This window comes from Malania oleifera, chromosome 3 (assembly GCF_029873635.1).
Source record: "Malania oleifera isolate guangnan ecotype guangnan chromosome 3, ASM2987363v1, whole genome shotgun sequence".
Lineage (NCBI taxonomy): Eukaryota > Viridiplantae > Streptophyta > Magnoliopsida > Santalales > Ximeniaceae > Malania > Malania oleifera.
Genome location: NC_080419.1, coordinates 79223614 through 79288828, shown reverse-complemented (window position 1 = coordinate 79288828; position 65215 = coordinate 79223614). Strand labels below are relative to the sequence as shown.

The window sequence follows — 65215 nt, the reverse complement described above, 5'->3', positions numbered from 1 at the left end:
TTGATGTCCTTCTTACGAGAAATCGAGTAAAATTATCGGGAATCAACTTCAATTGAGATAATGGAGCAACAGATATGGAAGGGATTTCTTGAAGACCTGTTCCAGAATCCAATTGCCACCATTTTTTTTTTTAACTAATAGCAACAAACAACATCATTGCTCAACAATTAGAAAGAGATAAAACAAAATTCCATCCAAACTTCAAAGAAAAACCAAATAAGACCAAGAAGTTGATGACTGGATTCACCTATGTAATTGGGTTCATGAAAGTTTATCCACAAACTGTTGGAGGCTTGCAACACCCAGACTTATGATGGCAAATAATCATCACAAGCACCAGTTTCTCTAGGAGATCTTAAAGCGGCAGGAGCAGGAAGGCCAAAAGAAACGCCTCCACTTGCACCTGCACTTTGGCAATGAGCATTTGATGCAATAAGGGCAATTGCAAGAATTGTAGTCGTAAACTACTGCCGCCAACTCTAAGTAGTGCATGGGGTAATTGTAATCACCATATAAGCAGTGTCTCCAAATCTTCAGCGCATATACTATTGCTGTCAACTCTAAATCATGAGTCGGGTAATTCTTCTCGTACTCCTTGAGTTGTCGAGACGCATAAACAAGTACCTTCCCCTGTTGCATCAGCACACATCCCAAACCTTTCAGCGATGCGTCGCTGTAAATCAAAAATTCGCCATCCCCAAATGGGATGGTTAAAATTGGAGCGGTGACCAGTCAGTGTTTCCACTCCTGGAAACTCTGCTCGCACTCATCGATCTAATCAAATCTCACACCCTTCCTTGTCAACTATGTCAGAGGGCCAGATAACTTAGAGAATCCCTCCATGAATCGTTGGTAATACCCAGCCAGTCCTAGGAAACTCCAAACATCTTGCACACTCTTCGATTTCACCTAGTCAACCACTGCTTCTATCTTACTTAGATCAATTGAGATACCATCTCCTGACATGACATGGCCAAAAAATGTCACCTACTTCAACCATAACTCACATTTCTTCAACTTGACATACAACTTCTTTTCCCATAGTACCTGAAGTACCAACCTTAGATGGTTATCGTGCTCCTCCGAACTCTTAGAATATACCAGAATATCATCAATGAATACCACTACAAACTGATTCAGGTACTCATGGAAAACCTATTTATTTGGTCCATAAATACCGCCGAGGTGTTAGTCAACCCAAATGGCATGACCAGGAACTTATAGTGACCATATTTGGTTCAGAAAGCAGTTTTCGCAACATCCTCAGTCCTAACTTTCACCTGATGATACCTTAACCATAGATTGATCTTCGAAAATACCTGCATTCCCTGCAACTAGTCAAACAAATCATCTATACGAGGCAATGGGTATTGATTATTCACTGTTACCTTGTTGATCTCATGGTAATCAATGCACATTCTCATTGACCCGTCCTTCTTCTTCACAAACAATATTGGAGCTCCCTAGGGTGAAACACTAGGTCTGATAAAGCCCTTATCCAGTAGCTCCTGCAACTGCTCCTTCAACTCTCTAAGTTCAGCTGGAGCCATCCAGTATGGAGCTATAGAAATCCGTGCCTTGTCTGGAAGCTAATTCATTAGCAAACTCCACCTCACGATTAGGAGGTAAACCAAGTAAGTCTTCCAAGAATACATCCTAAAATTCGTTAACCACTTGGATATTTTCAAGTTTCAGATCATCTCAAGGTGGTTACTTCACACAAGCTAGGTACCCCTGACAACCATCCAAGAGTAACCTTCTCGCCTACATAGCTGAAAAATTTGTGGCATCGAACACAAACAAGATCCCATGAACTCATATTCTTGTTCCCTAAGAGGTCTAACATCAAACCTATACATATTGTATACTACCAGATTCATCAGTAGCGACCTTCCCTGAATTACCACTGGGTAGTTCTCTAACATCTTCCTACAGATCAACACATTCCTAGATGGTGTAACCACAGACAACCCCTCATCTATAATTTGGGTTTAACCCCACATATTTTCACAAAATTCGTTGATATAAAGGAATGGGTTGCTCCTGAATCGAATAATACAATAGCTCTATTTGAAAGTAATAACATGGTACTTGTCACCACGTTGCCAACATGCTCTGCATCGGCTGGAGTAAGCGAGTACACCCTTGCCTGAGCTGTGTTTCACCGAGGCACTTGGTTTTGTCCTCGATTCTAACTCGGTGTAGACGTACTAGTCATCTGCGTATGACAATCTCAGGCTTTATGGCATGATTTGCCACAGTTGCAACAATTACCCCCAAACGGCTGACATTCACCATCATGCCATTTGTGGCACCTAATACAACGCACGTGAGATCAGTTCTCCTGTGGACCCCACAGTTTCATACCTTGGCGATTACCCAAATCATAGTTCCTCTTCTTCCACCGCCCCTGACGAGAACCAGTCTATGAACTAGAAGGCATCGGCCTCCTCTTCTGATCTTGTGCCACCTCATCCTCCTAGAGACCAACCTCAACTATGGCGGCTTTCTCCACCAAAACAGAAAAATCCTGGATCTGCAGCATTCCCACCAACCTATGAATGTCCTTCCGCAGACCCTTCTCAAACCTCCGAGCGTTTTCATACTCCTTCGAGATCATACACAGCGCAAGCGAGACAACTCGATGTATCTAGCTGCATAACTTTGCACTATTAGGGTCCCCTAAGTTAGACTCGAAAACTCGTATGCCTTTGCATCACGGACGAAAATCGGGAAGTATCTCTTGAATAATACTTCCTTAAAACAACCCCACGTCATCCCTGATGAATCAACTCTTTGCTCCTCAAGCAGACTCACCGCCATCCACCACCTCTCAACTTCTCCTACCAGTTGAAACATAGCATAAAGAACTTTCTGCTCATCGGTGCAATGCAGAACTTTTAGTATCTTTTCTGTCTTTTGCACCCAATTCTCCACTACAGTCGGGTTGGATCCCCTGGTAAACGTCAGAGGATGCATGCGGCTGAACTTCTTAATGGTGCAGCCTGCAGCAGTAGATGGACGCTCTCGTCCCTTAACACTTCGCTCAACTCTTGCATAATATGCCTGGTCAAGCCCCGAGGTACGGAAGGTGACCTTTCACTCACAGTCCCCTCCGAGCTACTATCCCAGTTGCTATCTTTGGGCTCCATACTGAAAATAGTATAGGAATAGATTAGCATTCCTATATCATAGCACAGATAACACAATCATTGCAAAATAATCACGTTAAACTCTAGACTCTCAGGCCTAGGTTTGCCCTACCGCACAAACACGAAACCATCAATGGTTTGTTGTGATTTTACTAAAATCATCATTCTAGGAAAAACACAAAACACCGTCAATGAATCCTTGTCTAGCTACAAGACAACCCTTGACCAACTCTACCCATTCCCTAAATCCTATACTCTGGTATGTTCACAAAATCACGCCTAACCAAGTCAACAATACCTAACAACCTAATTAGCTCTGATACCAAGTTGTCATGCCCCGAACCCGGAAATGGGACCCAGGGTGTGATTTAGTAACCTAGCCTATCCTTATATCATACAACATCCATGATATTACATAACATAAGGGTCCGACCCCATAAGGTTCACGTATACCCTAACCATCATCACATACACAGTATATACGCAACAAAAAATTCAACCTAATACATTCATAAACCCATGCCAGAGTCTATATAACATTAGGATTGAGTCTCATAATACAAAACATAATCTCCGGGTATCCACATAACCCAAAACGACAACCAGGCCATAGTACAGTACTTACACAAATACTTAGACAGCTAATTAGCAACCATGCTCCCAAAAAGTTAAGACGCTAGTGTCGGCTAGTCAAAGGACTTGAAAAATATTTGTATGATAGGGATGAGACACCTCTTAGTAAGGGAGAAACAAATTATATCAGTGTGTGGCACATGAGTGTTATTTCAACAGTAAAACATAAGCATTTCACAATTCCAGTATTTTCACAAACAGTTCCAATATACATCTCACAAAACACTACGGTCTAGTGTCCTCACACTTTTCGGCCTAAGTCGGACGCACGACACGGCGATCTTGGTAACCTGGCGTAGCCTAAGCCCCACAACATTCAACCGGTTCAAACATGGTACAAACTCATACCCTTCGATGACCAACCGGAATCATAGGTGGTATTGCACACCCTCGGCCTCAAGCTAGATATCGCTGCCTACGGTATAATTCTGGCACGCCTCATATCTCAGCCTTCGGTTGTTAACCAGCACGCTTTGATTGTCCTAGGCCTTTGATTTTATCCTGATTCGACATTTTCACAAAACCTGAAACATTTTGTAACTCACTTTCCTATATCTCATTTTAATTACACACAACCTACGATAGTTAACCGGCATGCTTTTCCATAAAATATATCATTCACAGCCTACGGTAGTTAATCGGCACGCTTTTTCACAAAACATATCATTCAATATATATCAGCTCATTCCATACTTATTTGGGTAAACAAACAATTTCATATCAGGTATTCCAAAAATACAATTTAAAATAATGAAAGGTATGGTCATCACTATATTACAATTTAACCAAATATATAGTTTTCCAATAGAAACCGAGATGATACCCAAAACTCCCAATTTTCCAAAAAAACTGTAAACTCGAAAATCCCATAATTTCACCCGATAGATTTTCCCAAATAAGTAGCCTAAACATCCGCAGAATCATAAATCATAGTTTTACCAATTTAGATTACAAAAATAATTGATATAAACGGAAACCCCTTACCTTTCCCCGAAAACCAAAACACGAACTAAACGGCTCCAAAACAGCGAACCGAGTTCCTAAAACCTAAGAATCGAAGAACAATACTTCCCTCTACAGATTTATTGAAACGAAACTAAAATCAGACTCTTACCTTGATTTTGGATCAAAACCCAAAAATCCTCGAAATGAAATTCCGATCTGCTATAAACGTAGAGATCCTCCTCCTAATCCATGTGGTAACCTCGGATCGTTGATTCGGGTAACAGATAGCCCGAAACCCTAGAGAGAGAGAGAGAGAGAGAGAGAGAGAGAGAGAGAGAGAGAGAGAGAGAGAGATTCAAGTTCTAGAGAGAGAGAGAGAGATAGAGGTTTTGAGTTTACTTAGAAATGAAGCAACAAAATATCCTATTCATAGACCCTTGACCCGGTCCAATTAGTCGACGAGACGACACCTTCATCGACGAATCATCTAAGCATTTCGTCAACGAACCAGTTCCTTTGGCGATGAACCCTACTCTGATATTTTACAACTCGTTCGGTATCTCTTCGTTGACGAGGCTCTGAATTTCGGTGATGAAGACTATAAAGGCCTTCGTCAACGAGAACAATGGCTTCGTCGACAAAGCCTGCTAAATTTACCTTTTTACCCTTTTGTTATTTATTTAATTCAAAATTCTTGGGTCGGGTTCTTACATATAACCTGTAAGAACCTGACCTATGAGATATGAAATAAATAAATAAGAAAATGCTAAAATAGTAAATTGAGCAGGCTTCGTCGACAAAGTCAGAATTTTGTTGATGAAGACCCTTCTATCGTTCGGCGACGAAATGCAGAGACTCGTCAATGAGGAGAAGCTGAGAGGTTTTGGGAAATTCTGAAATCTCAGGCTCATTGACAAGGCTATCACTACGTCGATGAATTTCCTTCTCTGGCTCATCAACAAAGATGCCACCTCGTCGACGAAGTTGGGCGAGTCAAAGGTGCTATAAATATTCATTTCTTTACTTAGAAGCTAAGTTATCAAGGTTTTTTTTTTCTCTCTCTCTAGAACTCAAAGTCACACTCTTTCTCTCTAGATTTCTTTGTCGTTCGTTGTTAGAATCAATGAATTGACGTTACTGCGAGGATCAGGGAAGGAAATTCTACGTGTTCTGTGGAACGAATCTTCGTTTTGAGGTCTTCAGGTTTTGACCCAAAAATCGAGGTAGGGTCTGGTTTTCATTTCCATTTCAGTAAACTATAGGGAGTAAGATTGTGAGTAATTATTCTACTATGGTTTATAGGTTTTGGGAACTTAGTTCGCTGTTTAGGAGCCGTGGAGTTCGTGTTTAGATTTTTGGGGAAAGGTAAGAGGATTTTGTTTATATCAGTTATTTTCGAAATCGGATTCGGTAGAACTATAATTCACGATTTTGTATATGTTTTGGCTACTTATTTGGGGAAATCTAACGGGTGAAAATTACGGGGTTTTCATATTATAATTTTGGGAAAAAGGGGGCATCGGGTTGCATCATTGGTTTCGTTGGAAAACTGTGGATATATTGTGTTATGGAGATGGTCGTGCCTCGATTTGTTTTAGACTGTATTTTGAAAATCATGATTTTGTGATTACTAAATGAGTGTGGAATGAATTGTTATATGAATATGCATGAGTTGTGATTTGCTGAAATAAAATATAGGAACAAGTGTTCCGAATTGTTCCAAGTAGTGAAAGAGTGTCCGACTCTATATTAAAGGGTGTGAAATACCACCTAACAGTGGCAAGAGTGTTCGACTTTAGATCTGAGGGCGTGAAATATCGTCTCTTACTGGCTGATCACCGAAGGGTGTGGATCCACCAGATGTACCGGTACAATGCCATGGGAGCCTAGAGCTATGCCATGTGCTGGGGACGCCGTGTGATGCAGGCTGGCTTCGTGTCGAAGGGTGTGACAACATCGGGTTACTTGATCACGTGTGTGTTGGGAGCTGTTTTGTGGAAATACTAGAGCTGAATTGTGTATATTTTTATGTGTCATGATAACACTTATATGTCACACACTGATATAACCTGATTCTTCCTTACTGAGAGGTGTCTCATCCTTATCATACGTACATGTTTTCAAATCTTTCGAGTAACCGAAACTAGCGTCTTTGTGTTGGGAGCGTGGTGGTCGATTTACTACCTAGGGTACTAGTGTAAGTACTTGAACTGTAACAGGGTTGTCGTTTTGGGTAGTTGCTGATACCCTAGGTTATGTTTTGTATTATGAAGCTTAAACTCTATTTGTATAGACTCTGGTATGGTACTATGTATGTATAGAATGAATTTTTCCGTTGTGTATATGTTATGTATGTGAATGTGTATAGGGTGTACGGGAACCCCACGGGGTCGGACCCTCATTCATTATAATATCATTTGTATTTTGTATGATACAAGGACATGTTAGGTTACTATATCACACTCTAAGTTCCATTGTTAGGTTTGGGGTGTTACATAACCTCTTTAGGAGGTATATCCTATTCGGAGGATTAAATATATATAATTTCTTCTGAAAGACTATTTTACTATCTCTTCTAGAGATTGATACTCTTTAAATCTTATATATATTAATACCGCCTTGATGATTTGTTTATATATATATATATATATATATATATATATATTCTCATAGAGTAATGCTTATAAGAAATAAAACCTGCCATCAAAACGGTATTAATATACAGATTTAAAACAGATTATTAAGGTGATATTAAGATACTGGCCATTAAGACGGTATTAATATACAGAAATATGTGAGTTGATAAGAAAATTAAAAAAAATATCTTGTATTGATAATGTGTTATAAAAGATGCAAAAAATAAATAATAAGATAAATAAAAAAAAAGAAAATTTTTTTATGTGATTCAAATATATCAACTTCACGAGGGGAAATTAAAACTCCAGAGAAATTACAATATTACAATATTGATCAGACCTTGTACATCACCCTGTTTATCTGCGCGCACCTTCTTTATATAGCCGTAGGAGTGGATAAAAATATTAAAGCATTGGAAGGGACATGGCCCCCTCCACAATTTCACAACAAGTACATGTTTTTTCGTGTTCCCTACCGACTCAAAAATTCAAATTTGCGGGTAGACGGATTTGGAGAACACAGGTCTGCAGCCTTCCCGCAACGTCTCACCCTCTTAGCCACCTGTTCCAGCTTTCCCCGCCACCTCTCCCCATCCTCTAGCTGCCTGCTCCTTCATCCTCTGCAACTCTGTCTCTCCCTCTCAACCCTGGCTGTGGCCTTTCATTCCATCTAATAACTCTCTCTCTCTCTCTCTCGATGGGAACCTTGATTACTTTTCCACTTTCCCATTCTTCGGCGAAACTAGGGTTTAGTAAGGGCCTGCTGAGCTCGAAATCTCTGAATTCAGTTGGAAGTGTTGGGCGTTTGCAGGTTTGGAAGCACGGGTCAATTGGGGCTCCAGGTTTTAGAGTGGAGGAAGGAAATGGGGCGAGCTCGCGAGCTTTTGTCTCTGCTTCTATCTCCAGAGGGGAGTCTTACGGTTCTACTACGGAGACTGCGCTCTCCGCGAGTCCTATCTATGTGCCCACGCCTTCCAATCGGGATCTTCGAACTCCTCACAGCGGGTAATTTTAATTACATATACTCGTTCATGAATGCTTATATTTATATTGCGTGCATCCATGTGATCATGTGGGTATTGAGGTACATTTATGTATGTATTCACGCTGATGCACAAAAAATCATACGCTTTTTTTTGGATGTGTGTGTGCGGTTAATTTATCTTCCATCAATCCTTTTTATTTGTATGTTTAGAGGTTAGGATATGATTTCTTACACATAAGAAAGCTAGGATTTTTTTTTTCTTTTTTTAAATGCCAGAGAGCATTCTTTTCGTTACCATGTAACCGATATATGTTGAATGACGTCCTGAAACCTGCGTGTGTTATAGAACACTCGCCCTATGTTTGGATAAGTCTTGGATTCAGTGTTGTATTAGATTTCAATAAAATGTAATATCAAATTGAATTAAAATTTTTCCAAGAGTTCACTCAAATCCGAAGACAATTAAAAACTGAATATCTTGTTTGATTAATTTTTCTAAAACTAAAAACAAATTCAAAACTTGAATAAACAAATGCTAATTTTTGTCCTTGAATCATAACAATTAAACAATATGATTAAAATAATAAAAAATAAAAAAAATGAAACAAATTAAAAATATTATAATAAAAGTAAAAATTATTATAATTCTTTTACTTAATTATTAAATTTCAAATTTACTTTATAAGAACAATTTTATTATACATGACAATTGAAAAATAATAAAAAAATATTTTAAATAGCTTTTATTATTTTTAAATTTTTGAATACTAATGGACATTTTCATTTTAATTATATTTTAGATTCATATGATCATTTTTTTTATTTAAATTAAAACATATGTATAAAATAAATAATTAGTCCAAAAAAATTAATTTTGGATGTTAACATATGTTGCCAGAACAACTGAAGTCGATAAAATCTGGTTTGTAGTTTTTGGACAAATAGATGAAAACTGACAACAGCGGCAAAAAACTGACAATGTGAACAAATGTGTTTTATAATCTATTTCTTCACTCTACAGAAAACAGAAAACAGAAAATAGAAATGATACCAAACAGACCCTTTGTTTTCTCTGGAAAGTAAATAAATTTCATTAAGGGAGAAAAGAGCTTCAAATGGAGGATAAAGTACCTCCAATATCAGAGAAAGGAAAAAGATACAAAGGGAAAGAGAAGCTGGGGAAAAAAAAAAAATAGTGCCAATCAGTCTCTCTAAAAATCTGGAAGACAATTCCCCTTGAAGCAACTAGCAGAGAAAGTCTATAATGATGCAAGAAACCCAATTGTATCCAAAAGCAAAGAAAGAGTCAGGGAGCACTCGTTAAAGATGTGGACATTTCTTTCCAGCTATATGCCCCAGCAGATAGTGAAAACAGCACAGTTCTGTAATCTGTTGGCACCTTACCACTTCTAGACCCTCTAAAAAAAATAAGCAGGAAAGTCTCTATCAAGTCCTGGCATACACAATTCTCTCCAAAGAAACTGATCAATTTGTTTCACAAATCCATCGAGTAGTGCAAGAAAAGATGAGAGTGAGTTTCAGCACTATCAGAATGCTCGATAGAAATATGCTGTGATAATTCTTATTGGGTTTATCCGTAGTTGGCGGAGGATTTGCTGGCCATCTCTTTTCTGGCTTTGACAGAAGGAAGGAAGCAGCTGTTTTATGGAGGTGTGCGGTTTTCACAGTTTTGTGGGGTTTGCAGTTGGAACATACTGCTTGAATTTTTACAGGGAAAAATTTGAATTCTTATTTGTTGTGGGAGAAGATTCATTGCTTAGCCTTGCTTTGGTGTGCCGTTGCCAGGGAGCTCTTGGCGAGGAGACCTGATGCTGGTTGTTTAAAGGAGTGAGGTTTTCTAATATACAATGTGATTGACCAGCTTTATTAGTTTGATGTTTTTTTTTTCCCTCTATTTGTTTTGTTCTATTTTTTTTTTTAAATTTTCTTTGTGAAGATTTTTTATTCCCCTCTTTGTATATTCTTTCTATTCTTTTGAATTCATCTTCTTTTGTTATTAAAAAAGAAGAAAAAAAAGAAACACCTACTTTGCACTTTGCAACGGATTGTTCATGTTAGCTCTGGAAAGGACTGTCAACGAACCAAATGCCTTGATCATGAAAGAATTCTTGTTAAAAATTAAAGTTCCAAGAACAAAATTCCCCTCTACAATCATGAAAGAAACAATCGGTGCATTATGTAATGAAGAGAGTTGATAATGACAAGGAAAGATGATATAAAATGGAACATCCTTTACTCACACATCCTCAAATTCGACATGCGATTCATCACCCACTTTATATCTAATAGAAGGAAAGAACTAGGAAGAAATCTGTGAAATACATCTCCAAGGACTCTTGCGAGTAGCTCTAATACAAACAGTAGCATCACAACTATTCTCTTGTGAGCTAAATTTTCTATAATCACCATATGCACTGGGGATTAGTCACCAAGGGGAACTGTTGTAGCAACTTATCTGCAAGAGCAATATAGACTCTAACCTTAGATTTGTACATACAAACAGTCTTTCAACTAAGTGATCCCAGCTCTCACCCGTTCTTGACCAAAGAAAATCCTCTCTTTCTTACCTGCTGTCTTATTGGAAGCATAAGCAAGTGAAAAATAAAGAGAGAAAGACAAAATGCTAGCCAGAATTAATGCATTATGCTACCCAAAGAAAACAGGGCTCCTTTCCTACCATCTAAACATTCAGACAGTTTAGTAATTGGATCCCAAAAATTAAAGATTGTGGATTACCATGGAGTGGAACCACTTACTAAGTCAAAGGCAAGTGTGAAACACCATAACCTTTTAAGGAAGCAAGCTTTGGAATCTTAATCGAGCTGATATTATGTTGTTCCACATGTAAATCACTTAGCCTCATATGAGAAGGTGTGCCTACAAGTGAGGGGAAGTTTTAAGTATGCACTGTGGGTGCACAACACAATAACTAAACTTTTGATTCTGGTGGTATCTAACAATTTCTGACTGTCTATTATGTCCATCCCATTTTTTCTGCGACCAAGGAACAATGTTAATGTTTTGTGGAGCTGTACAACGAGTTGGGCTGAATATTTTTTGGACAAAAGAACATATCAATGCCAGGGGCAGTTGGCCAATGAAAACTCTGTCTTTTGGGCTTAATTGGTAGCCTTTTTTATGTTGCATGTACCTCTAATTAATTCCTGATACTTTCATTAGGTACCATTTTGATGGGAGTACGCGGAAGTTTTTCGAAGGCTGGTACTTCAAGGTCTCAATACCGGAGCGAAAGCAGAGCTTTTGCTTTATGTATTCTGTGGAGAGTCCTGCATTCCAGAAGAAATTGGGGCCTCTGGAAGTGGTACAGTATGGGCCTCGATTTACGGGAGTAGGGGCTCAAATTCTTGGCGCTGATGATAAATATATTTGCCAATATTCTGAAGAATCTCAATACTTTTGGGGAAGTATGCTTTCTGTTTTATAATATTAAGTTAATGTTATGTTGTCTTATTATAATGTGCAGTTCATGATTCTTTGTTGACTTTTTATGCTGCTTCCATCAATGCTTATCTTCCTGTTTCTTTCTGATTTACAGATACACGTTGTGCAGGCGCACACACAAAATGCAAGGCAGTGGATTTGCAAGAATTATGAGTTCGTTCTTGTATATTCCCTGCCCCATCTTGGAAATTTCTTGCAGATGCTAATACTATAATTCTATTTTAATCAGAAAAAAAATGACAGAATTATAGTATTAGTTTCTGGAGTGGAATTCAATTTCTCATCATTTTCTCTCAAAGTTTGGATGAGCTATTAAGTGATTTTTTGCATTTTTATTGATCAATACATCTTAAATCTTTCTTTATTAAATTTGTCAGTTTATAGCATGGTAACTTGAACTTTGCTCTATGGGGACTATTGATTTCAGTCTTACAACAGTTATCTGCATTTCATTAGGCAGCAAGTACATTGACATAATGTATTTATCTTCCATAAGTGTACTGCTATTATTTGATTATTGTAGTGAATGTTTACTAATATCATTCCCAAAAAATAGTGAAAATAAGTTTTTAGTGATCTAAGTCTGATCTTACTGTTGGTAATGGTTTCTTTAGAAATATGGATCTTATTTGAATGCAATTATTTAAATTACAATGATCTCTTCTCTGAATGTTTCATCTTATATTCTAGTGCTTTAGATATATAATAATTAATATTTTTTTAATGCATAGGTAGGCATGAACTGATGCTGGGAAATACTTTTATGTCCCAAAAAAACTCGCAGCCTCCAAATAAGGAGGTTCCTCCACAGGTTTATCTTTCTTTCTTTTTCTCTAAATGTGCATTGAAGCTAATCTATTTCCCGTGCCTATTCTCTAAATTCTAAGCAAGTCTGCAAATAATTCATAGATTTTTTTTTGAATAAAATTTACTGACTATAATAAATTGTATCTCATTGTATAAATAATAAATGATACGGGGAACTATGTGATAAGACCCTAGGGTTTTATTGCAGAGAGATTGGGGAAATTGAGAGGATGGAAAATAGAAAGGAAAATAGGGTTGATCACTTCAAGGTGATCTGCCTCCCAATTTGCCTAAGACTATGAATTATGTTATTGCTTGAATGAAAAAGCCTTGTGGGTTACATATATATGGGGTACGAAATCCTAATCCTATTAGGATTTAGGAAGGCAAAATATTCCAATCCAATTCCTTCGTGGACTCAATCCCAATTGATTTTGGAATCCTAACACATTAAATAAAAGTTCTAATTAATTTGCGAATCATAATATTAAATAGAATCCCAATTGGTTCGGGAATCATAACACATTAATTAAAAATCCCAATTGATTTGGGAATCCTCCAACACATCAGTTAGAAACCCAATTGATTTGGGAATGCTAACATTCCTGCCTCCTTCAAATCAGCCTTCTCTTCAAGTATGAGTAGCAATAAACTTCTGGAATCTCTCCTCCCAAGATTGATAAGTTTCTCAAGTTGCATCTTCAACTGGTAAGTGTGAACAGTGAACTGAAACTTCTATAATGTCTTGAGTCTTGACTTCTACGTTTGACCATTCGGCGATCCAAAATTGCTTGTGGCTGCCCTTGAACCTCACTAGTAGGTAAAATATTAGGCAAGTGGCGCTGCATAGTAACTTGCTCCCCTATCTTCTTTTTGAGGCAAGAATTGGATGTACCTTTGAACTTGTTGGTAAGTCAAGACGATAAGCAACAAGGTCTATCTGTCCTAAGATCTTATAAGGTCCATAGAATCGAGGAGACAACTTCATTGAAGACCAAACAATCATAGATATCAGTCTATAGGGAATTACCCAATCTCCTATTGAGTTCCCTTTTCTATGGTGCTTATCAACTACTTGTTTCATACGAGCTTGAGTTGCAACAACATTTTTCTCAAGAAGTTGAAGCATCTTGTGTCGATTATGTAACTCCATGTCATCTTGATCAATTCTGGATGATACAGCTGAATTCCTAGCAAAAACAGGAGGAGCTCGCCCATAAACAACCTCAAATGGAGTCAACTTGATGGAGGAATGATAAGTGGTGAAATTGTTCCATTGTGGTGAGAAGAAGGATGATACATATGAGCAAATGAACATGATAGTGCGTCCCTCTCCCCTTCCTCCTCAACCCAAACATCTCAAAACCTAATATGATTACCTTATAGTCTACCCAAATGAAACTTTGTTAAAGAAAGAAAAGAAGGGTAAACCTGTGAAAGAACCTCCAAGGACTCCCTGTAAGAATTTCTTACGCCCAAATTGGCATCCCACGATTCCCATCCATAATCCTGAATGCCATATTTACTTCTTTTACTTTGTGCCAAAGGGAATTCAGCTCCAAGGGGAAACCACCACAACCATTTTTAGCCGAAAGGGCAGTGTTTTTAGAGGAATGGTAGAAAATTTGGCAGCTGGACAATATGAGAGAAAATCTACCACAGAAAATAAATAATGCTCCCTTTTCCAACCATCCAACTACTTAACTACTTTAGTCACCACTGGATCCAAAAAAGCTAGAGAACATGGCTTTCCTCCTAGTGGGACACCTAAATATGTCAAGGGCCACTCTGAAACACCATGCCCAACTAGGGAGGTTAGGTCCAAAATGCTCTTAGAATGCTAAGATTATTTGGCGCAACCCACTCTTCCCCATATTAATTCTAATACCATAGTTCCTCTAAAAAATCTGCAGAACGTTGAGGTTGACGAAAGAGTAAATGTGGTCATCTAAGAAAATAGTGGTGTTACCAGAAAATTGCAGATGAGACAACATCACCTCCTCCCTACCCATGTCAATACCCTTCTCAATCCCCCTGTACACAGCCCTATCTATCATATTGCTCAAACACATCCACCATAAAAATGGGGATATAGGACCCCTGTGTACTGGATGATCTAACCATCCTACTCAAACACATCCACCACAAGGACAAATGAAAATGGGGATATAGGACCCCTGCATCTAACCCCACTAAATGATCTAACCATTCTTTAGGATGCCCATTAATTATCAATGAGAAATAAGCATTAGAAAAACACTTGCTAGTTCAATTTCTCCACCTAACTTGAAACCCTGTCCTTCTAAGCACTCTATCCAATAATCCCCAATTAACCCTATCATTCTCCTTCTCAAAATTTAATTTAAACACAATGTCCTTTTTATGATGAACATTCTCCACAACTTCATTAGAGATCAAAATAGCATCTGCTATCTGCCTCCCTCCCACAAAAACACTTTGAGCAAAGAGAAATAGTATAACTAAGGAGTAAGGGCATGATTCAACCTATTAATGAGAACCTTAGCAATGATCTTATATGTGCTTGTTACTAAATTAATAGGCCGAAACTAATCAATCCACTCTTCTGGAGCACTATGATAATGAAGATAGAGTTAACACTCTTCCCCAATTTTCCATTCCCTTGAAACTTATAAAAGCCTTCATTAAATCCTCCTTTACTACATTCTAACACTGTTGAAGAAAAGCTATGATAAATCCATCCGACCCTAGAGCTTATCCTTGTCTAGGATAAATGCTAGTGCCCTAACCTCCTCTTCCTTAAAAGGCCTCTCCAACTAAGACACTTGTGTATTTGAAATAGGATTTCGATCCAACCCTTCAGTCATTGCCCTTTCTAAATATTCCTCAATAGACAAAATTTTAAAGAGTTTAGTGGTTTGTGCTATCATCCTAATTCCTAACTAATTCCCAACTAATTCCCCAGTCCTTTACTCCATTTCTCTTGTATAACTACACCTGATTCGCCTATTCTCCCATTCGCCACCTCATGAAAAAACTTTTGAGTTACAATCCCGCTCTCTTGCCCATTTGAACTTAGCCTTTTTGCTTCCAACACCTAAACTTCTTCCAAAGTACACTCTTAACTCATTCTTCAAACTTGCTTGACTCCCTCCTCTTTTGTAAGCACCTCCTCAATCTCCTTCTTGTCAAGCACCCCCAATTCACTCAAAATACTAACTTTTTTTCCCACTCTAACATCTCCAAACAGCCCTAAGTTCCATTTTTTAAACAGCTCTTTAATCCCTTTTTTAGCTTCTTCATAAATCTAAAACCCTCCTAACCACAACCTTGCACCTACTCCAAGTGTCAACTAAATCCTGAAAATCAATGATGATCCATCCACTTGTTTTCAAACTTAAAAGGTGTAGAACCACACCTAACCTTTCTAGACTGCAACCAAATTGGAAAATGATAAGAAACAGGTCAATCTAGAATCTCTTGAGTGAGATCAGGAAACTCATCCTCTCAATCATCAGTAAATGGAAAGCAGTATAGCGGACTAGCCACCAATATTCCTTCCTACCGACCAAGACCAAGTAAACAAATCATTCTGCAATGGTATATCTCTTAGACAGTTAGACCACAGTCCCTAATACCTTGCACCACTCTTTCTCTTTTCCCCGAATGGAAGTCTAACTACATTAAAGTCACTCTGAACTATCCATATAGGATAACACAACCCATAAATAGCCTCCAATTCCTCCCAAATTAGGAACTAAAGGATGATATAGAAGGACCATAGGCATAGACTAAAGTAAACCACCATTGCCCCATCCCTTCACATCCGATGTTACAGAATGAAAAGGGAAAAAAAAAAACTCCTATTGAAGTTCACTCTAGTTGCCATATGAGTGTCCCATCCCACCAAAATACTTTAAACGCCCTATGTGAAGATAATACTCCCTAATAATACTCCCAAATAATACTCCCATCCACACATTCTTACTTAGTTTCCTGTAGAGTAAAACACTAGGAGATACTCTCTAAAGTCCTAGACACCAATTCTTGAACCAAACCCTTTTTTAAAAATCAACTAACCCTCTAATTTTCCAACTCATTAACCTCATATCCTAACCATCTTTCCCCTTTTACCCATTCCTTCGCTCCTTCCCCCCAAAAAATTAATTAATTGAAGTTTCTAAAATTTTCAGCACTTTCTTAACCTTCCCCCCCCCTTTCTCTCATAAGTCTTAGGCAAAACAGCCACTTTAACCTTCTTTCCTAAAGTAGTTACCAGTTTAATTCCCACCTCCTATAAAAGGGCTTGTGGATCTAGATTGTCTCTCTTGCCACCTAAAGGACCAATGATAACATCCTTTCCCCCTTTAGCCCCCTCACTCTGGCATGAGGAAATATTTAATAAATTAGGTGCATTAACTGGAATGGGAAGAATGCCTTTTAAAGGCTTAGAAATCCCTGAGCTGTCTTATTGGGAATCACTTGAGATCCGCCCAAGGTTCTATCAAGACTAACCTCAGGACTAATATATGCAGATTCTGAGATAAATGGACCAATTGCCAAGAGTTTCTTCACCGACTGCAGCTTTTGGTTCTGAAGGCCTGCAGCTTCCTTCAAATGGCAAACACCAACCTGCACATTCGAAGAGTTCCCCTATGGCCCAGTGTCCCCTCTCTTCCTGCTTCCTGAAAGAATAAGTTGTGGTCCCCAAGTTGACATATCAGAGCTTGCCTCATTATCTTTAATAATTCCATTCACCTACTCATTGTCTGTCCTCTGTTGGTGTTTTCTTAGTTTGTTTTGCACATTATTGAATGAGTGCAGTCTCATGATGGAAAAGGACTGGGGATTTTCTGCACTTATTATACACATTTGATAGAGCTAGAGTTTTTTTTCTCTCTGCTTTTTTTTTTTTTTTCTGGACTCTGATGTTTTTAATTTCTGACAAGTTACAAAAATTACTAAGCTGTAATCTAGGTACTGTCTTTTTTTTTTTTTGATAGTATGGCAATTTTGTTCTTTTTTAATCAATTTTCACAAAAATGGATGTTACTAGGTTATAGGCTATAGCCAAAATCTTCTGTCCTCTCTTCCCTTTGTCTTTATTTATTGGGTTAATGTTTCTTCAGGAATTTAATAAAAAGGTGTCAGAGGGCTTCCAGGTCAGTCCACTTTGGCATCAAGGTTTCATTCGTGATGATGGCAGGTGTGCAGTTTTTAATTTTATAATAAAATAAAATTTTTTAATATGTCTTTTTTTGTTTCCTTTATCTTGTAGATTTGGTTTCAAGCTTTGTATGGATTTTGGAGTTTTTGTTTCATGCAGCGAATTGTATGGCTTAGCAGGGATAAGGCTGTAGATAGAGACTAATTGTTTTGTGCGAGGATTAATATAGTTGACTCTTGGATTGGTTCTTCTGTTATTTTCTTTTTAATATTTCAATAATAGGGATTTATTCATTTTCTCACTTTCATTTTCTTGCATGTAATACAAGACCGTGTGGATTTATGGATTTTGGGTTTAAATCTTCACCTCACAAGTATTGTTTCTATGTTTTTCTATGAATTTCTGCTTAATTATGAAAATTTCACCCTTTTATTGCTTGAGCCTTTTCCACCAACTTATTCAATATTTACAGGTTGATGTGTTTTGTGAAATAGTTGTGATAAAATATTTAATTATTTGATTAGACAATAAGTAGTTAATTTACTTAGTTAATTTTCAGTTAGTATAATTAATGGAAATTTCATTTGGAATTTTGTGATTAATGGAATAAGTCATAGTTTAGTAGTCATCCATTATATATTGACTGTAAATCTTAATAGTTGGAAGGAATAATTAGAATCATCATAATTTTGCATATTTGAAGCTTTAGAAAAGCTCCAACTATAGTTTCCTAAATAGGGGTAGAAAGGAAAGAATGAAGAATAGAATCGTTAGAAGAGCTCATGTTTCTTGGCTCTGGCGGTAAAGCATTTTTGTTGGGTTTGGGTTTGGGTTAGATAATTTGAATCATGTGTCAAAAAATGAAACTTGAAAAATAAGAAATGAGATGGATAAGAAGAGGGTGGGAAGAAAAAGGTAATAATTTGAAATCAAGGTCCTAGTGGAGTCTCACCATCAATGTTTTAAAAGGTGAAGATATAAGGCAAGGCGTTTTAACCCTTAAGAGGTGAGGTGTAAAGCCTTAAGGTTGGGCATAAGCCTTTGGAAAATTTTATTTTTAGATAAAAGTATATAAATAAATTACATATATAAATTTTGAAAATAAAGAAAAAAAAGTTAACAAAACCACAAAGATAATGTAAAAAAAAATCAAATATAATTTGCATACTACTTATTGGCCCCTTAAAAATTGCCGACTTAAAATTTGTTACGTAAATCATGACAAGTGATAGCTATAACATTGTAAAGTTCAAATTATTTTCAATATCTAAGGTACAACTCTCAATTATTTTGGAAAGGCTGAGGTTCAAGGGTTTTAGAAATCAACTCATATTATGACATTCCTTTTATCTAAATGTGGTGTTAGAACTTTCTACTGATTCCAAATTGAGAATCACAAACTTAAAATGTGCAAGTCTAAACTAAAAAAGTTCAAAAGGCGTGCCTTTTGTACAAATGCATAAGCCTCAGCCATTAGTCAACAAATGCATAAGCCTCAGCGATTAATGACTAATGCATTAGCCTTTTTGGATTTGGTATTCTAGATTGAGCCACAAAAAAGCATTTTGGGCATGCCTTGCCTTGAGGCAAGCCTTGATTGAGCCTTTTAAAACATTACTCACCACCAAATGGAGTGGAGTATTGTTTATTTGTGGAGATGGGAGAGAACTCTCTAGCATGGTGAAGTTTGTCATCTTTTTTGAAAGTAAAGGGATTATGTCCTGTATGAAGGGGACACAAGCATGAATGGCTAGCACCACAAAAAGTATTTGGAAAATGTTCTTTTAGTTGGAAACACTAACAAAAGCAGACTAGGAGCAAACAAAAACAAGACTTCCATTTGGTGCCCAGCACGAAAGTATGCTCTAAGTGTGTCCTAACATGATAACAGATAGCTATTCTCGAAAATGCAAAGGAAAACGTGAGTCTTATTTTTGATGTAATGCAGTATTCTGCTTTGCATGTTCAAAGGGTTCTTATGTTTTCCAGTGTTCTCTTGCATTTTCAAAATTTTAATCTGTTTCTATTTAGTAGGCTTGACATTTCATTTTTTGGTCTGAACCATCCGACTAATCTGCAGTTACTTGAAGAATGAGTGTCTGAAATTTTTTTGCTTGAAATTATGAGTTGAGATTAGCCCCAGTTATAATAAACCCACTTTTTCTGACCTGAACTTGATCTACTTCTCATTTCTGATTTGCTAATACAATTCATTGCAAAAAGCCCCAGTAGCCTGCAGTAGACCTGAGAGCACCCCTCTGCCCAAAATTCCTTCCATAAAGTGTTTTAGTTTTGGGTGATTTAAAAACACTCAAAAAAACATATTATAAAGCCTTATTCTTGTCTGACATGTAATTTGATATGATCAATCTTTTTATGACAGGTCAATCTTTTTATGACAGGTCAGATTATGTTGAAACTGTGAAAACTGCACGTTGGGAGTACAGCACCCGTCCTGTCTATGGTTGGGGCAATGTTGAGTCTAAACAGAAGCCTACAGCAGGATGGCTTGCAGCTTTCCCTGTATTTGAACCCCATTGGCAGATATGCATGGCAGGCGGGCTTTCATCAGGCATTGACTGATCTCCTTTGTCAGTTAACACTTTTACTGATTGGCATTAATCTTGCTTTCTAGTTTTCTATCGTATGTTATTGTTAGAAGAGAATATGCTATTTTAGTAATTATATGGTTGAGTGGGCTCATTTTTATCTTTCACATTTTTTAATATATAAGAGAGGACAGGCCTTGATCTGTACGTATGCTTCAGGAAACTGCTTCCTGATCTTTTCTCTTCTTTTCTTCTCTTCTCTTCTCTTTTCTCCTCCATAACAGTTATGCTATATACCTTTCTGTAGCATCTCTATCTGTTGGTGAGTTATTTTGATGTTCAAACTAATGTAGTTGATTTTGTTCAGTGTGATACTTGATCATAGAAACATGAATTGTTTGTTGCAGTGGCCTATGCTGAAAACCTTTGGATTTTGTGTGCATTTTTGGTTGCAGGACCCAAATTTGGGTTGCAGGCCGCCCAAAAACAAATTCTCCTGGGATTGGACAATCCCCCAAACCCCCCTCCCACTCCAAAAAAAGAAGTAGAAAAGAAAAATTGAATACATAATTCTTTCTACCAAGAAGTGTATATCTGTATGTGATATTGGTTATAATGGATGATGTATGGGTTCCGAATTACACAATGCAGAAAGAAATTTTAGTATTTGATTTATAATATCTATTTTTTGAAATTGCTCTCATACAATTCTACAAGAATACAAATACCATATCCTCAGGTTCTGGTTTTGTATATCAGGTTGGATAGAGTGGGATGGTGAAAGGTTTGAGTTTCACAATGCCCCTTCTTATTCAGAAAAGAATTGGGGTGGAGCTTTCCCAAGAAAGTGGTTTTGGGTAAATGTTCATCTCTTCTTCTATCTTGCTCTTGTGAAAGTTCACTTTTTTCTTTTATAATTTTTTTGTGCATATTGTTTTGATTGGGATTTTTTTCTTCTATTTCCGCATTTCTACTGCTGGTATAAAAATATGCACTGAAGAAAGGATATGTATTTTCTGATAGAGAATGACCTGACAAAGGTCCTAGGAAATAAGAATACTACTATTAATGTGGAATTTTAGAGCATGGATAAACTATTATGTGCTGCATTCTTCTCTAAATTGGAGAAGTAATTGCTGCTTAAGAACAAAATGCAAAGGAAACAAGGACCTTATACTGCTACATATGAAATGTAAACACTTGCTTTCTCAGTGCTCCAAAGATGCAGTACTCAGTCAATGATTATTATACTATTGTATTTTTATTGAATTTTTTTTTTTAATGTTTAGGGCATTTTTACTGGGATCATATCCTTACGGTTTAAGATATTTTGATTTAGGAAATTAGTATTGAAGTTTATATATGCATCCAAAATTATTTTCTTGCTCCCCAAGCATCATAATTTGTAAGCCAATAAAAAGTTCCCATGTATTATGTTTTATTTATAGTTGGATTGAAATTGGTTTCTGTTGGACTCTAGTCCTGCATCAAATGGTATAAGAGCATACTTTGATCTGACATGGCCATAAGGATTATGGGGCAAGATTTGTAATTTTAACTCAAATCACCATGGCTGTCAGTTTGTGACAGTGAATTTCAACTCAAAATCATAGGATTTACGATTTTAATTAATTACATTATTGTCCAAATGAGAAAAAAAAATCTTTCATTGCTATTGCTTCTTGTTCTTCCCTTCAATCAAGTACTTTCATAATGCCTTCACAACCATTGGAATATAGAAGCCTTTGATCAATCAGCTGCTGAAAGATTGCTGCCTTGTGCTGTTACATGCGTGCAAACACATGCTCAAATTGGCACCCCATCAAGATCTCTAGTCTAGCAGATTTTTCTCGTAACATCACCACAACCATCACACTCTCTGCCTTCTAATGTGCTATCACTAGATAAATCATATGTGGAACCTGCTAGACAGAGCTGCATATGTCAGTGACACACATGGCCTTGCATGTCATGAGCTAAGCTTATTTAGGGCATTATGCTTGCCTGTGACTGCTTGTCTCGTGTGCTTGGGATGGGTTTCCATCATGTAAATACTAGTGTAGGGTTATTTTATGCTAGTAGTTTCTTTATATGCCAAATAAGGCAGTATGACTCCTCGGTCGCTTTGATGTTTCCCAGTGCCAAGATGATATTTACATAAAAACCTCTTTAGGGGAGGGTGAGTTTTCATCAGTCTTGTAAAACTCACTAGCTATTGTCAATGTATTTAGTCTATTTGCCTCCCTCGCTAAACACACAATGTCAACGGAGGTGTTGTTAATAAATTGCGTTACTTTAATGTTTACTGCTTGCTTGCCACTGTTTTCATGATTGCTTATGACTTCTGCTGCTATTTGATTGAATGCAAATGAAAGTGTTTCTTGGATGAATGTTGGTAAACGATAGGCTGATTAGTTAAGTAAGAGTGCTTTAGCTAGCGCTGCACAACCCTTTCACAAAGGTGTGAAAATAGTTAGACTGTAACACCTGGTATTAGAGCTTTGTATTGGGAATTCAATTACCTTCGTTGTGGGATTTGGAAAGCTTTGGTAAGTGACCACGGCACCAAACAATGCTGAGAGAATCAGCGTGTTGGAAGCACAGGTTGAGGCAACAACCAACACTGTGGCCGCAGAGGTGACCCAGATGAGGGAACTCGTTGATGAAGTGATGGGATCACAAAAACATCAAACTAGTTTGTTAGGTGAGATGTTAGAGGACTTTCGCCATACAGTGGAAACTTTGCAGTCACGGATAGCTGATTTGGATGCAAAGATGAATCTGATGGTTCTTGCTATGGGGAACTCCAACACTCTGGGAGTTAGCAGACCAAGTACCAGAACCTAGGACGTATGGGGGTGCCCGTGATGACAAGGAGTTGGAGAACTTCTTGTTTGATGTGGAGTAGTACTTTTGCACTGTGAGGATGGCCTCAGAATAGGTGAAGGTGGATATTGCGACCATGTTCTTGGTCGGTGACGCCAAATTGTCGTGGCGTACCAAGTACAATAAAACTGAATCTGGACGCTGTGTAGTGGATAGTTGGGTAGACTAGAAGAGAAAGCTCAAGGCCCAATTCTTTCTTGAGAATGTTAAGTATAATGCTAGGAAAATTCCGAGAGACCTAAAGCATACTAGGTCAATCAGGGAATACGTGAAACAATTTTCTGCCTTGATGTTGGATATCAGGGACTTGTCAGAGAAGGACAAGTTGTTCTATTTTCTTGAGGGGATGAAACCGTGGGCAAGAACTGAACTTCATCGGCAAAGAATTCAAGACTTGTTTACTGTACAAGCTACTGCAGAACGCTTGACCGACTACGCTGGTGATAATACTGCTTCGTCCAAAGGGTTTGGCAAAGAGGGAAACAATGGAAAGTCTTTCAAGAAAGACAAACCTAAGAGTGGGGGAGCCGACTATAAATCATCAACCTCAAAGGAAGCTTCGTCATCTAAAGGAATCAACACACCCAATGGAAAGGGGAAAATTTCATGTTTCTTGTGCCGAGGGCCTCACAGAGTTAGTGAGTGCTCACACAAGGGATTACTCAATGCCTTACAAGCTTCCACTTTAGGACAAGTGGTGGAAAGCGAGGGGGAAGAGGATGATACCCGGAGGATGGGTGCAATGCGGCAAGTGAACGCATTGGAAAAGCATTCGAAAGCACCTGAAAATTATACGAGCAAAAGGATTAATGTTTGTGGACTTGAGGATCAATGGGAAGAGTACCCGCGCTATGGTGGATACGGGGGCTACTCATAATTTTGTTTTGCAACTGGAAGCACAGAGACTCAACTTATCCTTGGAGAAGGATACATGACGCATGAAAACAGTTAATTTTGTGGCCCAGCCTACTCTGGGAGTAGCCAAGCTAGTGACTGTGAAGCTTGGGCAGTGGGAAGGTCATGTGAATTTCACAGTGGTGCCATTGGATGATTTTCTAGTTATCTTAGGAATGGAATTCCTAAGGGGGACGAAGGCAGTGCTGATGCCTTCGGCTGGTTCCTTATGTTTGATGGGAGATCACTCGTGCATGGTGCAAGTCGTTGCAACGAAAGGAGACGATGGGAAGTCCCTTTTAGCCATGCAACTCAAGGAGGGATTGAGAAAGGATAAGCAGACACATCTAGCCATGGTGGTGGTAGATGAAAAAGTAGGCAAAGAGCTGGTGCCTACGACCATGGTCTTAAATTTCCATGAAACTGTCGAAATTTCCGTCGAAATTTTCGATTTCCGTCACCTTCGAAATCGAAATGGTAGTCGATTTCCGTCTTGCATAATTTCCGTCAAAATCTCAACGAATCATTCGAAATTTATCGAAACCTCGAAATTTTAGCGAAATTGGTCGAAATTTATCGAAACCTCGAGAGTGAAGTGAAATTTCTCTTTTAATTTATTTTATTGAAACAAAAGGTTATCACAAGTGCTTTTGAAATTATATGAAAAAATAAACTTATAGTAATATTTTATTTAACCATTCATGTCTAAATTATCAATATTTGTATAATAAATAATATTTAAATGATTTATGAATTTCATTTGCATTAACTGAATATGTTTAATGTACATTATCTTACAAACATGTTTGATACACATACTATTTTACAACTTTTCCACCTCATACAAAACATAGATGTATTTAATTTGTAATATATTAGTCTTAAAACTTATATTTTTATGTTTGTTAACCATTTCTAAAGTTTCACAAAGAATTCTATGCTTTACTACTAGTTTCCGTTATTTTTTCAAATCGAAATCGAAATCGAAATTGAAATCGAAATTTCCGTCGAAATTTCCATACTTTTGGAGATTCGAAATTTGAGTCGAAATCGAAATTTAAGACCTTGCCTACAACCATCCAAGTGGTGTTGGATGAGTACAAGGAGGTGATGCCGGATAAGTTGCCTCACAAATTGCCTCCATGACGAACTGTGGAGCATGAGATCGAGTTGTCGCTAGGAGTGAAACCACTTGCTAAAGGGCCATGTTAGGTGAAGCCTCTAGAGTTAGCAAAGTTGGGAAAACAGCTTGATGAGTTGGAAGCGGGATATGTTCGCCCTTCCAAAGCACTGTTGGGAGCATCGGTGTTGTTTTAGAGGAAACATAAAGAGCATCTACGAAAGGTTTTTGAGAGGCTGAGGGGAAACAATCTGTATGTGAAGAAAGAGAAGTGCTTTTTCGCTTAGCGGAGCAACAAATTCCTTGGTCATGTGGTTGAACAAGGTCGTATCCGGAGGGGTATGCAGAAGGTAAGAGTGATTCAAGAATGGAAGATTCTCATGACAGTGAAGGAGTTGCGTTCCTTTCTTGGCCTTACTAGCTATTACAGGAAGTTCGTTGAGGGGTATTTGTTGAGAATGACTCCAATGACAGGACTACTAGAGTAGAGGTATTATTGGCTGCGCATATGTGATGATGTGGTTGATTATACCCGGACTTGTTTCACTTGCCAACAAGACAAGGGGGAGTGGAGGAAGAATGCAAGGCTGCAGGAGCCCCTATTAGTACTGCCCAAACTGTGGGAAAGTGTCTCATTGGATTTCAACACCAACCTGCCCAGAGTGGGAGATGTAGGGTCTATATTTGTGGTTATAGACAGGTTTTTGAAGTATGATATGTTCATAGCCGCACCAAAGTACTTTTCGGCAGAGGAGACGACACAATTATTCATTACGAATGTTGTGAAATATTGGGGTGTTCCCCAAGACATTGGTTGTGACCGAGACTTAATATTTGCTGATAACTTTTTGACAGAATATTTCAGGTTCCTCAGTTCACATCTTGACATCTCTTCGAGTTCTCATTGACAGACAGACGGATAGACGGAGAGATTCAGAGGGCCACTAGAAGAGTACTTGCGCCATTTTTTCAATGACAACTAGAAGAATGGGGTGCAACTACTTGATGTGTCTTAGTTTTGTTTCAATGCCCAAAGGAGCTCAACAACCAACAAGACCCCTTTTGAGCTTGTTATAGGCCAGCAGTCGTTGTTACCTCACATAGTGGGCGAGCCGTACAGAGGAAAGAGTCCTAGAGCGTACATCTTCACTAGAGAATGGAGACAAAATGCAGAGATTGCCCAAGCCTCTCTAGAGAAAGCTTCTAAACAGATGAAGAAGTGGGTAGATCATGGGAGAAGACCACAACTCTTCAACGTAGTGCATCACGTGTTTCATGTCAGATGCCTCAAGCCGTTCAACGTCGTCACGAATTATCTGAGCAGAAGTTAGTCAAACAGAACAGAGTTGAAGATAGTGCCATATGACAAATGTAAAGTTGAAGATATTCTTGCAAATAAAGATTTCATATCCTTAAGGAAGAAGCGGCAGGAGTTCCTAGTGAAGTGGAAAGGCCTTGGTGATGAAGAAATTAGCTGGATTTCTATGGAAGATATGCAACCGTTCGTGGACAAAGTTGAAGTGTACCTAGTGTCAAAGTCTACGAGGACGTCGACTGCATAAGTAGGGGAGTGTCACGAGCTAAGCTTGTTCAGGGCATTATGTTTGCCTGTGACCGCTTGTCTCATATGCTTGGGATGGGTTTCCATAATGTAAATATTAGTGTAGGGTTATTTTTTGCTAGTAGCTTCTTTGTATGCCAAATAAGGCAGTATGACTCCTCGGTCACTTTGATGTTTCCTAGTGTCAGGATGATATTTACATAAAAACCTCTTTAGGGGAGGGTGAGTGTTCATCATTCTTGTAAAACTCACTAGCTATTGTTAACGTGTTTAGCCTACTCGCCTCCCTCACGAAACACACAATGTCAAACAGTCAATGGTTACTGCTTGCTTGCCACTGCTTTTATGATTGCTTATGACTTCCGCTGCTATTTGATTGAATGCTAATGAAAGTGTTTCGTAGATGAATGTTGGTAAACGATAGGCTGGCTAGTTAAGCAAGAGTTCTTGAGCTAGCGCCGCACAACCCTTTCACAAAGGTGTGAAAATAGTCGGACTGTGACACCTTGCATCCATTACCATATTCCACTATGAAGCTAGTCCCTTCTAATACTATTGAGACTCATTTCCTTCATCCATTCCTGTAACTGATTTTTTGGCTTGAAAAAATTTAAGTTTCATTTAGTCCATTTAATTAAACAAAATAAAGCATTACAAAGATTTTTTTTGTTTTTTGGGTGGGAGGAACGGGGAGGTTCAGAAGCCAAAAGAAGAGGGATATTGTTTTTTTTTAAAAAAAAGCAGCCTTGGGAAGGGAAAAAAAATCAATCTGAATGGGGGGACTAAAGTGGCTGCTAAGCTGGAAATTTTGATGCTTGGATGAGAAAACTTGACTCCATGCTGCACATCCTCATATCCATCCTTAATCCCGTTTTGAATGTGATGAAAGAATCTAAAGATGAGATGCCTTCCGTTGTGCTCACAAAAGTGGAAGTGGTTTAAGAAAATAAAATATCAAGGGGCTTAGTATTAAAATTGAAGATCTTTAGGAGTCAAAAGAAAGAGGGATATGGTTAAAAAAAAAAAATGACAGCAGCCTTTAGAAGCGAAAATGCATCTGAATGGGGGTTAATGTGGCTGCTAAGTTGGAAAAGTTTGATGCTCGGATGAGCAAACTTGAATCCATGCTTAACATTCTCACATCCATCCTTATTTCTAATTTGAATGTGATGAAAGAATCTGAAGATGAGATGCCTTCCTTTGAGCCCACAAAAGTGGAGGAGGTTTAGGGAGAGGAAATATTGAGGAAGTTAGTATTGAAATTGAAGATATTTAGGGAGAATTAATTGTGGAAATTAATATTGACAATTTGACATAGAAAACCCACCTAAGGAAATTATGGATGCACTGGAATTAGAACCTGAGCAACATGTGGTTTGTGCAGACCATTCACAAAGAATGGTTTTCAAATTTTTTGGTTTTGGAAGTGGATTGGAATTCCATATAAATTGAACATGTGGATTGGGTGACAGGTGTAATATGCAGACCACCCATCCTAACCCTATCCAAATATAATGGCGAACAAGTATAAAAAAAAAAAAATAGACATAGAGGAAAGGCCAGAGGCTACATATTGTGGCTACTGTTCTTAGGCTAATTTTTCCTTGGAGAAATTCTTTTCAGTTTAATATGTGAATTTCGAGCCATTAGAGACTTAACTTGACTAAATGAGTTTGTCATATTTGTTTTCTAGTGGGTTAAAAGTAACAGGATTACACTGCATCATTTGCTTTGACAGTTATCCTATCTTTGTTTGCGAGATCATTCATAGGTTAAATTCACATTCTATTTCCCTTGCTCTTGCATATGTTTTACAATTTTTAATGTAGGGCGAGAAGCGGGTATTTGGATGGATCATTTCAACCCAAATTGGAGCCCAGTGTCAAAGAATAGGGTCAATGGTTTATTGGGTCGTTAACCCAAATATGCTTAGTTAATTACTTAATTAGTTGTCTATTGTGTGTGCTTAGTTTGCTTGTAGTAGGGTTATGTATTTTGGGGGGCTTGTTTGTTATATTTGTGTATTTTAAGGGTTCGTTTGAAATTTCATTTATCCTTAAGGGTATATGCTTAATTTCATGTGCTAGAGGCCTTGTTACTTATAGTGTGTGATAGCCATGTGGAAGGTGGTTGTTGAATTTGAATTGTGAAAGTGATAGCGTGTTTCCCCCTTGTATGTCCTTCCCTTCCCTTCCTTTCACTTTTACTTCTTCCCATTTCCTCCCTCCTATCTCTCATGGTTGCTGATCATTGATGCTGCTTCTGCATCATTTAGTATAACAACAAAAACCAAGCCTTAAGCTCCATTAGGTGGGGTCGGCTATATGAATCATTTTCCACCAGTTTATGCGATCATTGACCATTTCTTTTGACTAATTCAGGGCTATTAAATCCTTACTTACTATCTCATTCCAAGTTATTTTAGGTCTACCCCTACCCCTTCTACTGTCCCAATAGTAATTAACTCACTCTTCCTCATTGGTGCACTATGTGGCCTACATTGCTAGTGTCCAAACCATTTGAGTCATTCCTCCCTTATCTTATCCTATATAGGGGCTACGCCTAACTTACTGTGAATATGTTCATTTCATAATTTATCTTTCAGTGTTATACAACTCATCCATCTAAGCATTCTCATCTCGGTAACTTTTACTTTTTGGATGTTCTGTTTCTTCGTCGTTGCCTAACTTTCTGATCCATATAGCATAATTGGTCCTATAGTCATTCTATAAAACTTTCCTTTTAATTTTAAGGGTATTCTACAATCACAAAGCACACTTGAAACACTTCTCCATTTCACCCAACCTATTTTAACTTTATGCATTCCATCATCTTCAATTTCTCCTTCAACTTGCATAATAGATCCAAGGTATCAAAATCTACAAGTGCTATTTATTTCTTCATCATGAAGTTTAACTTTGTCTTCAATATTCCTCTTACCATTTTTGAAATTATATTTCATGTATTTAGTTGTATTTCTACCTATCCTAAAGCCTTTAGATTCTAAAGTTTCTCCCCATAATTCTAACTTAGCTTCTACTCCGCTCCTAATTTCATCAATTAATACAATATCATCTGCATACAACATACACTATGAAACCTCATTTTGAATGCTCTTAGTCAGTTGGCCCATCTCTAAAGCTAAAAGATAAGGGCTCAAAGCAGATCCTTGATGTACACCTATGGTGATTGGAAATTCTTTAGTTTATGCATTTATAGTGCTAACACTAGTCATTACTCCATCATACATATCCTTAATGACATCTGTATATCTACTACATACACCCTTGTTTTCTAAAACCCACCATAGAGCTTCCTTGGATACCTTGTCACATGCTTTCTCTAAGTCAATAAATACTATATTCAAGTCCCTCTTCTTTTGCCTAAACTTTTCCATTAATCTTCTAAAAGATATATAGTTTCTGTGGTAGATCTCCCAAGCATAAAACCAAAATGATTTTCTGATACCTTCGTTTCTAACCTTAATCTTTGTTCAATTAGCCTTTCCCATAGTTTCATCATATGACTCATAAGTTTAATTCCACAATAGTTTTTACAATTTTGAATATCTCCTTTATTTTTGTATATAAGTATTAAAGTGTTTTTCCTTCATTCATCTGACATTTTTTTAGTTTTTATAATTGCGTTAAATAAATTAGTTAACCATATAATTCCCTTATCACCTAAGCATTTCCAAACTTCAACTGGGATGTTATCCAATCGTATAGCTTTTCCATTTTTCATCTCTTTTAGTCCAAACTTAACTTCGTTAACTCTAATTTTACGAACAAATCTCATATTTTTAGTCTTTTCCTCATTTGTCAATTCTAAGTTTAAGCCTTCGCTTTGGTTTTTATTAAACAACTTACTAAAGTAACTTCACCATCTATCTTTTATGTCTTCGTCCTTAACCAAGACAATATCATCCTCACTTTTTATGCATTTTACATTTCCTAAGTCCTTACTCTTCCTTTCTCTAGTTTTAGCAACTTTAAATATATCTCTTTCCCCATCTTTTGTATCTAATCTATCATACACACTATTTTATGATCTGTGTTTAGCTTCACTAACAACCTTTTTTGCATCTTTTCTCGTCTCTTTATACTTTTCAAAGTTATCCATGTTTCTACATTTTTGCCATGTTTTATATCAAATTCTTCTTGTCTTTATAGATTTTTGGACATCTTTATCCCACCACCAACTTTCTTTGCTATTCGAGAATGTTCCCCTTGATTTACCTAAAATATATTTTGCTATCTTTTTAATAGAGCTAGCTAATCTACTTAAAAGAGTATTTGCATCTATCCCATCCTCTATAGTCAATCCCCATCTTTGATTATTTTATCTTAAAATTTTATTATATTTTCTACCTTTAGTTCTCGCCCCTTAGTTCTCTTACACTGGTTTATTTTGTCATTTTTCTTCCATTTTTTTAATACATATATCTAACACCAAGACTGTATGTTGTGTGGTTAGGCTTTCACTTGGCATAACTTTACAATCCTTGTATGATAAAAGATCTACCCTCCTAGTTAAAAAAAATCTATTTGATTTATATTTTGTCCACTCTTAAAGGTTATTAAGTTTTCTTCTCTCTTCTTAAAGCAAGTGTTCATTGTAATAAAATTATATGACATAGGGAAGTTTAAGATCATTTACTCAAGCTCATTTTTGTCTCCATATTCATATGCTCTATGTATCCTCTCATAACCTTTATTATCCCTTCCAACGTGTCCATTCAGATTTCCTCCTATGAATATTTTCTCTGTCCTTGGTATGCCTTGTGTAATACTATTCATATCTTCCCAAAATTGTTTCTTAAGATTTTCTACTAAGCTTACATGAGAAGCATAAGCACTAATGATATTTATTATCTCTTGGCCTAATACCACCTTGTTTTTTATAATTCTATCTCCTACTCTGTTTACATTAACAACGCTATTTTTAAGTTTTTGTCTACTATTCCTACTCCATTCTTATGTTTTTCTTTTCTAGTGTACCAAAGTTCCTGATTTATCATTTTCTCTAGCTTTCTCCCCCACCTACTTAGTTTCTTGAAGGCAAATTATATTAATTTTTCTTCTAATCATTGTATCCACAATTTCCATGCTTTTACCCGTAAGTGCCCCTATATTCCAAGTTACTCATCTAATCCTAGTATCCCGAACTAACTTCTTTACCTGCCCACTTCTAGAATGATACAAGAACCTTGCATATTTGACTCCGTACTCGGGCGCTGACATGGCGCATTGCTTTGGGGCAACGACCTAGCCCACTCTCACTCACTTTTCGCTACACTCGGGTGGTTTAAGTGCAATGCGCTGCTCGTAGGGCACGCCCTAGCAAATATTTGGTAAGGATTCATATTATAGTGATCTGACAAATTTTACGCTGCCTGTTAGCCACCTAACGCAACCCTCTTCCTTTACTTGGGCTTGGGACCGGTTGTGTGTGAAAAAATTAGGACATTAAGTGCATCAGAACGCATAATTGATCTCCATTTTTCCATACCAATTCCTCCATCTTCCACTTTCACTCTTCTTCTCTCCTTCTTCTTCTCTTCCTCTTCTTCTCTTTCTTTTCTTCTCTTCTTCCTTCTCACCTCTGTTTTGTAACTTGTCTTTCCCATGTTCCACTTTCCCACTTTCTGCTTCTGATCTAAACCCTCTCCTCTCTGTTTTGTCCCTGCTGCCAGTGTCCCCTTTTGTCTTCTCTTCTGTCTTGTTCTTCTCTCCTTATCTTCTTCTTCTTTTTCTCATCACACCACCACTTAATCCCCACAACCAGATCTATACTCGCCTGAAGTTTTCATTGCTGGAAGGTCACCAACAGTGGTACACGTGCGTCACACACCAGCAACATTCATGGGACTGCATCCAAACTTTCTGTGTTTTTTCCAGTTTCTTGAGACATTGCCTCCAGCCACGATATTTTGGGTTTTCTTTATGACATTTTGACCTGCAATGTGATATTTTGATTATGGGCTTGATATTTTGTGAGCAAGCGTGACAATTTGATTTGAAAGGCTAGAAATTTGCTTGCCAACAACAAAAGCCGGACCAAATTGCTGCCATTTGTAAGTTGTTTATGGGGGCTTGTTTTACTTGAAGATTGATCTATAGAAATTGATAGTGAAGCTTGTGATTTTGCATGAATAGATTGAGGATTGTAAATCATCTAAGAATCCTTGGTGATATATAATTACAACGTGGTGAAGGATGTTGAATTGTCTGAAAGGTAGAATTATTGTCCGGTTAGGTTCAAAACAAACATGGAAAATGCTTTGGAGACTACTACCAGTACTTTGAATAGGCTAACAACTGAACTTGCAGCCTTAGGTAAAAGGCCCATGATTTTCCTACCAAAAAAGATGGTGGAATAGCTGCTGTCCCTTATACGTTTGAGTTATGTGAAGGCTCAAATAATCATTTGAGTAAGGGGATTAAACTCAGAAGTCTCAGATTTTAATGGTGGTGGTTCTTTTGATGAATTTGATGGTTGGGTGTATTGTTTTAGATATTATTTCCAATGGTATGACATGAACGAGGCTATAAAATTGTATTTGGCTGAATCAAAATTGAAGGGAACTTCTTGAATTTGGTGGATTAAACAAGAAGTAATCATTAGAAGAAGGAAATTTTGTGGGATTACAACATGTGATGAGATGATCTGAGCCATGCAGGAACAAATTGTGCCCCCTAATTATCAGCAGCATGTTCATCTCCAATCTTTGATTTGGAGCAAGAAGAAAAACTGTGACAGGGTACCCTAGTAGACTCTATCATTTGGTTACTCATGTTGACATTAGGATGGGAAGCGGATGTGATGAATGCTTTGTATAGGGTTGAAGCTAACCATTGCCTCTAAGCTTGCTGCATGTCGTCTTATTGCAGTTGGAGATGCAGTACAGGTTGCCACTTAGATTGGGTTGGAGATGCAACATAATCCTCCTAGAGCTACATCAACCCTTCGGTTTGAGAAGAGTAATAGTGGAGTTGTATGAGAGAATACATTGCAATTGGGAAAAGGAGTTCAAGCTAATACCCCTCGAAAGATTCTTAAGCATTCCAGAAGAACTTCTAAGGGCCAACCATCACTCACATGCTTTAAAGTCAAGGTTTTGGGCATCGAGCTACACAATGCCCTATCCAGGTCGTGGCTGTTGCAGGAAAAGAAGAAGATGAGGATGATGGTGCTTAAGTAGTTGAACCTGAAACAAAGATCTCAAGTGACTTAGATGATGATTGGCAATGTGAATTATTATCATTATTATTTTAAATTTTTTTAGTGCTTCGACATATGCTCTCGTCCCGCAAGGTTGAAGAAAAAGAAGATTGGAGGCGAACTAACATCTTTCAACTCAGGTGATTTGTCAAAAGCCGCTTTTGCACTTCTATTATTGATCTTGGTAGTTGCACAAATCTAGTTTCTGAAGAAGATGTGAAGAAGTTAAATTTGGAAGTTGAGCCTCATCCTGAACCATACAAATTTTCTTGGGTGAACAATACCAACTTGAAGGTCCATGCTTATTGCTTACATACCTTCAAAATTGGTTCCATTGTGGAGACAACACAATGTGATATCATTCCTCTCAAAATTTGTCACATCCTTTTGGGCCGCCCATGGTTATTTGATGGGGAGGTTATACATGATAGATATGAGAATTCTTGTTTAAGAAGTATAAGTTGATGCCATCTCGATCTTTTTCACTCTCCAAGTTGAAGCATATTGCTGGTTCCTTTCTTATGAAGCGAGATGATCCCATTTATGGTGATGGAGTCTTTGTTCTTTCCACAACTTGACAAAGCTGAGTTCTTTGGGGAAGGAGGGTATTGATGTAGGATGAGAAGTGGGTATTTGGATGGATCATTTGGACCCAATTTGGAAGCCTATGTTGAAGCATAGGTCAATGGTTTATTAGGTCCTAAACCCAAATCTGCTTGGTTAATTAGTTGTTTGTTGTGTGCATTTTGTTTGCTTGTAGTAGGATTATGTATTTTGAGGGCTTGTTTGTAATATCTGTGGATTTTAAGGGGAATGTTTGTAAGTTAATGTAGTTTTAGGGGTATATGTGTAATTTCATGTTTTAGAGGCCTTTGTTATAAATAGTGTGTGAAAGCCATGTAGAAGGTGGTTGTTGAATTTGAATTGAGAAAGTGAATGTGTGGTTCCTCTTTGTATGTCCACTACCCTATCTTCCTTTTCCTTCTTCCCTTTCCTCTCTTCTCTCTCATGGCTTTAGATCATTGATGTTGCTCTTGCATCATCCAATCTCACTCATATACTTCTACATTATTTGTTTCTTCGAAAGAGTAAGAGCAAACCACCAATTTGATTCAGCCAACCCGAGTACCAAACCAACCCGATCCGCGAATAACCCTAATATTGGCTTCATCATTCTGTGTAAATTTTTTAGTTGCTCCTCCAGTGTTCATCATATAATCCCATTTTGGTTTGAAATTTGAAGCCTACAAATTGCATTAGTATCATTCAAGTCTTGCCACAATCTTGGTTCTTGATAATTTGGATATATAATAAAATTTGGAGTTCAAATTCTTTCTAGTTGTGGAGACTATAGATAACTTTTCCTGTGATGCACTTAATGTCCTAATTTTTTTCACGCATAGCCGGTTCTAAACTCGGGTAATGGAGGAGGGTTGTGTTAGGTAGTTGACAGCTAACGTAAAATTTGTTAGACCACTATGATATGAATCCTTACCGAATATTTGTTGGGGCGTCCCCTACAAGCAACGCATAGCACTTGTACCATCTGGGTGTAGCGAAAAGTGGGCGAGGGTGGGCATAGGTCATCGCCTCGAAGAGACGTGTCGTGTCGGTGTTTGGGTACAATGTCAAATATGCGAGGGTTCTTGCATCATTTTGGACATGGGCTGGTAAAGAAGCTAGTTCAGGAAACTATGATTAGATTAGCAACTTGGAATATAGGGACGCTTACGGGTAAAAACATGGAAATTGTGGACACAATGATTAGAATAAAAATTAACATAATTTTCCTTCAAGAAACTAAGTGGATGGGGGAGAAGGATAGAGAAATTGATAAATCAAGATTTAAACTTTGGTACACAGGAAAAGAAAAAAATGAGAATGTAGTATGAATTATTATAGACAAAAACTTAAAAGAATAGCGTTGTTGATGTAAACAGAGTTGGGGATAGAATTATAAAAATCAAGATGGTATTAAGCCAAGAGATAATAAATATCATAGTGCCGATGCTCCTCAAGTAGGCTTAGCAGAAAATCTTAAGAGACAATTTTGGGAAGATATGGATAGTATAATACAAGGCATACAAGGGGCTAAGAAAATATTCATAGGAGGAGCTTTGAATGGATACATTGGAAGGGATAATAAAGGTTATGAGAGGATATATAGAGGATATGAACATGGAGACAAAAATGAGTCTGGGGAGATGATCTTAGACTTTACTAAGTCATATGATTTTATTATAATGAATACTTGTTTTAAGAAGAGAGAAAAACACTTAATAACCCTTAAAAAGAGGACAGAATAGAAGCTAGATAGATTTTTTTTTACTTTTTTTAAATAACTAGGAGGGTAGATTGTTTATCATGTAAGGTTTGTAAAGCCATACAACATAGAGTCTTAGTGTTAGATATATGTATTAAAAAATGGAAGAAAAATGATAAAAGAAACTAGTGTAAGAGAACTAGGTGGTGGAACCTAAAGGGAGAAAATATAATTTAAAGATAAAATGATCAAAGATGGGGATTGGACTATAGAGGATGGGATAGATACAAATACTCTTTGGAGTAGATTGACTAGCTCTATTAAAAAGATAACAAGAGAGATTTTAGGTTAATCAAGGGGAAGATTCTCGAATAGCAAAGAAAGGTGGTGATGGGATAAAGATGTCCAAAAGGCCGTAAGACAAAAATAATTTGGTATAAAATGTGGCGAAAATGTAGACGCATGAATAACTTTGAAAAGTATAAAGAGACAAGAAAAATGCAAAAAAGGCTGTTAGTGAAGCTAAACACAAATTGTTGGAATTGGTGTGATCCCAAGAGGGGGGGTGGGTGAATTGGGTTTTAAAAACTTTTGGCTAAATTAAGCATTTCGCTGATTTACCACATATCATATCCCATTCAATGTACATGCGTGTATGTAAAATAATTTTAACAGTAAAAGTAAACATACATGTGTGCAGTATATCTTATTTAAATCAAATGTGTGTATGCAAATTATTATGACATTAAACAAACATTTATACACATGCTGAAATTTAAGTGCAGGAATTTAAATAAGATAAAGAGAGGGACACAAGATTTGTTATCGAGGTTCGGCCAAACCAGCTTACGTCCCCGCTTTGGGCATACCCCCCAAGGATTGCACTATACCTACTCACTCATGGGTGGAGCAGAAACCATTTACATCCTCTCCTTATGGGGTGAGGAAAACCCCAGCTCAATTACTAGGCTGAGCCGAACTAGTCTCACTTACGGGGTTTAGACTCTCCAGTTCAATTTTCGGGCTGAACCTAACTAGTCTCATTTATGGGGCTGAAACTCCTCAGTTCAATTAACAGGCTGAACCCAGTCATGCAATAAAAATCATTTTTGTACATAATACAGTACTTCTAAATACAAGCAGAAATGTACACATTTAAGCTCAAATTCCAACACTCTAGTATGATATGAAATGTATGCTCAGTAGAGTAAGGGGTTGTTTCTCAAAATATTTTTCCAATCTTTGAACATAATATGTATGATGAAGACTTCAAAGATTTAAACCCTAAATCAAATATTTCTCCAAAAATATTTTCAATAAGACATACGAGAACCTAGGGTTATAGTTTCAAAAACTTTGCACACAACAAAATATATGCATTTAAAGATCTATGTGCAAATCAAAGCAAGTAAAAGCCCAAATAAAATATATGCGCTTTTTGAAAGGATTTTCTAAAGAATAATAAAGAGAGATTCGGAGAGTAAAAGATTTGCCTCAATGAAAGAGTTTTTGCAATAAAAATGTTTTTGGGGGAAACTTTGATTAGGATAAAATAGAGAGAAAAAATGGCTAATCAAAGTTGTTAATTTGAGTTATGAAAGGGGTGTATATAGACTTATGGAAATTTTTTACCGTTGGGGACACGTTGGGTATTATTAAAAAAGTTTAATTAATTTTTAACCCTAATTACCCCAGTTAAAAAATTGCAACCCGAGAGTTTCACTCGGTCCCCTGAACAGATGCAATAGGAAAAGTCAATTTTGAAGTTCGGGTGCCTGAAAAATGGTTCGGGTGGCTGAACTAGGCAATTCTCAAAATTTCTGAGATTCGGTCGCCTGGTCTCAAGTTCGGTCGTCCGAGGGTATTTTGAACGTGGAGTTTGGGCGCCCGGAGAAGGTGAAAAGTGACCGCTTTAAGGTTCGGTTGCCTGAACCAAGTCAAACTTGTTGACTAGTCAACCATTCGGTTGACCGAGGCTATTTGACTTGCCTGTGTTCAATCGCCTGAAGCCTCACAAACTAAAGTCTAAGTATATTTCAGTTAAAAATTAAGTGCTAGGATCTAGAGTCTATTTAAGGTCTAGGCATATTAATTTACCCTCAAAAACCTGACGTCGGTCGACCGAAGAGTCAGCCCTAAGGTCATTTGATTAACTTATGGTCTGTCTACGACAGTATTGAACATCCAAACATATCATGCATCCATATGCAATATATTATAGACCATGTAATAAAATAAATGCATATACAACTGAAATATGTCTTCTTCTTCCTTCTTTGCTCTTTGACTCAATGGAATACGCTAGATTTGAGCTTTAAGACCTCCCTTGGCTTTCATGTTTTCTTGATCTTATGTGTGACTTGAATAATATCTGTTCACGCACTAAAACATGCACATAAGAAACACTTGTGTTTATCAGCATCAAAATAGAGATCAGACTCAAAAAGCCAACAATCTCTCCCTTTTTGATAATGACAAACACATAAGAACAAAATGGGTATAACCTGAAAAGGTTCTCCCCAACAGTATGCATGGAAAATATAAGCAGTAAAGTTCAAGCATATTCATGAAAGAAGACATTGTAAATGATCATGCATTTAATTTTAGCATTCAAGTACAGACTCAGATATTTGCCCCTATGTGATTTGTCCCTAAAGAAAGCTTCCCCCTTTTGGTCATAAACATTTTGCTTATTAAAATTCTCCCCCTTTTGGCATAAGCAAAAAAGGCTAAGCTAAGTGAAAAATATTTTATCATTTAATCATAGATGTAGCAAAGAGAACTCCCCCCTTTTGAAAATAATTTTTTTTTTTATTTTACTTATAAAACTCTCTTTCTTTTTAGTATAAGATTTGGGTATAGACAATTTATAACTGTTAAAAATATAGCAATGAAGCACACACAATAGTTTAACTGGTCATTCAAATTTAAAAGGACATAATGAACGAGATCAGATAAATAATATACACAAACCATTTCAATTTAAGCACAACGTAAGACCTTGCAAAGATTAGAATTTAAAAAGCATACGGCATATGAAAAAATAGGTTTGAGCATAAACATGATCTAACAAGTTCACATGCATTTCATGAATGATGCATGAACCAGTTATTTAACAGCCTAAAAAAATTTATAAACAATATAATTTTATGACATAAAATTTTAAAATAATACAAGCACAGTCATGAAAACATAAAGCACACGAGCAAAATATAGAAATATTCTATATAAGTTCAATTCTTGCATTTATAAATGTATATATATAAATATATGTATGTATAAAAATATATCCCCTTTGATATTTGCAAATAGTACTAGGGGTTGCTTGTTGAAAAGAAAACTTTAATTTAATGCAAGCAAGCAACATTTTTCTGATTAAGCATTTAAGCACAACACAAAGTATGACCAGAAAAATAAACACAACCATATAAATACAGAGAAATTAAGTAAATTTAAAGCAAGGATCATATGACAAATCCAACGAACTTGTGGCAAAACAATATTTTTCAAATTAAGGTTTTCAATAACATCATTACATTAAATCATGTGCCACAAGATAAATTCAGAATAGATCTAAGCCAGAAGTTTGGGTGAGCATACAAGATAGAGATTTAAAGAAAAAATGCTCCCTTTATAAATTTGAATACGTGCTTAGATACTGTTAGCTACTCATACTGATACAAAGTATGAAAATTTATTAGAAGTTCAAACAGTATAAGTACCATTTTTCATTTTAAAACAAATTTTACTGGGTGTGTGTTGAACTGTTTGTATTTCACCAGTAAAATCTTTCCTAGAACACACATGCGCTAAAAATCAAAAACTAAGTCATGCATGGTGTTCATGTGCCCCAAGAACAATCCATATCAAATATTATTGCAATATAGATAGGATATGATATTCATGGTACCTAGAAGGACTCCGAACTCAAAAAGCGGAAACAATGAAAGTGAGTCTATGGGGCAGGTGCTATTAATTTTTCTTAAGGTTGGGGCTTATGCTCCCCGGTATGGTCTTAGGCACACATAAGTGCATTTACGCTCAAGGATGAATTTCATTCAAACACATTCATCACATGTTCATCCTTCTTAATTATTACTTAGCATGCAAGAGATTATTGACATTAAGTGCTTATTTATTTTTTTATTATGAGTGGGGCTTAATCCCCCCCTGTATATTTGCATGCACGCATACTTTCAATAAAGTTCAAGGATGATAGTCACTAAAAACATTTCTCATATTTTCATCCTTTCTAAGGATTTCAGTATGCAGCAAATATTGAACATTTAGCACACAACATGACATATTACATTTCAATTTAAATACACAATAGCCAATTAAGGCTATACTCAAGGGTAATACAATAGGGGATCAAAGAGGATGACACACCTCAAAACACGATGAGAGTCCGTAAAATGAAAAGCTCCCCCCAAGTCATGCAATTGTCCAAGTTTATGGACCATCATCAAAATATGGTAGGTTTAATTAAGAGGATGATGCTTTACCATTTGAGTCCTGAGTGAAACTGCATAACCAAAAAATTGGACCAAACGGTGTCTATGAACTAGTCCTTTCTAGGATGACAGAATGTGTACATGTTTTTGATTTACATAGTGGTTTGGATTTGACATGTACTTTACCTATATAGTTAATTTGCATGCATTTTCAACAAAGAGTGAGAATAATAATTTCATTATGATTCACTCATCCTTTCAAAAATGTTTGGGCATGCATTAAACTATCTATCCTAATTCATGGTTTCATTTATGGGAAAAATTCTACCGAAATTTCGGCAGCATTTCATCTGTAAATCGAATATCTTCCCAAATTTTCATGTACTTGAAACCTGATAGATTTAAGCAAGCAATATAAAATAATCTGCATCATGCAGATACCATTTAGTTAAAGGCATGCGAGAACCTATATCCGCTACCAGTATGCAATTCTCATCAACTGCATCCGCCATGCAGGAGGCATTCTAAACTAAGCATGCAATCAGGTAGTTCAATCAATATATCAAATAAAATATAAACTATCCATTAAATAATGCAAACATTTAAAAAGCACAGGATAGTGGCATTCAGCTCAAATAGCAGATTTAAACAAAAAATCCTTGCTCCCCCTCAGTTATGCAATTAAAGAATTTCATATTCAATAACAATATTTGGCATAACAAAATTTTCAAATATAAGGATCAGCTTTAAGTTCCATTGTGAATTTAGGGCTATATGATATATATAATATTAATTCCCTAAACTTAAAATCTGTGTGATGGACAAGTCATGCTATGTTCAAGAGTTTTAAACTTTAAGCAAGTGTATAGCATTTAAAAAGGTTTAGCAGTTTAAAACATTTCGTCCATCCGAAGGGGATAGCCAATATCTTCAAATTATCCAAATATGGTGATATACATATATTAGGAAAATAGATTGGATGTGCTCACAAAAGCTCATGTATTGTCTTGGTTTTCTTCAGTATGATAATAGTGTATACAAAATTTAGAATTTTAAGCACAAAACACTATTTGAGCGTTTAAAGTTCAAACCCCCTTTTCATTTAAAATAGACATCCTATGAGTATAACAAGTATTCCTATATGGCTTCTCATAAGATGATATACAATCAAAATACATGATTCATAAAAAGATATAACTCAACATAAACAGTATGAATCACGTCATTGAGAAATTAATAAAGTACAAGGAGGACAGATATACCTTTGAGTTTTACTCCTTCTTAGTCATTTAAGCTCGGAGTGGTGTTCATCTCTCTCTTGGTTTCTTATACGTCTTATGTTTCCCAAAATCCTTAGCACTAAGAACTAACATAAATTTTGCAAGAATATTAGTAGCTAAGGCATAAGATAAAGATATGCATGGCACTCAAATGATATGCATTAACACAATGTCATGCAAATTCAAAATTATTTTCAGGTTTGGGAAACTTTGTATTTTAAAAACATTTTGGATGGGATATTTTGACAAATACTTTCTAAATCCTCCAATCAATTGATTTTACAAAAGCATTTTCAATAATCAAACGGTAAAATCTATATAATATAAGCAGTAGAGGATTTGCAAAATATTGACCCTCAAAACAGGGATACACCGAAAAATGAGCCGTTGCAATCTTTATGCAAATAGCGGTTAAGCTTATTGCAACCGGACTTTGATACCAATTGTTGGAATTGGTGTGATCCCAAAAGAGGGGGTGAATTGGGTTTTAAAATTTTTTGGCTAAATTAAGCATTTCTCCGATTCACCACATATCATATCCCATTCAATGTACACGCGTGTATGTAAAATAGTTTTAACAGTGAAAGCAAACATACATGTGCGCAGTATATCTTATTTAAATCAAATGCGTGTATGCAAATTATTATGATATTAAACAAACATTCATACGCATGCTGAAATTTAAGTGTAAGAATTTAAATAAGATATAGAGAGAGACACAAGATTTGTTATCGAGTTTTGGCCAAACTAGCCTATGCCCCCGCCTTGGGCATACCCCCTAAGGATTCCACTATACCTGCTCACTTACGGATGGAGCAGAAACCATTTACATCCTCTTCTTACGGGGTGAGGAAAACCTCAACTCAATTATTAGGCTGAGCCGAATTAGTCTCACTTATGGGGCTGAGACTCCCCAGTTCAATTTTTGGGCTGAATCGAACTGGTCTCATTTACGGGGTTGAGATTCCCCAGTTCAATTAATAGGTTCAGCCATACAATAAAAACCAATTTTGTACATAATACTGTGCTTCTAAATACAAGCAGAAATGTACACATTTAAGCTCAAATGCAAACATTCTAGTATGATATGAAATGTATGCTCAGTAGAGTAAGGGTGTGTTTCTCAAAATATTTTTCTAATCTTTGAACATAATATGTATGATGAAGACTTTGAAGATTTAAACCCTAAATCAAATATTTCTCCAAAAATATTTTCAATAAGACATACGAGAACCTAGGGTTATAGTTTCAAAAACTTTGCACAAAACAAAATATATGCATCTGAAGATCTATGTGCAAATCAAAGAAAGTAAAAGTCCAAATAAAATATATGCTCTCTTTGAAAGGATTTTCTAAGAATAATAAAGAGAGATTTAGAGAGTAAAAGATTTGCCCCAATGAAAGAGTTTTTGCAATAAAAATGTTTTTGGGGGAACTTTGATTAGGATAAAATTAGAGAGAAAAAATGGCTAATCAAAGTTGCTAACTTGAGTTATGAAAGGGGTATATATAGACTTAAGGAAATTTTTTACCGTTAGGGACACGCTGGGTATTATTAAAAAAGTTTAATTAATTTTTAACCCTAAATACCCTAATTAAAAAATTGCAATCTGAGAGTTTCGGTCGACCGAGCCATAGATTCGGTCGCCCGAACAGACACAATAGAAAAAGTCAATTTTGAAGTTCGGGTGCCTAAAAAATGGTTCGGGTGACTGAACTAGGCAATTCTCAAAATGTCTGAGATTCGGTCGCCCGGGGAGGGTGAAAAGTGACCGCTCTAAGGTTTGGTCGCCTGGGGACACTTAGTTCAATTTGGTTCGATTGCCCGAACCAAGTCAAACTTGTTGACTAGTCAACCATTCGGTTGATCGAGGCAATTTGGCTTGCCTGGGTTCGGTCACCTGAAACCTCACAAACTAAGGCTTAAGTCCTGTTTCAGTTAAAAATTAACTACAGGAACCTAGGGTCTATATAAGGTCTAGGCATATTAATTTACCCTAAAAAACCTGGCATCAGTTGACCGAAGAGTCAGCCCTAAGGTCATTTGATTAACTTACAGTCTGTCTACGGCATAACTGAGCATTCAAACATATCATGCATGCATATGCAATATATTACAGATCATATAGAAAAATATATGCATATACAACTGAAATATGTCTTCTTCTTCCTTCTTTGCTCTATGACTCCATGGAATACGTTAGATTTGAGCTTTAAGACTTCCCTTGGCTTCCATGTTTTCTTGATCTTATGTGTCACCTGAATAATACCTCTTCACGCACTAAAACACGCACGTAAGAAACATTTGTGTTTGTCAGCATCAAAACAGAGATCGAACTCAAAAAGCCAACACAAGTCATTTAATAGTTTGTATAATAGATTAGATACAAAAGAAAGGGAAAAAGATATATTTAAAGTTGCTAATGCTAGAGAAAGGAAGAGTAAGGACTTAAGAAATATAAAGTGTATAAAAAGTGAGGATAATATTGTCTTGGTTAAGGACGAAGGCATAAAAGAAAGATGACTAAGTTACTGTAGTAAGTTGTTAATGAAAATCAAATAGAAGATTTAATTTAGAATTGAAAAATGAGGAAAAGTATAAAAATATGAGATTTATTCGTGAAATTATAGTTAACAAAGTTAAGTTTGCACTAAAAAAAATGAAAAATGGAAAAGTTATAGGACTGGATAACATCGGAAAAGCTATAGGACTGGATAACATCCCAATTGAAGTTTGGAAATGCTTAGGTAATAACGGAATTATATGGTTAAATAATTTATTTAACACAATTATAAAAACTAAGAAAATGCTAGATAAGTGGAGGAAAAACACTTTAATACCTATATACAAAAATAAAGGAGATATTCAAAATTATAATAACTATTGTGGAATTAAATTTATGAGCCATATGATGAAACTGTGGGAATGGGTAGTTGAACAAAGATTAAGGTTAGAAACGAAGGTCTCAGAAAATCAATTTGGTTTTATGTCTGTGAGATCTACCACAAAAATTATATATCTTTTAAGAAGATTAATGAAAAAGCTTAGGGAAAATATGAGGGTTTTGAATATGATATTTATTGACTTAGAGAAAGCATATGATAGGGTACCTAGGGAAGTTCTATGGTGGATTTTAGGAAAAAAAAAAGTGTATGTAGTAGGTATACTGATGTCATTAAGGATATGTACGATGGAGTAATGACTAGTGTAAGGACTATAGATGGAGAAGCTAGAAAATTTTCAATCACCATAGGTGTACATCAAGGATCTGCTTTGAAAGACTATAGATAGATAAACTAGAAAATTTTCAATCACCATAGGTGTACATCAAAGATTTGCTTTGAGGCCTTACCTTTTTTGCTTTAGTGATGGACCAACCTACCAAGAGCTTTCAAAATGAGGTTCCATGGTGTTTGTTGTTTGTAGATGATATTGTATTGATTGATGAAACTAGGGGTGGAGTAGAGACTGAATTAGAATTATGTAGAGAAATTTTGGAATCTAGAGGCTTTAGGATAAGTAGAAATAAGACATAATATATGAAATGTAATTTTAGTAATGATAGGAGGAATAATGGAAATAAAGTTAAACTTGATGATGAAGAAATAAATAGCACTTGTAGATTTTGATACCTTGGATCTATTATGCAAACTGAAGGAAAAATTGAAGATGATGTAATGTAGAGTTAAAGCAGGTTGGGTAAAATGGAGAAGTGTTTCAAGTGTGCTTTGTGATCGTAGAATACCCTTAAAATTAAAAGTGAAGTTTTATAGGATGACTATAAGACCAGCTATATTATATGGATTAGAATGTTGGGCGTCGAAGAAACAAAATATCCAAAAAGTAAAAGTTGCCAAGATGAGAATGCTTAGATGGATGAGTTGTATAACATTGAAAGATAAACTAAAGAATGAACATATTCGCGGTAAGTTAGGTGTGGCTCCTATAGAATATAAGATAAGGGAGGGATGACTGCAATGTAGGCCACAAAGTGCTCCAGTGAGGAATAGTGAGTTAATTACTGTGGGGGCAGTAGAAGGGGTAGGGGTAGGCCTAAAATAACTTGGAATGAGATAGTGAATAAAGATTTAATAGCCCTGATGAAATCAAAATAGGGTTTTTTGTATACATTATACTTATAATACAATCGGGTATGCTAAAGATGGAAACAATCTTCTAAAATAATCTCTCTCAATAATAGACAATTCTCTATATAAATATTTCTTAAATCACTCCAAGACACTCGGGATTTCTACACTCCCCCTCAAGTTGGATCATAGATATTGATTATATCCAACTTGCAAATGAAATCATCAAAACTCTGTCGGGCTAACCCTTTGGTAAAGATGTCTGCTGTTTGTTCCTTGGTAGGAACATAAGTCATACAAATGGTTCCTTCTTCAACCATTTCTTTGATAAAGTGTCCGTCCACTTCTAAATGTTTAGTTCTGTCATGTTGAACTGGATTGAGAGAGATACTGATGGCTACTTTGTTATCACAATAGAGTTTGATCGGGAATTTCACCGTGATCTCTAGTTCTTCCAAAAGTTTCCGTAACCACAGTCCTTCACATATCCCTTGTGCAACTACCCTAAACTCAGCTTCAGCGCTACTTCGAGCCACTACATTCCGTTTTTTACTCCTCCAAGTCACCAAATTTCCCCGTACATAGGCGCAATATTCGGTGGTAGACCTTCTATCTTCTGCTAATCTTGCCCAATCAGCATCTGTGAAAACTTCTACTTCCTTGCTTTCACACTTCTTGAAGAAGAGTCTTTTGCCCGGAGAACCCTTGAGATACCTGAGAATCTTGTACACAGCCTCTAGGTGAGTCTCCTTTGGTGAATGCATATGTTGGCTTACCACACTTACTGCAAATGCGATGCCGGGTCTGGTATGTGATAGATAGATTAGTTTACCATTCAATCTCTGATACCTCTCCTTTTCAACCAATATTCCGCAGTCTTCAACTTTTTTTACTGCTTCAATGGGGGTTTCACTAGGTTTGCATCCAAGCATGCCAGTTTCGGTCAGGAGATCAAGGTAATACTTTCACTGAGAGACACTAATACCTTTTTTTGATCTAGCAACTTCCATTCCCAAGAAGTACCGCATTTGTCCCAGGTCTTTAACTTCAAACTCAATAGCTAGGACTTTCTTTAATCTTTCCATTTCCACTGTATCATCTCTAGTTAGGATTATATCATCAACATACACAATCAGATTTGTTTTCTTCCCACTTTCATACTATGGGAAAAATATAGTGTGATCTGATTCCCCTTTTCGATATCCTTGGTTCTTTATCACCTTCGCAAATCTGTCAAACCATGCTCTAGGAGATTGCTTGAGTCCATACAAGGACTTCTTGAGTTTACATACTCTGTTTTCTTCACCTTTCTTAGTGAAACCTGATGGTATTGTTATGTAGATTTCTTCTTCTAACTCGCCATTTAGAAATGCATTCTTAATGTCGAGTTGCTGAAGTGGCCAATCCAAGTTGGCTACCAAGGACAGGAGAACCCGAACTGTATTCAATTTTGCCACTGGTGCAAATGTCTCCGTGTAGTCAATGCCATAAGTCTGTGTAAACTCTGTTGCAACAAGATGGGCTTTATACCATTCCACTGTACCATCAACTCTATATTTCACCTTGAATACCCATTTGCTGCCTACTGACTTCTTTCCTCTTGGCAAATTCATAACATTCCAAGTTCTATTCTTTTCCAGGGCCGCATTTTCTCCATGTTGGCTTCCCTTCATTTAGGAATCTCCAAGGCTTCTTGTATTTTTTTTTGGAATTTTTATCCTGTCAAGGTTAGAGGTAAAAGGACGACACCCTATAGACAGAGTTTTATAAGACATGAATTTTGAAATGGGATGGAGAGTACATGACCTAGTTTGTTTTCTGAGAGCAATGAGTAAATTGATGTCATCAGGTGCAGACTTATCAGAAGGAAGATCATGACCATTTGGATCTATTACCTGATTGGGATTAGGCATGGACTCATTGTTGCTCGGAGCTATCACAGATTCCAACTCTCTTGGTGCCTCAAGTATAAGATTCTCCCTGTTCTTTGATTTTGGCTTCCTTAAGTAAACAAGTATCTCCTTGTTGTTTTGTTTGTCTGCATCTCCCCCTGAATTTAAGTGGGGTCTTTTGTACATGACAGATTAGGGAATGGTGTAATGAAAGTGGTGTTGACGGACTCAGTGTATGACACAAATTCATCAACAGAGAAATCAAAGAATAGGTCTCCACTCCAATTCTCCCCCTGAAGTGAGGGCTTTTGGAAGTAAGGAGTGGTTTCAAAGAACGTGACATCAAGGGTAACAAACAATTTTTTTTTTGTGACAGGATCATAACATTTATAATCTTTCTAAGTAGGAGATTAACCAATAAAAAAGCCCTTAATGGCACGAGGCTCCAATTTATCCCTATTGTGAGCATGAACATGTACAAATGCAGTACATCCAAAAATTTTTAGGGAGAGATTGGAGTTGAGCTGAGAGTTGGGAAAACATTCTTGGAATTTTTGGAGATGAGTGACAAAAGAAAGAACCCGACTAGGCATTCTATTAATAAGATATGTAGCTGTTAAAATGACATCACCCCAAAAATATTTTTTCATATTGTTTAGTGAACATCAATGCCCGAGCTACTTCAAGAATATGCCTATTTTTGTGTTCGGCAACCCCATTTTGTTGAAGGGTATCCACACAGGAACTTTAGTGGATGATTCCATTTTCTTGAAGATAATTTCCTAATATATTATTGAAATATTCTGTTCCATTATCAGTACGCAAGATTTGAATGTGAGTTTGGAATTTTTTTTGAATCATGGAGTGGAAATTGATAAAAATAGAATAGACTTTAGTTTTATCTTTCAACAGGTAAACCCAACAATTACGAGTGCGATCATCTCAATAAAAGTAACAAACCATTTTGTGTGAATGCGATTAAGAGAGCGTGAGGGCCCCCATAAATCATTGTGAATCATAGTAAAAGGTCTGGATGGTTTGTATGTGGATTTTGGAAAGGAATTGCGTTAGTGTTTTGCAAGTTCACAAATCCCACACTGAAAATTAGAAGACGTCTTATTTAAACAAATGGAAGGAAATAAATGTCTTAAATATTGAAAATTTGGATGACCCATCCTAGAAGGCCATAACAAAATTTCACTATCCCTAGAAACAGATGTAGAATCACAAATATCAGTTTGACATTGTTTACTCATATTCACCTCCTCAAAGTAGTAGAGTCCCTCACACTCCTTAACACTGTCAATCGTCTTCCTCGATGATAGGTCTTGGAAAACACAGTGAGAGGAAACGAATTTAGCGGAGCAAGTGGAATCTTTTATCAACTGGATAATGGATAACAAATTGCAAGACAACCTAGGGACGTGTAGTGCAGATTCTAGAGTTATAGAGTCAGAGATTCGAATACTCCCTTTGCCTGCAACAGATGAGAGTGATCCATCTGCAATTTTAACTTTTAAATTTCTAGCACAAGGTGAATAGGATGAGAACAGATGATAGGAATTGGTCATATGATTAGAGGCACCAGAATCAATTATCCATGGTGATTTGTAATGAGAGATGGTGTTTAAGGTTGTCAAAAAATTACCTCGGTGGGCTAAAGAACCAGAAGGAATATGTGTGGAAGACTGACTCGATGCTTGAATGGTAGAGAACATTTTATAGAGTTGCTCCAACTGTTCTGGATTGAATGCGCCACTTGAAGTGGAATTATTATTTTTCTCACCTTGTGGTTTCTCGGTTGGGTTATCAATAGCAGCTTGGTAGCCACGATTTTTGGGGTTTTGTCTTGGCTTCCAATCTGCGGGCTTCCCATGTATTTCCTAGCAAATTATCTTGAGTGGTTCGGTTTGCTGCAGTGCTCACACCGGGGTCTTCCTTTTTGCATTTTTTGGCTTGTCCTAGTAGGAGTTCCTTTTGAAATGGGGGTAGACATTTCGGGCCCATTGTTTTCGATCAGAATCGACTCCTTCAACATTACTTTGCGCCAGTTTTCCTCTTGCCTCACCTTCGAGAAAACTTCCCGAGTTGAAGGCAAAGGACGTCGGCCGAGAATCCTCCTTCGCACCTCGTCCAAGTCCTGGTTGGGTCCGGCCAAAAATTCGAAGACTTGTTCATTCTCAAGTCTTTTCTTGTATCGAGCACTATCTTTAGGGCATTCTCATTCTTCCTCAATGCTTAGGTCGAGTTCTTGCTAGAGACTCGTCATCTCCATATGGTAGTCTGTGACTTCTCTTTCTCCTTGGCGCATCTGCCATAGCTGAGTTTTGATCTCAAATATTTGAGAGTAGCTTTCAACGTTCGAGTATGTCTCTCGGATAGCATCTTAGATGTCCTTTGCCGACGGTAGGAACAAATAGGTCTTTTCGATTGAAGGTTTGATGGAGTTCACCAGCCACGCAGTCACCATGGAGTTCTTTGACTTCCACTTCTGCAAAGCTACAACGTCGGTTGAGGGCTTCTTCTTCTCGCCGGTAAGGGAGCCTAACTTTCCTTTGCCGTAAATCATGAGTTTGATTGACCAAGCCCATTCATGGAAATTCTTTTCGTTCAGTCTCTCCACCGAGAGTGGGAAGGACGAGCTGTCTAGCCTATTTGAATTCAAGGTGGAGGTGGCTTCAGTCTCGCTGTCGAGAGCTTCAGAGGTGCTCGATCCTCTGTTGTTGACGGCTCCTTCTGCCATTGTTAACTAAGATTATAGAAACCCTAGCTCTGATACCATGAAATCAGAATATGTTTTCTGTATTTCTTGAATGAATAATTTGTACAAGCCGATACATTATACTTATAATACAATTGGGTATGCTAAAGATGGAAACAATATCCTAAAATAATCTCTCTCAATAATAGACAATTCTCTACATAAATATCCCCTAAATCACTCTAAGACACTTGGGATTTCTACATTTGAATTTGTCAAAAGAAATAGTCCATGATCGCATAAATTGGTGGAAAATGGTTCATTTAGCCGACCCCACCTAGTGGGACTTAAGGCTTGGTTTTGTTGTTGTTGTTGTTGTTGTTGTGGGAGAATATAAGTGCAGCACCGAGACAATGATTATTATATTTTCATAATTTTTTATTCAGCTTTTTTTTTTTTTTTAATTTTTTTATTTAGGTTGTGTTTGAGAGCATGGATGATAGACCTTGAATTTGAATTTTTATGGATTTGGGCAAAACTCAATATAAATTTGTATTGTATTTGGTCCAAATCCACACAAATCCAATATCAAAACACCACTCCCCAACACAAGGATAGGTTTTTTTTTTGCTGGGATAATACCTTTTAGATTTTTGGAAATTTTATTTAAGGAATTACTATTTTTAACATTATTTTTCTGTTTTTGAAGCATTGTTTCTGTAAAGAATCCAATTTATTATGTTTTATTTATAGTTGAATTGAAATTGATTTGTGTTGGACTTTGGTCCTGCATCATTCCAATTAGACTGTGGTTTACAATGTTTTGTTACTTTACTAGTGACCGCCCATCGCTGATTTGTTCTTAATTGCTTTAAAGTAGGTTTGGTGCTGCATTCTTTGTCCAGTTGTAGTCACTTCATCATTGATGTACTGCTCTCTTATTTATGCACTGCAATTGTCTGCATCTGCACTGATGGATAATTGTTTAGAGCTTCAATCTAAATGGTTGATGTATTATTGCAGGTTCAATGCAATGTCTTTGAAGGTGCAAGTGGAGAAGTTGCTTTGACTGCTGGTGGTGGGTTGAGACAGCTACCAGGACTGACTGAGTACTTCGAAAGTGCTGCAATGGTACATTTGCTGCACTGGTACATTTTTGTGTGACATCCAGTATCAATGCTGCTCTTAGTTTCTTAACTCTGTCAATTTTCATGAAAATAAAATTCAATTTGCTAGAAAAATTAGAAGAAAGACAGGATGGTGGAAAGAACACGAGAAATTATGATTGCAGTCTTTCTGCCACCAGGGAATTCCTTCAGTGAATTGCCTGATTTGGTGAAGAAAGTTTCTTTGCAAAGATGTGTATTTTGGGAAGAGTGGTGTTTCGATATTGGAGAGAGATCTAACTTGCTACTTGCTATAAAAATGGTTGTGATGAAGCAATGATCTGACAAAAAAAAAAAATGTATGAATAAACAAAAAATAAAGATGGGGGAAAGAAAATGGATCAGGTCATCCAATTTCCCACTCTTCATCAAATTATGTATTACTGCTTATTTAATATGCACATATGATTTACAGGATTTCTTCTCATGAATAAGATGAAAAACTAAATAGGAACCAATCTTTTCTCAATATATTAGTATTGACGGTATCTATTTTGATATTGACTGGTGCAGATTGGAATACACTATAGTGGAAGCTTTTTTGAATTTGTTCCATGGAATGGAGTTGTCAGCTGGGAAATTGCTCCCTGGGGCTACTGGTCAATGTCCGCAGAGAATGAAACGCATAAGGTACTTTTTTTTTGCTAGATAAACACATAAGGTGCTTGCATGTATAGAAAAGCCCTTTGCACTTCTTATATGTTTGCCTTACTGGTAGTCTCACATAACAAACATGTTTGTGGAGATAAAGTTTGCACCATTTTGGCCATTTCCCATGATTTGAATAAGAGAAGCCTGATAGGCAGAAACATACATCCCATGCAGTAGATACGAAACCTGTTTCAAACCTTTTGAATAGATGCAGCAGTTATATTTAGTCTGTAATTATATCAACATTTTTTTCCCCCTTTTTGGCAGGTAGAATTAGAGGCAACTACAGAGGACCCTGGTACCACATTGCGAGCTCCGACAGCAGAGGCTGGCCTTGCTCCAGCTTGTAAAGACACTTGTTTTGGTCTCTTAAGATTGCAAATGTGGGAACGAACGAATGATGGTAGCAAGGGGAAGGTTTGTTTCTCATTAATAAATTGAGGATCAAAGAAATAAAATTCTGTTTCTGTTCTAGCTATGCTTTAAGCAACATAAAAATGTTAGTGTTATCTTAAGAGAATTGGTTTTAAGGCTCAAGTGTTCTATATTTTACCTTGAAATATCATAATATGATGTGGTCACCCAACAGTTTATTATTTTGACCTTACCTCATAAGACTACGGAAGAGGAAAGAGGTGAAGCCACCTTCCTGGGACTTTCCCCAGACTTCTGTCCAGCCTAAGGACCTTCTCTAAGCTTAGAGCTCCTGTCTTTTCACTTAGGGTGTACCAATTCATTTCAACACTCTTATGGTTGTCCACCCTAAAAACAAAACAAAGGCTTGACTCATTAACGGCTTCAGCTCCAGCAATCAATGACTAAGTTAAACATGGAATTCCAATTCCTCTTAAAGGATTTAAGGAAGGCATACTGTTGCATATACTCCTTGATGAATGTAAGCAGTTCCTTAAGCTCGATAACATGACTCACTTGTTTGATGCTAAACTACTAGTCAACCACCATAAAGGGTGTTCTCTAGAGAAAATTATGGACTGTTCTGCTATGGGTTCATTGATTTCAGATTGGAAAAGAATGGTATAACTGTATATGACGTCAGCTTATTCTGACTCTTCCCAATATTTGCATAGAAGAACCATGGTTGGAACCTGATCCTGCAGTTGTTTGCGCAGCTCTCTCTCTCTCTCTCTCTCTCTCTCTCTCACACACACACACACACACACACACACACACGCACGCACACTCACACACACACACACACATGCACGCACGCACACACACAAAGAGCTGCCCATAGTTCTGTGCTATTTATTGGTCAATTTAGAAATCTATTATGTTTCCTCTTTTCTTCATAGTTCAGTTTTACGTTATATTAGATCTTAAATGATTGGTTCTTCCTATACTTTAGAGTAGGGCTGCAAATGAGTTGAGCCAAGATGAGCTTCAGCATGCTCGGGCTCGGCTTGACAGAGTGGGAGCTCGGCTCAGGCTCGAGCTCGGGCTGATTTTATGAATGACCGAATAATAATAGTATCATCCACCTATTTTGTTTGGGTTGGGATTTATGCCTCTCTCCTTGGGTGATTGGGCTATAGTATTGGACTCTTGGGATTGGGCCAACTTAACAAGCCTATTAATGAGCTCACTATTGAGCTCCTTGACAAGCCTAATAAACATGCCCATTCGAGCTAGTTATTAAGCTGCTTACAAGCTGAAACAAACAAAGCCTGGTGGTGCTCACGCTCAGCTCATTTACAGATTGAGCCTAAAAATTAGGCTTGAGGCTTGTTCATTTGGATAATAAATGAGCCTGAATGAGCCCTTACCAAGTGGAGCTCTTGAGTTGTTCGTTAGTGACTTGGTTGTTTGCAGCCTACTTTAGAGCCTATATTTTCTGTCGTAAAAGTGGTTCTTTTGTTGCAGTGCATGGCAAGATAATATAGGGTATTGAACTTACCCTGTCTAAGGTGTCTGAACATATAAAATATCTCAACTGAAAATTGGCAAGAGTACAGAAAATGTCATTTGACTAACGAATGCAGTTTTCTTGATACTTTCCTTGTTTTATTGTGGTTACACTATTTGTGGCCTTAGGAATTATGTTGATGACCAATAACCAACCCCATGTTTGTCAGGTGGGGAATCCAACTATTCTACCTTTCTATACTTTCAGTTGAAATGGGGATATGAATAGGCAGATTTTTTTTTTAATGTGCAGTGCCATCAGTTAATCTATATCCAACTATTAGTGTTTTTCACCAAAATACTGTTCAAGCAATTTACACTATGGTTACCTGCCAAGGCAATAGTCTATTGGAAAGAACCAAATTTTGGATGCTACAATAAATTTACCATTTTTTAGATCCTGACCCCAGCTCAACCACACCACATCCACCTAGGTTGTTCCCCCACAAAAGAAAAAAAAATACCTGCACATGCATTATATTTTCTTATTTTAATTGTTCTTCCCACAACATTTCTAAAATGTGGTCTGCCCAAGTTCTATTGTCTGATGCTCCTTTACACTGGCTTCATCGGTAGATTTCGGTTGGAAGTGATTTTATAAATTTCTTAGGTGACTGTCATTTTTCAAATTATAGTTGAATTGTATGTTTAATAATGTGCGAGTTGATATTGTTGTCCTTGTTATTTGTAGATTATTTTGGATGTTACGAGCAACATGACAGCTGTAGAAATTGGGGGAGGACCATGGTTCAACACCTGGAAAGGCAAGACCTCCACGCCAGAGCTCCTTAGCCGTGCTCTTGAAGTTCCTGTTGACGTGGAGGGAATTTTTGGTTTGGTTCCTTTTTTAAAGCCTCCGGGTCTATAGCAGTCATCACAGGGATATATTAAAGGGAAATGAGCATTTTTTTTATGACTAGCATGCTTGGTGGAAGGGGAAGATTAGGAAGATGGCGAAGATTAGGAAGATGGCACTATCTTTGTCAATTTAAAGATTGGTGTTTTAGTTAAACTATGGTAATGCATAATGTTTTTATTGTAGAATCTCGAGCCTTGAAGTGGCGACAATGTGCTTGACTTGGAGCAAGTTTGATGGAATGAAACTGCTTAATTTGGAATTCAAACTGTTAATTGTTATAGTTCCATTTTGTGCTCTGCATTTTTACTTTTATAGGCATTTTCGATTGTAAATCACTGTCAGTCATTTCAATCTGCCCCAAGAATTCATTTGCAGTTCTTTTTGGGTTTTTTGTCAAAAAAATGGTGCAACTAGAGGACTAGATGACTAAAGGTCCAGGGTCCGCAGATTGGACCTTTCGACCTTTGATTGCTGTTAGGTTGTGTTTTAAGAGTATAAATTTGAGATTTTCAATTTGAATTTGTATAGATTTGAATGAAAATTTTCATTATATTTTATTCAAATTCATATAAATTCAAATCTATGTAACTTTTCCAAGCATGTGGTAACATGTAAATTTCTATAATGTACGGTTCCAAATATTGAACACGGTTTTCTTATTTGGCAACCTGATGAATGGCTACCCCAGATTCCCTACAAAGAAACATAGAAAGAGGAGGAAAAAGTTGGGTTGTTAGAAAGAGAATAAAGATTAAAACAAAGAGTATCAATTAGCCTCCTTTGATTTTTCTCTTGCTAATAGTTTATAGGTCGGATTTGGCATTGTAAGCTCTCCCTGCCTGGCATTTGGCTCAGGTTTGAATTTTGGGATCTTCCTCTTGATGCAAGATCCTGCCAAGAAGAATTATGCATTGGTAATTTTGTTGTGTTCTGCAGGGGCTTTTTAACTGTTAGCTTCGGGTTTTTGCATTACTGGTTTTTTTCAACTTTAAGAGAAAGTAGAAAGGGATATGACATAGAAGAGGGGAGATCTCCCATTGAATAGCATAGGTCTAGTGGTCCTCTAATGTACTGGAAAAAATTTTAAACTTGTATAGATTGTCATTCCATTTATTGCATATTCAAATTAATTATACCAACCTTTTTTCTTGAAAAACTTATTTGGAGGCGTGGTAAAAATGTTAACTTTATTTTTTACAATAATTTGGCAAAATAAAAAATAAGGTAGGGAAACAGGAGAGAGAATTGAAGAATAGAGGAGAAAATAGAGAGACAAGAAAGATAAAGAGGTCATGAGGGTTGATTATGAGGAAGTTAGAACTTGCTATATGTTTGGCATGTAAGAAAACGTTATCGGATTTATCAGTTAATTTTGTCATTTCAAAATTTTGTTCCATTCTCCTACCCTATTTTATTTTCACAAACCAAAAATGATGTTAGAACCTATCTTGTGAAAGGTGAAATCTAAAATTGAATGAACTTTGTTATAACTTTTGTATCATTCAAGAAAAGTTTTCTAAATTCTACCACTTATTGGTGCACGTTTATAAACTCATTGGATCCTAATGACTACACAAGTAGGACTAGGTAAAGATGAAGTCACAATAACTTACTTGATTTTGCCATCTCTGATGCCTAGTTTCAAACTGTCCCACTTAAATTTTTTTTTCTGATAGATTAAAATACAAGCTTTAAGGAACAAAAGGGTATGGTCATTGATTTTCACTAGAGTTGGTTCCTAAAATTTGGAATCATATTCGGATAAACTTTAGGATGAAGGATAAAACAATATCTATACCTACAAAATGAAGAGGTATCTTAGCATCAAGCGTGTAGCTTAAGGTAATTAAATTTAAGGGATGAAAGGATGGTAACTCCCAAACAAAGTAGGGAAAATGAACAGGCATGGACCTTTATGGGCTTATAATTCATACAGATTAAAGGTCCCTAGCATTGAAAGTCGATAAGGGTGCATCACCTATAAAGGATTCCTATAGAAGGCAAAGGGAAAACATATTTTTACATTGCCGCCATATTTTATCCTTACTTCTTTGGTCTCTAACTTGAGCATTAGAGAGATCTCTCGTAGTATTTCTTGGCTCCTTCAAGCTCTTTCTACTTATTTTTTAGGAAATTGAGGATGCGAATTAGTTCAATGAATTTTGATAGCAACAATTCGGTGCTCATTGTGGGGTCGGAAGAAGTATTGTTGACATAGATCACGAGGACCTCGAATAAATTTTGTTCTAGTCACTTGGACATTCTTTTGATTTTTGGCGTTAACAAATTGATGCACCATGTAGGCAAAGTTTGATTCCTCCAGGAAGATCCTTGTAGCTAGAGGGAAAAAAAGAGAGGAAGTGAGAGCCACCTTGATCGACCCTCAAATTGAGAAATATCCACAACCGTAATCACCAAATTCTTGCGCGCAACATATTGTTGGATAATCATTTTTCTTAATATGTACTTAGTTTTACAAGTTAGCTTAATTATCTTATTTGTAGATTGTGGGTATATAAGCAATTTAATGAATGTAATTTTAATTTTAAAGTTTAAAAAAATTATGACTTTCTATTATCTTCTCAACTTCTCATTAATCCCTTAAAGTAGTGTGGTTGTCGCAACATATAAATAATGGAAAAAGGTCTCCATTGAGTCATGACTAGCTAGACTGACAAACTTGAGAATGAAAAATTTAGTTATGGAATGAGAAATATTGGGATAATATAAGTCAATGGGATCGCAATCAATCTTCTAATTTCATGCTCAGTGTTGTTAAATCACCTAACTATTGCTAATTGATTAATTTCTAAACTAAACCAAGGGCCAAGGAGCTGGTAGTCATGGTCTTCGCTATAATAAGGTTTGGTAGTACGTCATGCAACGGTAAGGCCTAGTGAGCCTACACACCTGTCCCACAAATGATACCTTATTAATTAAATTTTTTAAAAAATTGAATTTAAATGCCATGGAATTAACACCTTCTTATTTTAATTAGTAGCTTTTAGCATTCAATTCCATAGTGCCCATCTAGAATTCATGGGATGTTTGTCTCACCTCAATAAAACTTGAAGGGATGCAGTTGCTTCTCCTTTGAGTTTCGTTGCCATTGATTTTAAGGTTTGTGCGTGTGAGTGTGTGTGTGTGTGTGGAGGATTTTGAGTTACCGAGCCTTTCAAAATATCCCATATATATCTACCCTATTCAAGGACAAAAAATCATCTCACCTTAGGAAAATTGAAGAGATGCAGTCTCCCTTTCATCTCACACAAGGAAAACCCAAATGGACTCAATTGCATCTCATATGAGATTCATCATTGGATTGATTTTATGATATTTTGTCCAATTTATTTAGATTAACCAGCCTTATAATATGGAATCCCCAAATTATGGTCATATAGAACTCCATTCAAGCATATGCAGTTCATCTCACCTTAGGATAACCATAAGGGATGCAATAATCCCTCCACCTGCCATTGTGGATTGATTTAAAGTTATTCTCAAAAGAAAAATAAAACCTTCAATGCAAATCAATATGTTTGAAGACCTACAAAAGGAGGTATGGAGTTCTTTTGAATTTATCTAAAATCTTCTTCGATTTTTCTAGGGTTCTAAAAATTTCTCCACAATTTTTATTGACCTCAAATTTTCTCAGAACTTGAGTATGAGGACCTTCTCTAATTTTTATAGTTTGTGATTTTTTTTTTGATTTTTTGGCATTTATGATATTTTCTAAGCATTTTTATGCACCTTTTAGATTTTTAAATGCATGCCATGTTAATTTTTTTTTTTTTCAAAAGTATATGGGAGGATGACACATATTAGGTGGCTTGGATCTGAGTACATATTTGTGACATAAGTGATGTCACAAACGTTAAGTTAGTTTTAGGGTTTTGGAATTTTGTTTTCATTGTCCTAAAGTCTCAAAATTATAACCACGGTTTTCTTCCGCCATAAGTGAGGGGTTTTCTAAAAAAGTTTAGGAGGTGCCGCCCTCTTTTTCCAAAAAAAAAAAAGAGTGATGTCACAAATGAATAGATCTTGCCACAAGGCAAAGATCTAGGTGATCCAATTGAAAGGTCTTGATCTTAGCATGCACCACGAATCCAATGATAGAGATTAGATGGGAAAAATCATGCCACTTTGTGTGAATCCAATGGTTATCAGGGATTTAATCGTGTCTCTTCTGAACTCCATCAATGGATTGATTTAAGTAGTTTTTTTCCCTAGTTTATTTACACTAAATGGTCTATAAATATTGAATCATCAAATTATGATTATTTAGAGTTACATTTTGGCATATACAATTCATATCACCTTAGAAAAATTTGAAGGGAACGCAATTGCCCATTCTCTAAGCTTCTTTTTGGATTGATTTAATTCTATTTTCAAAATAAAGGAAAAACTCCCATGCTAATCAAGATGTCTAGTGAGACCTCTAGAAAAAAGGTAGTGATTTTTTTGACTTTATTTGCATTTTCTTGAATTTATTTTAGGATTTAAAATGTTTTTTCTACAATTTTAACTGACCACTAATTTTCTTGAAACTTGAGTTTGAGGACCCTCACTGATTTTCTTATTTGTATGAATTTTATGGATTTTTTCTGCATTTTTGACATTTTCTTCAGATTTTTAGTGTATTGTAGATTTTAAAAGAATTTTTAAATTTATTTTGAAAAAAACATCTAGTGCTTTCATTTTAGCAAATGGTTTAAAGGATGACATGTGGCGGCCATTTGGCTATGATATTTAAAAGAATTTTTAAATTTATTTTGAAAAAAACATCTAGTGCTTTCATTTTAGCAAATGGTTTAAAGGATGACATGTGGCGGCCATTTGGCTATGATATGAGGGTTTGGATCTATGACAAGCATCTCAAATTTGATTGGACAAATGAAAGGTTAAGACCTTCCCACATGGCAAAGATCTAGTGGTAGATGGTAGGAGGCAAAGTGGCATGCATCCAACGGTTATCAAGTGTTTAGAATAAATAATTTCTAGTGTTGGATTTGGGATTTGGTGTGTAAGTGGTGTGAAAACTTAAATTGCTTACTATAAATGTAGGATACTCTATCAAGTAAGTAATGTCTTATAAGATATAGACAAATAAGATATAAAGTCGTAGAAATTGAAAAAAAGATAAGGGAGATGACTGGAAACAAATTAGAAGAGGTAAGAAGAGGGAATGAGATAGCGGTAAAGAGAGGGAGTGAGAGCGGGAGAGGGAAGGTAGAAGATAAGGTGGCGTGGGTGCCAAAAGTTATGCAGTGGTTACGTTGTGTGAATATTTTGAAAGGATGCTTCTCAAATTTAGACTTACAAGTAATTCCCTAATTCCTTGTGTCAATTAAAAATATGCTTAATATTATTTGCATAATAGACTATTATTACCAAAAAAATTGTTTTGTTTTTAAGCTGAACATTAATGTATTTGACTCTATTCACCTTCCTTTATGAGACAATTTGTCTTTGGAATGTGTCATATGTCCAATTATTTGACTACACATTACATCTTTGGGAGCTCACAGAGATTGTACAAATAATGCCCCTATAGTTACCCTTTTTGGATGAGTGAAAAAATATAAAAAATATAGTATCTATATATTAGTTGACCATTGTGATGTTATAATAGCTTCGTTATTTAATGGATGGGGTTTCAGTAATTTTGGCCTCATTATGTCCTTAAAGAATATTCAATTTTATTTTTTTAGAGCAAATGTAGATTTTCTTAAGCAATGTGTCACCAAATCACTACCAAATATGCACTAGTGAGCTTGGCTGCATCGATGACATAGTGTCTATATTGATGATCTATTTTGCACCTTTAGGTATTGGTAGCATGATGTGTCCCACTGAGCTAGTAAAAAAAAAAAAAAGGATATTTGATGGTTCAATCACACTTTTGATGATGTGGAGGTTGGTGATTGGTTTTGAAGTGTAGTATTGATAAGTTTGACTTGTTATGCTAGCCCCCTTTAGAGGTGTTGGGATAGATTACCTGCTCCTGAAGAGATATCTTAATGAAAAAATAGATTAAAAGAAGGGGATCATAGAATTCATAGAATCTCATAAAAAAGAGGGAGGAAGAGGGGGAGATGAATAAATTTATGTTATTGGGGGGGGGGGGGGGGTGGTTGTAATAGGAGGGACTAAAAAAAAAGTGTGTGTGTGTGTGATATATATATATATATATATATATATATATATATATATATATATAATGTAATTAGGCCCTTTAGCATAAGGGTAGTTAAATTATGTGTGAAAATGAGTTCCCCTACAATAGAAGTTACACACATTTATACCCTTTCTTGGTGAAACCTACATCAATTTTATAGCTATAAATAATAATTCAAGACATTGATCCTAATTATAAATAAGGTCATTTATAAAATTTAATACTATTCAAAATTTGGGTCATTTCTAAACATGAGAGGACCTAATTATTATAATTGACAAAACTATCATTGCCATGAATGACCATGCCTAATGCTTGCATTCTATGTCACTTAATGACTAGGCAATATCTATTGCTTGGCAATTGAGCAATATTCGTGTCATTGGGTGAGTGTGTCTTCATGTCTTGAGTATAGAATTAAGATCTTCCTATCCAGTTGTGTGAGATCTTGCCTAAATGTGTGTCAACTTCTTGTGTGCCATGTGTACGATTACTTGAGTTACATGTTACATTTTTGTGGGTGCACAAAGGTTGCACAAATAATGCGCCCTCCCTTAATTACTCAATTTAGTAGCATTTAATTCTTATAAATGATTAGTAGTAACACATTATTATTATTATTATTATTATTATTATTATTATTATTATTATTATTATTATTATTATTTCTTAGGTCAAACAATTTCCTAATTAGTCAAATTAGTTCTAAATTATGCCCCTCCCAAAGCATATTGGACTTTGAGCACGTTTTGACTGATCAAGGGTAGAGGAGAGTCACCTGATACTAGATTAGGCTATGCCAAAGGATGATTCTTGCCTAACTCAATATTTTTGCTAATGAATTTTCCAACATCCAAACTAAGTTTATATTTAATCATCAAGGTCTTGTTAAGTTTATACAATCATCATTTTTAAAATCCTTCTGATCTTTTAGATAGTCTTCATTCTCACGATCACTTAGCCCTTTATCATCAGAAAGCTTGGAATCCTCAACCAAAAAGGAGTTCTTGAATTCTCCATTCATCGATTGAGTCAAAATCTTCTTCCTTATTAGTATGGTTGGTCATTAAAGGGTCCTCAAATTTTTGTCGATGGTGGGAGATGCCTCTTCTTTCTATTCTATGTTATCAACTAGTAGAAGATTCTTATGATCCTCATAGTCGATAATGTTTGTGAATGATTATGCTATCCTTATGTTGTTGGACTTTGGGTGAAATCAGCATGTTCAAAGGTTCACTTAATAGGAGATCGTGTAGCAATGAAATTTCCCCCTAGTATCCACTTGCAAAAGAGCAAGTTGGCCAAAACCCTATGGATCAATACAATTGTAAGCGATGGTTCGACAATGGAAAGGATGTGGGGTGGAGAACATAGGAGGCTATCACATGTGTTTCTATTGTGAATCTTGAATCACAAAATATTTCTTTTGGCAGCATCTCCATCTATAATCTCATCTCATCTTTTAAATTGACAATGATCCTCTTTATCATATGTAGTAGATCATAAGAGGTGTGAGAGATCATAGGAAAATTATTGTGATATGTGGCTTATATACTTAATGGGATGCATGTATAAGGAGAGAATATAGTGGAAAATCATAGTGCTGAGGAGCACCAGGGAAACCGTCGCCGGTTTGGCGATAATCGCTAATGGTTTGACAATTGAATTCAAAAAATTTGCATTCTGTCAAAAACCGTCAATGGTTTGGCCTAATCCATCGACAATTTGGCTCGGGAACTCAACGTAGATTTTTGAATTTTGAAAGGGGGACGTTAAGTTGGTTGGGATTTGGAGGGAAACCCTTTGGGAACTTTATATATACATCATTTTGGGTGTATTTGCAATGTAGAATGTATTGTATATGTATTTTGACACCTGATAGTAAAACTCTTTGCCGATTGCTCCCATGGATGTAGGCATTGTCGAACAACATAATTCCTTGTGTTGTTGTATCTTGTTATTTGCTTTCATACATATTGCGGGGTTGTGTTCTCTCTTGGTTTATCATTGATTGCTGCATTGTTATTCCCATGAGAAAACACAATTTATACAACAAATTGGTATGAGTGCATTGTTGTAATGGCTTCAGGTACTTTGTCTATGAAATTTGACGTTGTCAAGTTTGATGGAACTGGTAACTTCGGTCAATGGTAGAGAAGGGTGAAGGCTTTTCTTGTGTAGCAAGGCATGGTGAAGGCCCTGCATGGTGCTTAATCGGAAGGCATGGATGAGGCAAATTGGAAGGAATTGGAGGCAAAGGCGGTGGCTATTATCAGATTCTGTTTGGCAAATGACGTGCTGTATCGCGTCATGGAAGAAGATTCTCCTGCAGCTGTTTGGTAAAAGCTTGAAAGCCGGTACATGTCTAAGTCTCTTACGAATAAACTCTTTCTTAAGAAAAAGTTACAATAGCTTCAAATGGTGGAGGGTTCAGATTTGAACCAATAAATTAACGCATTCAATCAAATCATAAGTGATTTAATGTAGGTTAATGTGAAATTCAAGGAAGATGAAAAGGCGCTACTAAATTCCTTACCAACATCTCACACATATGAGAACTTGGTTATAACTCTGACATGGGGTAAAGAGACCCTGAATTTGGAAGAGGTGACAAGCATATTGTTGGGCTTTCATTAAAGAAGTAAATTCAATAATGAAATTTCACACGGTGAAGGGCTTGTGGTGAAGGGTAACCATGAACGTGGGAGAGAAAAATTCAGAAATGGATCGAATCAAAATAAATCCTGATCTCAGTCCAAGAAGAAAAAAGATATCTGATATTTTAAGTGTGGCAAAAAAAGGGTACGTAAAACTAGAGTTTTCGAAATGGAAGAAAAGGAATGCTGAAAAAGCAAAAAAGCACTTCAAAATCAGCAAATGTAGTTGAAGAAGGAAATTCATAATGCAATGATAATGACATGCGTTTAGTTTTGTTAGGGTTGGATCACCTTATAGACTCTTGGATCCTAGACTCGACATGTTCTTATCACATGACCCCAAATGAGGAGTGGTTCAACACTTACAAGTTGGTAAATTCAGGTTCAGTTCTTATGGGCAATGATGTTTCATGTAAGATCATTGGAATAGGAAATGTACGAATTTAAATGTTTGATGGTGGTGTAAGAACTCTATGTGATGTAAGACATATTCCAGACCAACAGAAGAGTCTAATTTCATTAGGCACTTTGAACTGTAATGGATTCAGTTACAAGTTCGAAAGTAGAGTTATGAAGGTGTACAAAGGCAATGTAATGGTGATGAAAGGGCAAAAGTTAGATGGGAACATTTACGCATTGCTGGGCACTACAGTTGTAGGTGGAGCTGCAACTGTAGATTCTGAATTTGATGACACCATCTTGTGGCATATGCAGCTAGGGCATATAGGTGAGCATGGTATGAAAAAACTTTACAAAAGGAAGCTCTTGAGGGGTATGCAAACATGCAAGATGAAATTCTGCAAGTTTTGTGTTTTTGGGAAGCAAAATAAGGTGTAACTCAAAACAACTATACACAAGATGAAAGGTATTCTTAATTACATACATTCTGATATTTGGGGGCCGGTGAGAGTAGCATCACGAGGACATGCTTATGTTGTGAGTTTTATTGATGGCTACTGTGATAACGCGAAAAAAAAATAAATTAAAATTAATAATTAATTAAGTGGTTAAACACTATTAAATTAAGGTATTAAATAAACAAATAAAAAAAAAGTATGAAAATAAAATAAAATAATTAATT

The 65215-nt window shown here is 36.5% G+C and overlaps 1 protein-coding gene across 1 annotated transcript; it reads left to right on the top strand.

Moving 5' to 3' along the window:
• The first annotated feature begins 7773 nt into the window (after nt 1-7773).
• On the top strand, nt 7774-55564 carry LOC131151929 (tocopherol cyclase, chloroplastic). Its single transcript, XM_058103432.1, has 10 exons — nt 7774-8371; nt 11553-11797; nt 12566-12645; nt 17750-17826; nt 20190-20359; nt 21096-21193; nt 51724-51831; nt 52380-52496; nt 52785-52934; nt 55132-55564. The coding sequence occupies exons 1-10, from the start codon at nt 8064-8066 to the stop codon at nt 55306-55308; spliced, it is 1530 nt and encodes a 509-aa protein (XP_057959415.1). The 5' UTR covers nt 7774-8063; the 3' UTR covers nt 55309-55564.
• The last annotated feature ends 9651 nt before the right edge of the window (nt 55565-65215 follow it).

What these genes read in the sequence shown, in the direction of transcription:
- LOC131151929 (XM_058103432.1), top strand. Translation starts at nt 8,064, where the DNA reads ATGGGAACCTTGATTACTTTTCCACTTTCCCATTCTTCGGCGAAACTA. An exon ending in CTTCGAACTCCTCACAGCGG is followed by an intron (nt 8,372 to 11,552) that starts GTAATTTTAATT and finishes TACTTTCATTAG; the next exon opens with GTACCATTTTGATGGGAGTA. An exon ending in ATGATGGTAGCAAGGGGAAG is followed by an intron (nt 52,935 to 55,131) that starts GTTTGTTTCTCA and finishes TGTTATTTGTAG; the next exon opens with ATTATTTTGGATGTTACGAG.